Source organism: Procambarus clarkii, chromosome 91 (genome assembly GCF_040958095.1).
Source record: "Procambarus clarkii isolate CNS0578487 chromosome 91, FALCON_Pclarkii_2.0, whole genome shotgun sequence".
In the NCBI taxonomy this organism is placed as follows: Eukaryota; Metazoa; Arthropoda; class Malacostraca; order Decapoda; family Cambaridae; genus Procambarus; species Procambarus clarkii.
In genome coordinates, this window is record NC_091240.1 from 1,880,593 (window position 1) to 1,952,681 (window position 72,089).

Here is a 72,089-nt window from a genome sequence, read left to right on the forward strand (position 1 = left end):
ATAATGTATCATATGGAAAATTAACAGTTTTGAGTGAATACTTATTTTAAAAAACCAGCATTGAATGTAATGAAACACCATTTTCTGGGTGAGACCCAGAGGATCCCCAGAGCTATACCAGGCTGATGTGTATATATCAGACCATGGCAACATTCAATCGATGGAGTTCTTAGCCTACCGGGGACCACGAGCCAGAACCTGCTCTCAGAGAGGCACGAGGAGCAATGACCTATAGACACCCCCATGTAATTGGCAGCAGTCTATGTCTGCCATCTACCAGGTCAAGCACCCAGAAAGCTAAGAATCCCAAAATAAGCTACAGCTGGTTAAAAATTGCAAACAAAGCCAAACGAGCAGGCAAAACTTCCCAATCAGAAACAAACAATCTGTAATGTAATACAATAAGTAATGTATTACTAGTGTAAAGTTTGGAGTTTTCATCAGTAAAGTACCCCTATAGTCCACTAGGCAGTTGAAATGACATTCATAAGGATGTGATCATACTTATTCTGCACATGTGAAAGTGAAGAACATGATCAGATTATACTGCATAATATTGTTTAGCTAGGAAGATCAGATTATCAGCTTGGAACACAGCTCTTTTTCCTAATTTAAGCTCAATGAAGAGTAATGCAAATTAGTAAAAATTAAATAGCTTGAGAAAAGCAGCATCAGAGTACAGTAATAAAGTGAAATTACAATGAGGAAATAGATTAAGGAAATTAATGCAAAGAAATACCTGTGATGCATTATGAATTTTAATAAATGGGTTAACATTGTGTGGGATATGCAAATTATCAGCCTGAATAGGAACAAATTATAACACTTATATGGACGAGATGAAAAATATCCCAGGGAAAAGCTATGTCATAATACATTATGTTTGCACATCTCAGGAGACCGACCTGTATAAGACTCTTCACTGTCACATCATACTTCACTATATCCTGCTTCACGACATTGACATACATTTGGTCATCTTGAGGCATTGTGCCTGAAAATGGTGTTTCTTCACTCTGGAAGAATAAATAATACATTCAACGTTATTAGTATCAAAGATTTAATTAATATATATTATTGAGAATACTGTAATGCTAAACCTGGCAGCATTTAACTCGCATCCTTCAGTCACAAGATTCAATAAATATTGCAGATAAAGTGGCTAATGTAAACCCTGCAATTGTGGCTATCATCAAAATTGTCACCCAGATGTCAACAAAATCAATAAATAATCAATAAACTTAGGGTCTTGTAGTACAGCTAGCTTTGTTCTCGACTCACAATCGAGGATCATGGGTTCAATTCCCAGGAGATACAGAAATTGTTCGGCATATTTCCCTTCACCAAATGTTTCTGTTCACCCAACAGGAAATAGGTACCTAGAAGTTAGGCAACTGTTGTATTTATTTAGAGTTGCATCCCAGGAAAGTAAGAGGTTCAACTTTGGAGGACCTCAATACACGTTTAAAGTATATATTACATGCATATATTCATTAATTAATTAAATACATAGGCTTCCTGTCCTTAGCAAAACAAACAAATTAAAAAATAAAAATTCATTGTTTAACTCTTTATAAAATGATAAAAATACACAGAAAATCATATGTACCTTTATTGTGGCCTGGACAGTGGTCAATACAGTAGTTCTGGCATTTGTTACATTACATTGTGATGGGAGGAGCCACAACCAAACAAAACAACATTTTGTTGTTCACTCAAAAGCAAGTAATCTACATGTAAATGTATACAGTTAAGATAAAGTATTTATGCTGCCCGGATATGTGCAGTCGTCATCAAATGTTACCTATTGTTGGTGACAGGATGCCTTTATTTAGGTTTAACAAGGTTTCCCTTGGCCAACTACTGACCTCCATCAAGATGCAACCCATACCAATTGTTTAACGTCTGGGTGTACCTATTTAGAGCTAGATGAACAGACGAAAGAAACATGCTTACACACAATCTATGTACTGTACCATCTATGACATTATGCCCTAGAATTGAACCCACTACTCTCAATTGTGAGCTGACAACATATACCACTGTGCAACAGGACTCCTTTTTGAGACCAGGAGCTGATGTCCAACTCAAAATTTATATTGTAGCCTCCCATGACTGTTGGATAATCATAATGCTAGAAAATATCCATCTAGATAATGCTAGATGAATAATTTGTGCTAGATAATCAACACATGATATTAATTGCACTTTGATGGTCAAGTAAGACTGAGTAGCTCAATGATTCTTCAAGATTATATTGTATGAAGTGATCCAGACCTATAAACAAATGGAAGAATCTGCACAAATGCCATAACCTTTAACTCAATCATCTGTGGCTGCTTAGGATCTTTGTTGATATGCCTAAAAAAATTTGAATAAAGTGCAATATTTACATTACGTTATATTACTTTACTAGGCTTAGGTGATGGAATTTCATCAAGCTTTGGTACCTTTTACCAAGCTGGGGAGATGATGGTCATTACCCGTCTCGCTGTATGTTAGGAACCAGCTCATCACCAACAATCAAACTTAACATTTTTATTTTTTACTTATTTACAAGAAGGTACAATGGATTTGAGATTACATAAGATTGGTATTTTTACATTCTTGCAAAGCCACTAGCACGCATAGCATTTTCGGCAGGTCCTTAATCTAACATATAATGTAAGATGAGAAGGTACATTGTAGCAAGGTTTTTTTTATCAACAAATAACAATAATATAAAGTGACAGGGGATTACACTGGCAAGGATATGTGCCTTAAGTACTAATATTGGGGAAGTTGGTAGTACAAGACACAGTGTCAGTTTGAAGCACAAGGTAGGAAACTATGAGGATGAAATGAGGTACTTTTTGGTTTTACTTTTGAACAGGTTGGATAATTTTTGTTAATTCATCAGGGAGTGAGTTCCAAACACTGGGTCCTTTTATTTGCATGGAGTGTTTGCACAGATTTAGTTTGACTGGGGATATCAAAGAGATATTTATTTCTGGTGTGGTGCTCATGGGTTCTATTACACCTATCAAGGAAAAGTAACAGATCAAGATTAGCCTTTAGGAACACAGTTTTGTACATGTAAATATCACATGAGAATGTGTGGAGTGAATTTATGTTTAGCATGTTAAGGATCTTAAACAGAGGGGCTGTGTGTTGTCTGAAGTGATTGGTTTTAAGCAATTGAATTATGGATATAATGTCTATCGTGCTGACTGGTAAAAGAAGTAGAGTTAGGATAGCTGCCGGTGAGATACGTAGTAACATGTGTCTGGGCCGCTGCAATTTTTCTGGCAAGGTTAGCAGTAAATGATCAAAATAAGGAAGGTAGGAATAATCTGGAGAAAGTGCCAAGCCATTACGACTATATAGCACTGGGAAGGGGTCAGGATAAGGATTTGGGTTGGGATGGGGGGGGGGGTAGGGGGGAGGAATGGTACCCAACCACTTGGATGGTCGGGGATTTAACGCCGACCTGCATGAAGTGAGACGTATCGCTCTACCGTCCAGCCCAAGTGGTTGGACAAAGAAGCTATTAAATTCAGTTGCAATATCTAAGAGTGTTATAACCATCTTTGGAGAGTTTTATCTGTCTGTTATGTGATTGTTGTTTAGACCCTAGGGACCAGATTCACGAAGCAGTTACGCAAGTACTTACGAACGTGTACATCTTTCCTCAATCTTTGACAGCTTTGGTTACATTTATTAAACAGTTTACAAGCATGAAAACTTGCCAATCAGACACACTTACCTGACACCTGAGACACTCTCCTGACACACTTACCTGACTTCTTGATAGTAGGTGCAGTTTGCATGAAGTGTTTGTCCTCCCGATGACTGCTACACTCGCCTGACAACTGACAGATCCTCCAGCATCAGCCTGGCTCAGGGACGGTCTCTATAAATGTTGTTGACGCCCGCCTCTATATTTCACATGTGAAAGGATTATTTACGAGCGTTAAAATGCCACAGTATTTATGGGTGTTAAAATGCGCACTCAAAAGTTAAAATATTTCCCCGAGCAATAAATGTAAGGCTCTGCAAGGAGCCTGAGCTAAACTGAGTTACCAACATTTTTTAAAGGTGTCTTATTTATTTATTTATTTATTTATTTATATATATAAAAGAAGATACATTGGGATTGTGAGGATACATAGCATAGTAATTACAGCCTTGTAAAGACTGTATTATAAATATTATAAATAAAGATTTATTATAAATATTGCGATCACTTTCACCTAATTGTGCTTGCAGGAATTGGTCTTCAGCACTTTTGTTTAGCATATAAACTTTCAAATCAGCTGAAATGGTTCGCCTATTGATGTTTACCCATTGCTGTCGACGGGAGGGAGGGAGGGAATTATCAGAGGGAAAGCGCCAAGCCATTACGACTATATAGCACTGGGAAGGGGTCAGGATAAGGATTTGGGATGGGACGGGAGGAAAGGAATGGTCCTCAACCACTTGGACGGTCGGGGGATTGAACACTGACCTGCATGAAGCGAGACCGTCACTCTACCGTCCAGCCCAAGTGGTTGGGACATTAAACCTATTATAATTAGCCTTATTTTTTTATTTGTACAAGAGTTCTTACATTCTTGTACAGCCACTATAGCATGCTTAGCGTTTCGGGCAAGTTCTTAATCCTGTTCCCCGGAATACGACCCGCCAGATTGTTTAACAACCACCGGGATTCACGAAACAGTTATGCTAGTACTTACTAGCGGGTACCCATTTTACTGTTAGGTAAACAAAGGCTACAGTTAAGGATTTGTGCCCAGTAAATCCTCCCAGCCTGGATACGAACCCAGGACAAAGCGCTCGCGAAACGCCAGGCGAGTGTCTTACCACTATGATTGATTGATGAAGATTAAGCCACCCAAAAGGTGGCACGGGCATGAATAGCCCGTAAGTGGTGGCCCTTTGGAGCCATTACCAGTATCATTAGCTCTGCCACGGGGACTACTTACATATGTCCCCCTATACATAGGCCTACTATTTTGACATTTCCCAGGATGCAACATGCATCAGTTACCTAATTCCTGGGTATCTATTTCCTGCTAAAGGAAACGTTGTCCAACAATCTTGCTGTCCTGCCGTGGGATTGGAAAAAAAACGAAACCTTTTCGGCTACGACCCGCCCTTTTTTCTAATCTATGACGCTGTTTTCGTGCTAAATACCCATCAGTTTACACTACATTATTGGTGTAAACAATGTGTCCTTATAACACACCGTCTGCAGTTAAGACATTAACTGCTCTAACAATGGTAACATAAGTTTGATAAACTCTCCCAGAGATGGCAGCACGCGAGGGTGATGTCTGGCAGCGACGGTGTGATGGTCGTGTGGCCGCACTTTCTCTCTCTAACAATATTATGATTTTATCTGTTGTCAGCGCTGCTTGGCCTCGACGTCTGAGAGAGAGAGGGTGAGATAACTCTTGTACGCCAAGATGTGCGCCCAGAAATTCAGTTTATCCTTCTCGAAGACAATAGAGAAGAAGTCCCTGCAGCCGTCTGCCATCAGGAACGACGCCCCCGCCGAGATCAAGGAGAGAACCGAGACTCTCGAGTCCATCGAGGAAAATGTCTTGAAAACGTTGGTATATTTTATTTTTTATTTTATTTATTTATTTATATACAAGAAGGTACATTGGGTTTGTGAGAATACATAGCATAGTATTTATAATCTTGTAAAGTCACTCGTACGCGCAGCGTTTCGGGCAGGTCCTTAATCTAACAGATAATTTGAAGTAGGTAAATTCTACCAGAATTAATAAAATAACAAATACATTGCAAGAACAAAAATGAGATGAGAGAGATTAGTAAGTATATTAAAGCACATTGGTATATTAAAGCTGTTGCCTTTGCCTACTAAAGCCTGTTGTTGCCTACTAAAGCAAGTTATTGTTGCCTGAGTACCTTGAGAGGCTATTGTCACATCGTAGACAGGTCCAATTGCTACAACTACTAGGTTTGGCTGGCTTGGGTTGGATAAGGTTATGTTGCTGATTTAAGGGGTAAAGTAATGAAGGGTTTAATATTTGTTGGTAAACCAACTTGGTCATTTCTCTCTAAGCCAGAGGAATTTCAGGTCACTGAACATTACTGAGCAGTATATATATATATATATAAGTTTAATATATATATATATATATATATATACTCTGAGCCGTACTTGGAAATGTCTACTGTTAAGTCCACTTCGGGTTCACCGTAGCCTGTGCTACTTGGAACTTTTGTTCTGTGTAGCTGAGTCTAAAACATCAACGTCTACTGAAAATAATGTATAAAATTTGTTTAAAAATATTTTATCTTTTAAGATCAATGTATTTCTACATGCTAAGTACAATAGTGTTAATACATGCACCACACGTTTGCAGTGCTTCAACATCACCACTGAAAAATTATTGTTACTGCATCATGATGCCAGCTTACAAGTGTTAAAATTTCTTTTTTTATGGTTAATTTTCAGAGATGGCAAGACAGAGGAGACAGAATTGGTCATTCCACTGATGCAAGTCAATCGAGCAGCTGTTTACCAAAAGTTGGTAGAAAAGCTCAAAGCATCCAAGAGCAATGAGGAAAACAATGAAGAGGTAATGAACACAGCAACTGAGGAAGATAAAACCAAGAAAGAGCCCAGAGTCTTAACTTTGGATGAACAAGCTGAAGCTGCATTGTTGGAAGGTTGGTTTTATGAGCAGACTGAAGGGATTAGGTTATGTGGCAAAGGGAGCACAAATGGAAACTGAACACTCAGTGAGTCAGAGAAATATAGGAAGTATTTCTTCTGTAAAAAGAAATCTCTTCACTGTGAGGGTGGAAAGCACTAGTAGAGAAAGCAGATTCACTACAATTGATTGTTTTTTCTTAATCCTTGGAATGTATATGGTGTGTGTGTGTTCGTGTGATTTCTCATACATGCACACACACCATCCACATCAGGAAACTTATGGCAAGAACATCAAAATTAACCCTAAGATAATTCCTTTCACTGGTGGCAAACTCTTTACATTTATTCAAATGTAAATTCACCAAAATCCTTGGAATTAGGAAGCTTTGTCATTATTGACATCAATCACAAAAAACAGCCATGACATCCACTATAGACACAAACTACAATAACATAACATCTACTGTATTAATAGTTACAACCAACACATTACAGTTACAACCACAGGCCCCACTACCTCCATCCTCATTATACTGTACTAGCCTATACACAATACAACTGCATGTACTCTTTATATTCCCTGTACTCTGTGTAGTAACTTGGAATTATTCCCTATACTCATTACACCATCCTGTTCATCATGCCATAGAAAGTTATGTTTGTTATATTGGTACATTTACAGAAAGCAAGAGAAGGCTTGACACTTGGAATGAGCGAGGTGCAAATGATAATTTGACCATCTTGTCTCAAGTAGAAGAGAAACTTGATACATCACCAAATGACCTTGGTAAAGAATCTTCACTTGATGATTATGATCAGGTAAATTCTATATAGATTTATGTTCAGTGTCAATTATTGTTTAGAATTTGGGATAATTTCCAATATTTCCAAAGGATTATGTTATATTTAATTCAGGAAGACTTATTTATTTCTGTTTTAAACATTTTACTCTATTTCTTTATAGGTTGACGTATCTGTTTATGGAGCAGCAATTCTCAGGGGTATGGGCTGGAAGAAGTCCGAGGGTGTTGGTCGAGGGAACAAAAAGTATGCATGTTGTATGTGTACTGCATCTCTTTTTGAGGTCAAACTCCATCATGTTAGAATTCAGATACAAAAGATTAGATATGTATATAATGTTCCTTGGATTTTGTTAGTCCTGCAATACTTTAAAGAAAACAATATAAGTACAGTATAGCTAATGTAGTGACTATGTACAGTATAATATAAAGGTCAGATGCAAGCCTAACAGTTTGTGAATCTTATAAGCATATCATGACAGTTCAATTTGTGTAGTGCATTTGTCATATCACTATTAACAAGTGTAGTACTTATTCTCTTGTACTTTTTTCATTCATGTAAATATTAATGTGTAGGATAGTTTGGGTACATTTAAAATTTTCCCATCACATATTAGTTTGTGAAAAATTTGGCAGAACAAGTATCTCTAGCAATTAAATACAGTATTTCAAATAATCTTTGCAAAATCATTAAAGCTGTTGCTTTTGTTCTAGTGTTTTTTGTTGGAATTTTTCTTTGTTTTGGGTTCATCTCTAATCCCCAAGGTCCTGCTTACCTAGTAGAGAGAGCCAGATTCTGGTTCAGGAGTACAGCATGTGAATACAGTACTGACATGTACAGTATAGGCAGTAAAAATGTTGAAATATGACTGAATATTATTGGTGTAATACATTAAAAAAATTACATTTTCATTTTCAGGGTTGTAGAAATCATAAATCCATCATCAAAATCTTTTGGACTGGCTGGCAAAAAACCTGAAATTCCAATTGTTGAGGGAAAAGGAGTTACACAGGAAGAAGAGCTGACCCTTATGAAAGGATCGTATGTTTTCATTCACAGTGGTCGGCATCGTGGAACATATGGCGTGGTAAGGTTTCTATTGATCTGGAGAGGTATATCAATTCTATTTCCGTTTTTTATTACAGAACTGTATTGTGACTTCCAAGACAGAATTTAAGACAATATCAACCCAAGAAGGTTTTTATCATATAGGCACAGATCCACAATTTGACCACCTTGGGACCAACAGCAGTCAATCAAGGTGTTAAATTCAGATTAAGGGTCAATCTCTCCTGCCCCTTACAAAATGATTGAGTTATGTCCAATAATATAGCAAAAAAATATAAGTAATACTTTAAATATTTCATGTGTATCTGATTTTTGGAGACATGTGTTAGAGGAAGTTGCCAGCAGGTATTGTACTTCAATTCCTCACCCTATGCCTCATGAGAGGAGTAATTAATGCAGCTGCTGGCTACTTCCTTCCAGAGTACATGTCACCAAAAATAGGATATACACCTAATGTTTATCCACTACTATTTATGGATTCTTGCATTAATAAACATTTAGTTTCTCCCATCTTCACTTTATTTAGGATTGGATAGCATGGATAGGTTAAATTGGTATAAAGAAGGGTCATAAGCATCATAGTATTTGGCTGTTAGCCATTTGCTTTCTTGGAGTGTAGTGACAAATTCATCCTCATTTGTTACATGATACAACTATCCTATGTAATTCATAGCATGGCCTCCCCCTAAATTGTCTCCAAGCCAACAGCCAAGATCCAGCCAGAACACTGCAAAGATGCCAAGCTCTCATTAACAATCACTCCACCATGACAGGTACCTTCACAATGGTTAGAGAGGGACTAGTGCTCTCAATCCACCACCGAGAGAGGCCAGTGACACCAAAGAGTAGAATAAATCCCATAATCACTTTAAAATAATAATTGTTAACATAAGTAATGCCAATTATTGCTCTGGACTGAGGAAACTAGCTGGACTGTTTCAGAATTTATTGTTCTTCAGACTGTAAGGGTCCCTGCCTTTTTCTCGGGGCCATGCCCCTCGGGCATTATCTTTCTTTGCCTCTACTTTCCTTCCACTTTTGGATTCTGATCTATGTTACTGTGTACGTGTCTCGGATAGTAAGTCTGCTGCCAGGTAAGCACTGGGTTCTCCCTCAGTATGGTGGCCTGTCTCTGTCTTATTCCTTCGTTAAGCTACTCACATACTGTGAAAGCTCAATAATTCAGGTTTATGTAACCTGAATCTCTTGAGTAATCTGAATGAATTCGTGTTAAAGTTTTTACATTTTTACCCAAATGCTAAATCGGCTTTGAAATTTAACAAACTGAGAAATTTTACTATAATTTTTTTACTGTCCAGTAAAAAATTTGGCCAACTCAAATATCTGGCTAACTCGAACAAGGTTGAGCCCCAAATAATTCAGATTACTTAGTAGCATAGACAGTATTTTGTTTCCTTTGGGTAGTAGTCTTTGTGGACAGTTGGTTCAGGGAGCAACCAAGGTGGCCTGGGTCAGAAGCAAGATACTGAGAGAATTGGAACACTTTTCTGATCGGCTTCTATTATGCTACCTTTCCCATCTGGTGGGAATGGGTGTTGGCTAGTTTCCATAGAACAGTAGTTCAGAGCAATAATTTATATTTCTTATGGTGCTGGTTATTGCTTGCTGGTGAAAGATTTGTTTTGCACTTTGGTATCACTTCATGTAGTCTCCTTGTGATAGTTTGAAAGTGCTCTCCACTGTATTCCCTTCCCAGTCACACGGAAAAATTATTTCTGTCATAGTGGGGTAAAGGTCGATGAGTTTGGCATATTAGCAGTGTCCTGGATGGACCATGATTGTTGGTTTGGGTAGCAACAAAGGGCAGCTAAGAAAGAAGACTCAAATTCTATAGGTGCCTTATTTTTCGGCCACTTTCATTCCAATTACTCAGGATGCATGTTAAGCTCAACTTGTGAATGATGCACGCACAGTATTGCCAGACACATACTGTTATCTGGAAGCAATCAGTTCAAGAAACTTTTTGAATATCTGGCAAAATGTGATGTACTCATGTGGTACATCACATTTAACATAAAATATTAATTTATATTAACTGCAATTTTCATTGTTTTATTATATTTAGTTGTGTACTCTACTTGCTTTTGCAGGTTGAGACACTGGATGAAGATCACCTACTGGTAAAGGCAGCTGTGAGTCAAACTGTAATACGAGAAGTGGAGCTCAATGTGAGAGTTGTCTCACAAAATGAATTTAAAGACTCCTCACGTGTCATTAACAAAGACATGTATGACAAGTTCAAGGTAAGATTGGCTTTGTTTTTATTGAACATATTTGCTTTCATTGCTAGAGGAACACTTCCATACATTTTGTATGGAAGAAGTGTCTGTTTAAACGGTTCCAAAGAGTTACTGTGTCAAGAAACTGCTATGTCACGAAGCATAATATACTGTATTTTTTCTAGAAATTAATAATTGTTTTGCTTTTCAGTTTAGCTAAATATGAATTAAATTTTTCAGGAAGAGGAAGCTAAAACGAAGGAAAAGCTGAAGAAAATGGTGAAAGATTCTGATCCAAAGCCAGACAACACAACCGCACTACAGAGAGGGTTAAAGTTAGAGAAAATGGCTAAAGAGGAAATAACTCCCACTAATAAAGACAAGGTGGTAAAGAAACCCAGTCATCCATCCAAAGAAGTTGAATTGAAGATGGAGCTCAAAAGAGAAACACAAGATACAGAAAAGACAAGTAAACACAGAAATGAGAGAAAATACAGAGAATATGAAGGGAAAAAATCTAAGAATGATCCTAAACGATGTGATGAGAAATCAGAAGTGAAGCTTGGTTTAGACAGCTATGGTGAGAAATATCAGTCAGAGTACACTAAAAAATCTGTAGATAAGAATGATGTGCTCAAGAATCATTCACAAAAACACAGTAACCATTCCCAGAGTTCATATTACAATAGCAAGTCGAAAGTCGGCAAAAGAGAATATGACGATGAATATGATAGCTATAGTCAAGGATGTGTGAAAGTTCAAAAGTCACAAAGTAAGATGCCAGCTATTCCTTGGGTTCAAGAAAACCTTAGAGTTCGCTTGATAAGTAAAAGTTATAAAGGAGGAAGATACCACAAAGAAAAGGTAAGTCACTCATTAAGAATGTTGGTGTAATTTGTTATTGTCCCTCCTCTTCTCCAGGGTTTAAATTCAGTACTTGTGTGACAATCAGTTGGTTTACTTTCATTTACATGTAACACTATGGGACAGACAATTGTTGGCATCTGTCTTTAAAAGTCTTCCATTTGTTTCATAGTATTAATTAATAATCCATATTCTTATTAATTAATAAGAGTAAATATACTCATCAAATTTTTATTACATACATGTAAATACCAAAGATAAAGAATGCCTAATCACTGTTATTGTAAATTAACTCTAATGGGTAATACAATATCATACCTGCTTGATACCTAATTGATGGGGTTCTGAGAGTTGTTGTTCTCCCGAAGCTCGGCCCGAAGCCAGGCTTGACTTGTGAGAGTTTGGTCCACTAGGCTGTTGCTTGGAGCGGCCCGCAGGCCCACATACCCACCACAGCCCGGTTGGTCCGGCACCCCCTTGGAGGAAACAATCTAGTTTCCTCTTGAAGGTGTACACAGTTGTTCCGGCAATATTTCTTATGCTCGCTGGGTGTTGAACAACTGTGGACCCCTGATGTTTATACAGTGTTCTCTGATTGTGCCTATGACATCCCTGCTCTTCACTGGTTTTATTCTGCATTTTCTTCCATATCGTTCACTCCAGTACGTTCTTACTTTACTGTGTAGATTTGGTACTTTGTCCTTCAGTACGTTGTTATTTTACTGTGTAGATTTGGTACTTGGCCCTCCAGTATCTTCCACGTGTATATTATTTGCTCTCTCTCTCTCTTCTTTCTAGTGAGTACATTTGGAGAGCTTTGAGACGATCCCAATAATTTAGGTGCTTTATCGCGTCTATGCCTGCCACATATGTTCTCTGTATTCCCTCTATTTCAGCATAATTATAAAATGTTTATCTTTTGTTTTTACTATACAGTACTGTATATTCTAAATGATGTATTAATTTAACTTCTTGTCAAATTAGCAAAGTAATGCTTTGAGCCAGTCTACTTATATTTTGTTTATTTGGTTAGTAATGTTGTATGTAATGTCATTCACATTAGGTTATTGTGCAAAATGTGGAAACTGCTGAAAGCTGTGAATGCATAACTGAAGAAGGGAAAATGTTGAGACAAGTCCACCCTGCTTGGCTGGAAACTGTCATACCCAAAGTTCATCCCCAGATCGTTATGGTTGTGAAGGGACCGCAGAAAGGACAGGTAATATGTAAATTTTTTTTAATGAAGTAACTGTTGGGTAAATGTAAGATAATGGTTAATACTGCTTATTTTCTGGTGTTACCCTTGTATATTTAGGATACAGTAAGTTGTGTTTGATATATATTTATTTTCCTCTCCATATTCTTCACTCACTGTGGTGCTTTCACTGCACAACTGTAATATTTGTTCCCCCTGCTTTGTTTATTTACTCGTGCCCAATTTATTGCTCAACCTCTTTAATATTGTGGTGAAGGCAGGCATTAATGCAGTGACTGACTGCATTAATGTATAGTAATATTACTGTATAGTATTACTCTGCCGCTAAGGAGGCTATCCTCACTTGTCCCATCTCTCGTAAAGGTATCCCGTATTCCGACTCCTACCTAATAACCCTTGCCCGTTAGAAGACCAACGACCATGCCGTTACTGATAACAAGAGCACGCAGTTTGAGTAGTTTGTCCCCAATGGCCTTCCATGTACCACCATAACTGGTGGTGGGAAACTACTCTGGCGAGGTTACGTCTTGGACATACACATTTAACTCGGGCACTTAATGGAGCGCCACCCTGCTCCTTATTGTCCAAACTGGATTGTTCCTCTTATGGTCGTGCACATCCTTGTTGAATGTCTGGACTTCCAGGATGTGTGTTTCTGTTGCTTCCTGATAGTCCCTCGATAGAATTCTTAGCGATTCGGATACCTTCGATATCGTTCACCTTATGCGCTTTTGTTCTCGTATTGGCATCTTTAGTGATATTTAGCGCCCTATGAACATCTTGCACATTTGATGGCGTTACCTTTTGATAATTACTTTATCCGATAATTTCTGTCTACTCTCCATCATTGTCAAGATTAGCACTGATAATGTTGTCATTATCTTTAATAAGATACTTGTACAATATTAAAAAGTATCTCTGGGCAAATGCCTCCCTATTCTAAATTGAAAAATTAAGCAAAATAAGCAATATTTGGCTAATAATAATACACTACATAATTAATTATATATTTACTATTCCAGAAGGGCCTAATATTACAGCTACACAAAGACCAAGAGAAGGCATCTATACAGTTACTTGAAGATGAAACTGTAATAATCAAGCTACATTACGATGACATATGTGAATATGTACGACGATGATGAACATTCTCCAGACTTAAAAGACCATCTATCTTGGAGATTATATTCTCCAGCATTGTCTAACATAATACTTTATTTCATCATTTTTTTAAATATATAGTTTTAATTAAGAAAAAAAAATTAATAATCCTTGGCAAAGACTAATATTTAGAGGCCATGTATTGAATATTGCAGTGGACTGCTTATCCAAATTAGGCCTTAAGTAATGCTTTAAAGTGTACCATTTTTCCATCAGATGGTATATATGTACGCACACACTATAATCACAATAATCTATTCTTTCCTTATGTAATTTCAGAGAAACATTCATGTAGCAACTGTGACTACTTTCCTTAATTAAAAATGTACCAAAATACATGTACAGTATAGGGGACATTCATAATACAGTTATAGTAAAAGATATTTACTTTACATGTACACTTAAACATCTGATGACATTCCTCCTGAACTATTTACAAAGTTATGAAATATTCACCAGAAGTAGTTTGAGATGTTAACAAAAGATAGCTAGTTAATTTCAATTACTATACAGTACATTATTTATTAAACAAACCTCTGATTGTGTTAAATATTGAAGTTCTACACAAGATGACTAGCCAGAAATATGGCCAAAAAAGAACATTCTTACTCCATCCAGTAAAAGCGTGCACCATATCGTGCAGGACCACGAGGAGGGTCATCAGGCAGATCTAGTGGAGTATCGGGGAATACGATGGGCTCCTCTGGTTTTGGTTTAGGTCTGGAAGATAAAATCCTAAATCTTAATATAAATTCAGATTGAACTGTCCATGTTATTTACTGTACAGTACTTGATTCTTAAAAAAAAATGATAGATGAACTTTTATTTATCTGGGGCTGGTCAAATACAAAATAGCATATGCCAGTACATCCTCAGCTTTTAAAATAATAACTACTGACCATAATCAGCTACCATAGTGAAAAGTAAACACAGCTATACTGAAAAATCTTTTACAGAAGTAATGGTTCATTATTGACTGCTCAATAGACAATTTGTCATGCAAGGTCCTCGATCAATTTTCTTTCCAACAAAAACTATTAAGATACTGATATTAAAATCAGTTATTATATTTTGGGCTCTTCAGCCCATGTTAAGGTTTTATTTATGGCAAGTCAATCTTGCAGTATGGTATTGCATTTCCCCACATGACAGGCAACTTACTGAAGTTTGGTTATGACATGGTACCCATTCACCAAAAAATTGAACAGAAAAGTAGTGATATGTTCTCTAAGAGTATACTGTGCCACCTTAACCCTTCCACTATGCATATATGATTTATACTTCATGACCATATTTCTTCATCAAAAGAATAAACAAAAGCAGACAGGTTTTGTCTCTTCTTTTCAAAGTCTCAAAGACTCACTTGGATGTATGTGTTTCTCTATATGACAAGACATGCATAAACAGGTAAACTGCTATACAGTATTTACAAATGAATTGTCAATGACAAATGTTGGAAATTTGAAAATTTAAAAGCATTTAAATACAGTTCTGTATTCTACAAAATAACTTCTCCACACAATTACAACTAATTCTGTATCAAGGACAGACTCTTCACTAATAAATTAGTAAATACAGTAGTACAATACAGGTATAAAGTTAGTTATCAATAGCTGACTGACTTAATTTTAAGAAATCCAATAATATAGCTCAAGTACACTACTGTGCAATCTCGATGGCACTGTGATTAGAAAAATGTGATTAAGAGTCATATTAGAAGTTACCATTCATGCCCTAATATTTTCCCACTATTTCACGGAGTGAAATTTTAATTTCAATTATATGGCAGACAACTACCAAAAGAACCTGTCTCAAAACCTCATTTTCAAAGGAATGTGTGATAAATATTATCTCACCTTTTGGAATCTACAATCTTGGGTCTGCAGAAATAGCCAAAATCGGGACGCTCCACGTTCAAATTGTCGAGGACACACTTATCAAAGATGGCCTGAGTAGTTCGGCAACTGTGGATGCAGGATGCATCATGAATATTTTCTAAAAATAATAATATTAAGAAATATGGCTGCCTGTACAGAGTTAATACTGTATCTGAAAAATAACAAAAAAATACTGTACATGTAGACATAACAAGGGAGTTTAAAGGTGACAAGTTGGGCATTTGATTTAGTGGTTCGGTGGGTAGTGTGGCTGTGGGGTTGTCGAATAGGGATAGTGGCTGGAAGATACTGCTGTGTATTTTGTCTCGTTCTATCATTCTGATAAATATTTCCTTGGTTAGAGTGATTTAGTGTCCTCTACTCTGTGCCTTTAGGAGGGGACCATGTTTTGGCCTTTGGTCTCTCGTAGGCAAAGACTCGCAAGGGCTTACTGCAATTTGATGTGTGGAGCTATTCCAGACATCTAGATTAGATTATACCTAGATTGGCTAGCAACAGGGAACCATCTTGGATATACCAGAAAGAGGCATTTCATTACATTTAATGCCATTTTTACCAATAAAATATAGGAAATTCTACAAACAAATAACTTTCACTCTTGCACCTTCAAACAGCCAACAGCCCAGAATTGCACATCTCATGTGTACTGGCACAAGAGATCAAAGAAAAAAAAAGTATATACACAAATACTGACCGACGATACTCTAAATCTTGAGAAGACTTGTCAAGGCAGTTGGCATATTGGTTGAATTCTTCCAAGCAAGTCTTCTTAATTTTTCTAAAAAATGCCAAGGAACAAGCAGTTACATCCTTCCCTTCATTAATACACTTGCGGGGATCCTTCTCTTCTTTGCGACAGAGCATGAACTCCTGGAAACGAAAAATCTCCTAAATAAAAAAGATTACAATATTTTTAAGATTTTTTTTGTCCTATAAAATAATTTTTTTATGTCCTAAAAAAAGATGACAAAACTCATACTCCCCCTATTCAGCAAGTCTTTATAATTAAATATACAGTATTTTATTATACAGTAGTGGCAAATTTCTAGTTTTCAAATGTTACTTTACTTTTTTTTCCATACTGAAATTTCACATAGGTTTCTTGTAAAACTTCGGAGTGTGTTGGGGAAGGCAAATTTTTTACTACCCTCAAAGACATGGACAACAAAGATGGTAATAACTGAAGTAAGTGAAACATTTCTTTTTAAAAATTTTAAATAAATAACCAGGCCACTAAAACAGCTTTAGACTAGGTGATGTTTGCACCATTGAAAGCCATTAAAAAATATGCATACTTACCTCTTGCCTCTTACACAAGAGATTGTGCCTCTTACACAACCATCTGTTTACATTAAGAAATTAAAAAAAAAAGGTGCGAGTAGCACTTAAATAAAAGAGGGGGGGGGGGGGGGGGGGGAATAAATAAAGTAAAATCGTGGTTCTGTAGATTGGGATTTGACAATGTGTGTCAATGTGGAATAAAATCTAGAACAACCAGACAACTGGTTACCCCAGACAACTCTATTGTATGAAAGTCACCAATATCAAGAAATTAAAATGTCAAAATGCAAAATGAAAACCAACAATACAATTTTCTTTTTTTAAACAGGAAAAGTGGGCATTTGTCTTGGATTCAGGGTCGACTGCCATACCAGGATTGGTTGAAGACCATTGGCCTAACAACACTGCAAACCAGACATGATAGAGCTGATCTCAGAAACTTTTAAAATAATGAACAAGTTGGAGAATATTAATCCAAGTCCATTTCTTCAAAAGGTCAGATGTAACAAACAAGGAGCAACAGATTCAAGCTCAACAAGCTACAATGTAGGACAAGAAACAGGAGATGCTCTTTCACCCACAGGGTTATAAACCCATGGAACTGCCTACCTGCCAAAGCAGTAAATGCCAAAACCCTGCTACAATTTAAAATCAAATAGATAAAATCATCAGGACAAATGGGGACCTTTGATCACCTGCCAGTTCCCTACCCTTGTTGAGGTCAATAGAGAGATGGTGTCCCTTAGGTAAATTTAGATACATTTTTAAAGGAATTTCACTAGTACATATTTGCATACAGTATTTATTTACACTTACCATCCTTTCAATATTATTGCCCAACATTCCTATAATATCATAATTGACACACAGATCAATAATCCAAATAGCCAACTACAAGCTTGTCCAATTCTAATTTTGTGTTATAAATTTCACATTTGTATTTGTGTCTGTCCTGCCTTGCAGAAGACACCAGGTATGATAACAGTACTCTGCTCTATGGTGAATATGCACACAATTTATCAATGAATTTGTACACAGAAGAATTCCTTAGTACAGTATTAAGTTATAGCTTTCCTGATGATACAGAGTTACAAGTGAAGAGACGACGACATTCTCCCTTGTCATCTCTTCACTTTCTAGTGTGTGGTTTGGTCAACATTTTTCAGCCATGTTATTGTGACTAATCATCTACACACAAAATTACAATGTACTATTTCAAAAACATGGTCATACTAAAATTTTGTGTCGAGACTAAAACACCCAAAATGTTGTGTAGAAAATACAAATGTAACATGATGTGTGGATATAAAAGCTAATCGGAAATGATGTAGGTCACAAAAATTGCCTGAAAAGTTGCTTGAAAAAAGTAACAGTCTAAAAGTTATTAAAAGTTAAAAGTCAACAGTCTCCGGGGCATTATGGTAACACACTCTTGGCGTTTGGCGAGCGCTTTGTCCTGGGTTTGTATCCTGGCCTGGGGAGGATTTACTGGGCACCAACCCTTAACTGTAGCCTACGTTGACCAAACCACTAGAAAGTGAAGGGACAACGACATTTCGGTCCATCCTGGTCCATTCTCAAGTTCGACTTGAGAATGTCCAGGACAGACCGAAACGTCGTCGTCCCTTCACTTTCTAGTGTGTGTGGTTTGGTTAACATATTTCAGCTACGTTATTGTGACTCCTCGTCTGCAGCTGTAGCCTATGTTTAGCCAACAGTAAAATGGGTACCTGGTTGTTATACGATTTGGCGAGGTCGTATTCCGGGGAATATTAGGATTAAGGGCCTGCCAGAAACGCTATGCGTGCTAGTGGCTGTACAAGAATGTTAAAACTCTTGTATATAAAAAATAAATATATAAATAAATATGGAAACCTACACTTGTCTGTGCGTACGGTGGCAAAATCAGTAGCCGGGTCATTGCCGATAACGAGTGGAATAACTCACATTATTCTGAGTCTCACAGACACTACCCAGATGGAAAGCAGCGGCCTTAAGTGCAGGTGTGCTGACGTTTATCTCCTCAACCGTCAGCTCCTCCTCCGTGGGCAGATCAAAGTCCTTGGTGAACATCTTGGGGACGACGAGCACGGCTCCAGCTGATCACAACAACAACAGCCGCCGCCTCGCCACCTATGAGAAGCCGCCCCGGACAAACCCATTCTATAACTCCAAAATTAGATAAAAATTATGTAATTTTTAGTGCAAATATGTGGGGTGCATAATAAATGAACACATAATAATATTAATGCTAACTTTCCTAGAGGTCGATCTTGTTTAAAATAAATGTTACAGAGATTTGGAATAATACACTTTAATTATTTGATTACCTTTTAATTTTTGTATTTAAAATTTTGCCCCCGAGGGGTGAGTTTATTGGGCAGCGTTACTCACCCTGTGAGAGGACATACACTACCGCCAAAGCAGTATGTACAGCACTCCCCAATAGGAAGAAAACTCCCCTGGGTTGTTCATCCTGTCACTTGTACCCAGACACAGCTGGGACTTGCTTAACTGTCTCAAATGAACAGCTCCTCAAACAAGAAGATTAACATTGTCAACCCTTAAATTTTTACGTTATCTTGCGGGTGCAAAATGGGGGAATCTTTTAATAATAGTATCTATGTTTGACAAATGGTATTTTCCTAACTCAAACAATGTGGCGTTTATTATTCTACACATATTTCTAATGTCTCTCAGATGTTCACATTTCCTCAGATAGTGGTCAAGGCGGTGTCCGTCACTCTCACCACAGATTCTGCAATTCCGCTGCTCAACTATTGTTTCCATTCCGAATCTCCATGGATATTTGTAACCAAGATGGATTCTCGCTATTACTGATTCTCTCCCGCGTCCACCTCCTCTTCGTTCACAATGACTGGGATTGCCAGCAGGTTTGTTCTTCTATCTTCCTTTCCTCAGTTACCTTGTCGCGGTGATGTTGCCTGATAATACCTCTAATTTGTAGCAGAGTCTTGGGTATGAAGTATTCAATATGGTCACGTTCAGCGCCTTCAGCAGCCAGCTCTTTCATTTCCACATATCCCAACATGGGAGGGGATCCACAGAAACTTGACGACTCTTCCCTGGCTGGTTAGTACTCTCACAGCACTCTTGATTTGCCAAATATATATACTGTATATAAATTGTAGCAGGTACACCAGAAACTACAAGGACAGTATCTACTACCAAATAAACAATGCCCAATTAAAATTGCGAGCAGAGCAGAAGGGGAAATTTCTGTAGTCCAACACAGATAACATACCAAATTCTAATTGTGACACATAATAGTAAGAAAATATCTACAAATGAAGGCCTTTTTCTTTCAAATCGGCTACTATACACCTCACTGTGAACACCCTATACTACATTATTCACTAATCTCTCCAGATCTGACGCTATCTGCGGCTGCTGTTCTGCGACCCACAAGGAACTCATTTCCTCGTGGGTCAATAATTACTCAACATTCAGGCGAGGAATCACAATAACGTGGTTGAAGTATGCTGACCAAACCACACAATAGAAAGTGAAGAGACGACGACGTTTCGATCCGTCCTGGACCATTCTCAAGTCGATTGTGATCGACTTGACGATCGAAACGTCGTCGTCCCTTCACTTTCTAGTGTGTGGTTTAGTCAACATTACTGAACATAAAACACCGATTAGAACCATAACGAAATCCAACTCTGTCCATCCTTTATTTAAATCTTTAAACAAACAAGCACAAAATGCTTGGTGCTGAAACAACAGGCCAGACACAAGGCGCCAAACTGGAGAGGAAATCCTTCAAGAATCTGACAGAGAAAGTTCTGAGGGGTTGATATCACACCAAACCTGTCTCCCGAAACCCACATCAGACCGATATCATCAGCCGCGTATGATAGGTTAGTCAACACAAAACCTGCTTTCAGAAACCTGAATAAGGAATCACTGAGGACCAGGCACGGCACACACGTGTCAGGCCAATTCTGAAATATACGGCGCCAGCGTGGAGTTCTTATCTTATCAAACACAAAACTGTGCCGGAGAAGGTCCAGATTCGTGTCACCAGACGTGTTCCAGAGCTGAGAGGTACGAGTTACCAGGAAATATTATGGGAAGTAAACCTCGCGTCACTGGAAGACAGAAGAGTCAGGGGAGATATGACTATTAATTTAAATAACACTAATTCTCATGAAAACAGATACGACGAGCAATGACAGATTGTTTGGACTTGGTAGTAAAGGAGCAAGGAAGAGGACATGTGGCAACTGAGTACCCAAATGTGCCACAGTCTTCATAAATAATTTGTCTAGTGTCAGCGGAGTGAGCACAGGGAAAGACCATATATATCCCAAGCTTCGCTTCAACCTGGGTTCGTATCCTGGCCGGGGAGGATTGACCGGGCGCCAATCCTGAACTATACGCCTCTGTTCACCCAGCAGTGAATGGGTACCTGGTTGTTAAACGATTTGGCGGGTTGTATTCCAGTGAAAATTAAGAATAAGGACTTGCCCAAAACGCTATGCGTGTTAGTGGATTTATAAAAATGTAAGAACTCTTGTATACATTAATAAAATAAAATAAAAATTAAAATAAAATATGAGGCTATATTGTGGAGAAAGACTAAAAACAGTTTCAAGTGACCGTTGAAATTGAAATAAGTTTATTGAGGTAAAATACACACAGAGGGATGAGGTAGCTCAAGCTATTCTCACCCCGTTCAGTACATCGTGTTAATACATACATATACACACATCACAAACAATAAACATATTACCAAACATTCTGAGAGATAAACATATACATTTCCTAACTGGCCGTGGTACACCAGTTAGAGAGATCAAACTCAACCCCATCAAGCATAATATAGATGACAAACATTAGATAGGACTAAACACATGAGTTAGTACTCCATCATGCAACCACACTTGAGAACGAAACGGATGAATCATCTATACAAATATTTACCTGAATTTACCTGAGGGGCCACTAATACTCGTGGCCTTGACGAGGACAGGAACCCTGTGGGTTGTCAAAGGTCCCCCCATTTGCCCTCATGATCTTTTCCAGCTGTATTTACAACCCAACAGAGTTTTGACATTTACGGCTACGGCGGGTAGGCGGTTCCACGGGTTTATAACCTTATGGGTGAAAAAGCATCTCCTGTTCTCAGTCCCATGAACAACACGTGCTGAGCAGAACACGTCCCGTTTATAAAATACAACACAGGTGTGCCATCTGTGGTAGTATAACAGGACAGGCGTGCCATCTGTGGGAGTATAACAGGACAGGTGTGCCATCTGTGGTAGTATAACAGGACAGGTGTGCCATCTGTCGGAGTATAACAGGACAGGTGTGCCATCTGTGGTAGTATAACAGGACAGGTGTGCCATCTGTCGGAGTATAACAGGACAGGTGTGCCATCTGTGGGAGTATAACAGGACAGGTGTGCCATCTGTGGTAGTATAACAGGACAGGTGTGCCATCTGTGGTAGTATAACAGGACAGGTGTGCCATCTGTGGGAGTATAACAGGACAGGTGTGCCATCTGTGGTAGTATAACAGGACAGGTGTGCCATCTGTCGGAGTATAACAGGACAGGTGTGCCATCTGTGGTAGTATAACAGGACAGGTGTGCCATCTGTGGGAGTATAACAGGACAGGTGTGCCATCTGTGGGAGTATAACAGGACAGGTTTGCCATCTGTGGTAGTATAACAGGACAGGTGTGCCATCTGTGGTAGTATAACAGGACAGGTGTGCCATCTGTGGGAGTATAACAGGACAGGTGTGCCATCTGTGGGAGTATAACAGGACAGGTGTGCCATCTGTGGGAGTATAACAGGACAGGTGTGCCATCTGTGGTAGTATAACAGGACAGGTGTGCCATCTGTGGTAGTATAACAGGACAGGTGTGCCATCTGTGGGAGTATAACAGGACAGGTGTGCCATCTGTGGGAGTATAACAGGACAGGTGTGCCATCTGTGGGAGTATAACAGGACAGGTGTGCCATCTGTGGTAGTATAACAGGACAGGTGTGCCATCTGTGGGAGTATAACAGGACAGGTATGCCATCTGTGGGAGTATAACAGGACAGGTGTGCCATCTGTGGGAGTATAACAGGACAGGTGTGCCATCTGTGGTAGTATAACAGGACAGGTGTGCCATCTGTGGTAGTATAACAGGACAGGTGTGCCATCTGTGGGAGTATAACAGGACAGGTGTGCCATCTGTGGGAGTATAACAGGACAGGTGTGCCATCTGTGGGAGTATAACAGGACAGGTGTGCCATCTGTGGTAGTATAACAGGACAGGTGTGCCATCTGTGGTAGTATAACAGGACAGGTGTGCCATCTGTGGGAGTATAACAGGACAGGTGTGCCATCTGTGGTAGTATAACAGGACAGGTGTGCCATCTGTGGGAGTATAACAGGACAGGTGTGCCATCTGTGGTAGTATAACAGGACAGGTGTGCCATCTGTGGGAGTATAACAGGACAGGTGTGCCATCTGTGGGAGTATAACAGGACAGGTGTGCCATCTGTGGGAGTATAACAGTACAGGTGTGCCATCTGTGGTAGTATAACAGGACAGGTGTGCCATCTGTGGTAGTATAACAGGACAGGTGTGCCATCTGTGGGAGTATAGCAGGACAGGTGTGCCATCTGTGGGAGTATAACAGGACAGGTGTGCCATCTGTGGGAGTATAACAGGACAGGTGTGCCATCTGTGGGAGTATAACAGGACAGGTGTGCCATCTGTGGTAGTATAACACGACAGGTGTGCCATCTGTGGGAGTATAAGAGGACAGGTGTGCCATCTGTGGGAGTATAACAGGACAGGTGTGCCATCTGTGGTAGTATAACACGACAGGTGTGCCATCTGTGGGAGTATAAGAGGACAGGTGTGCCATCTGTGGTAGTATAACACGACAGGTGTGCCATCTGTGGGAGTATAACAGGACAGGTGTGCCATCTGTGGGAATATAACAGAACAGGTGTGCCATCTGTGAGAGTATAACACAACAGGTGTGCCATCTGTGGGAATATAACAGAACAGGTGTGTCATCTGTGAGAGTATAACACAACAGGTGTGCCATCTGTGGGAATATAACAGAACAGGTGTGTCATCTGTGAGAGTATAACACAACAGGTGTGCCATCTGTGGGAATATAACAGAACAGGTGTGCCATCTGTGAGAGTATAACACAACAGGTGTGCCATCTGTGGGAGTATAACACGACAGACGTATAACATTTTTATAAAAAAAAGTTTATACCGAAAATATGCCAATTACTGAAAACGGCGACGGGTCAAATTTTACCCGAACCCCCCTGCAGTTTTCCCTGTGGCACCCTTTTCTGTGCCACTGGGAAGGGTGCCATATGGAGGGGTGCCATAGGGAGGGGTGCCATGGGGAGGGGTGCCATAGGGAGGGGTGCCATAGGGAAGGGTGCCACAGGGAGGGGTGTACATGGAATGATGCCATGGTAGCTGGGTATGGGCATCGTTAAACATCACACAACATCTCTAGGTACCATATTTCATGTTGTCTAGATCAGTTCCATACATGCACATAATAAAATAAATATTTTATTTATTTAATAAAATAAACAATGTTGACCTTCGATCTATCGGTATCTACCACTATAGACCTTTGACCCTTTATTCACCTACCACTCACACTATTTTTATTTATTTTATTTATATATACAAGAGTTGTTACATTCTTGTAGAGCCACTAGTACGCGTAGCGTTTCGGGCAGGTCCCTGGAATACGATCCCCGCCGCGAAGAATCGTTGTTACAACCAAGTACACATTTTACTGTTGAGTTAAACAGAGGCTACAGTTAAGAATTTGCGCCCAATCAATCCTCCCCGGCCAGGATACGAACCCTGGACAAAGTGCTCGCGTAACGCCAGGCGAGTGTCTTAACCACTACACTAGGAAGACTGTAATTGATGATGATTGATAATTGATGATGGAGACTGATGATTGCTCACAAATTTCCTTATCATTTTCTGAATGGTCTCCTTCATATTGCATATTCTGTCCAACCACTTGGACTGGACGGTAGAGCGACGGTCTCGCTTCATGCAGGTCGGCGTTCAATTCCCGACCGTCTAAGTGGTTGGGCACTTTTTTTTCTATTGAGATATGAGGTACATCTGCATTAGTGCAGCTACCCTAGACTATATGAAGTGGAGTACAGTGTGTCAATAAAGCTAACTAGGTGATGCTAAAAAATCCCCATCACACAGGATGGTTAGTCATACAGAGGCATGTGATAAGCGGTCTGCACTGGCAGACTCCGGATGCATTTTGAGGATATCATCAACACAAGAGTGAATAAGGTAGCAGTGGTAATACAAATCCCCATCTCGCAGGATGGTTAGTCATACAGGGCCATATGTTTAATAGCCTGCACTGGCAAATTTTAGGTACACTGTGAGGATATCTTCAAGAATACGAGAGTGAATAAAGTAATTGCAAAGCTCCAGGTACCTCATGCCAACTGGTCTGAAAGGTCTAATAACTGGGCATTCAGTGATGTAGTGTGGAAGATCGTGCCGCAGTTCCTGCTCACAGAGTTTGCACCTGGAGTGCTCAGGATTGGGAGATCCGTCACCTGCATTGGCACTATTCCATTCCCCCCGTCCCATCCCAAATCCTTATCCTGACCCCCTTCCCAGTGCTATTTAGTCAAAATTCCCCTGATAATTCCCTCCCACCATGTATGTGTGTGTTTGTGTGCTCTCCTAGTTGTGCTTGCGGGGGTTGAGCTCTGGCTCTTTGGTCCCGCCTCTCAACCGTCAATCAACTGATGTACAGGTTCCTGAGCCTACTGGGCTCTATCATATCTACACTTGAAACTGTGTATTTAGTCAGCCTCCACCTGTGTGTGTGTGTGTGTGTGTGTGTGTGTGTGTGTGTGTGTGTGTGTGTGTGTGTGTGTGTGTGTGTGTGTGTGTGTGTGTGTGTGTGTGTGTGTGTGTGTGCTACACAGGTGACCATGGCCACAGGAGGGACTGGAAGAAGCCAAGATGGGGAGGGGGGGTAGGTGCCCATGAGGGGGGGTGCCACCCACCCCCGGCCCTTCCTGAGCCTTCACGTGGTGGTCAAACACCAGTAGGCAGGAATGAGCTGTGTAGCCGCCAGGCACGTGTTTGGTCGGCATGATGGCAGAGCTAAGAGCAGCCATGGTGCATCGTCAAGACCAAACTGGATCTTGCGGCTTTTTTGTGTGTGAAGGAGGGAGCCTGGGGCGGCTGTGGGCGGTTGGGGGCGGCTGGGGGTGGCTGGGGGCGGCTGGGGGCGGCTGGGGGCGGCTGGGGGGCGGTCTGGGGGTGGCTGGGGGAGGGTTTCACTCCCCGTTTCGCACGCTCCTCCTTTTCATTTTGTTTTCTGTCTTACTCCCTTTTCCTTGACCTATTTTTTCACTTATTCTCAGTCTTACTATTATCTAATTCTTAATTACCTGCTTCTCTGTCTGTCAGTCAGTCTGTCTGTCTGTCTGTCTGTCTGTCTGTCTGTCTGTCTGTCTGTCTGTCTGTCTGTCTGTCTGTCTGTCTGTCTGTCTGTCTGTCTGTCTGTCTGTCTGTCTCTCTCTCTCTCTCTCTCTCTCTCTCTCTCTCTCTCTCTCTCTCTCTCTCTCTCTCTCTCTCTCTCTCTCTCTCTCTCTCTCTCTCTCTCTCTCTCTCTCTCTCTCTCTCTCTCTCTCTCTCTCTCTCTCTCTCTCTCTCTCTCTCTCAAATGGGTCCAGTGAGCCGATCAACATTGTCGACTCACAGCCGAAACAAAACAGAGACGGTTGGGCAACTTTCCTTCTCACCTGATGCCCCCTCTTCCCCCAGTTAGGGAACTGCTGTGACTTGAATAGCCCCACTGAGACAAACAGATACTTGAGCCACAGAGGAACAAGCAGACACACAGCCACAACACCAGGTGTCCCTCACTATACGCGTCACACAACCATTATAGATAATGTTTTTTCTTTTATTTTCCCGTCAGGAAAAGATTCGTCACTTTCCGGCCGGATACACACACGGCACTTGTCTCTATAGCAACAACACGCCCACGTGTCTGCAACGTCGCCCTTCCTGTTCCATTCACCACCCACGTGTCCCTGCAGGATACACTTGTATACATACACATGACACACTATACATACACTTGCTACACACTATGTATACACTTGACAGACAATGAGCAAGGCGTGATAGAGTAGTCAGGACTATAGCATTATGGTGCTAATATTACAAGCCATCCTTGGCACTATTCACTTTACAGAGTCCGACAAAATACAAATAAAAACCAAGCTTATTTTTCTTAGGACTATTATAGTATATATATATATTTACTATGTTAGGCCTCAGATGGCGTGTATTAGCCCTAGGATGGTTAGGCTAGAAGGTTAAGTTTTCTCTGAAATATCAGTATAAAAAACTTTTCCGGTTTGTCTAAATTCAGTAGCACCAATTTGTACTTCCTAATTGTGGTTTAGGTCAATATATGGAGGGTGGTGCTCAGCGTTACTATAAGTACTACTACTACTGTTGATAGTACACATTCCCTCGGTGTTGTGTATGTTGCGCATCAATATTTACATTCTCACACTTGTTCATGTATTGTGTCCGTGTTGAGTGAAGGAGGACAATGGCTGCCCCGTGACACTGATGGAGGCGCCGGCCAGTCTCCCTCACCTGTGTCATCTCTCACTGCTTAGCGGCCTCGCGGCCTCTGGGACGAAGTTTCTGAATGCCGTTCTTATGTTGGCCAGCCTGGCATATGCCGCTGATGTTATCCTTTTGATATGTGCTGCAGGAGACAGGTCTGGCGTGATATTAACCCCCAAGTCTTTTTCTCTCTCTGACTCTCGAAGAATTTCATCTCCCAGATGATATATTGTATCTGGCCTCCTGCTCCCTACACCTGTATTCATTGCATTAAATTTGGTTGGGTTCGTATCATCCTTTGCAGATGACACAAAAATCAGTTTGAAAATTACCTCGGCTGAGGACATTGAAAAACTTCAAGCTGATATTAATAAAGTTTTCGACTGGGCATCAGAAAATAATATGATGTTTAACAGTGATAAATTCCAGGTACTCAGGTACGGTAAAAATGAGGACCTTAAACATAATACAGAGTACAAAACACAATCAAATGTACCCATAGTAGGAAAACAGCATGTAAAGGATTTGGGAATAATTATGTCTGACGACCTAACGTTTAAGGAGCATAACCAAGCAAATATTGCGACAGCCAGAAAAATGATAGGATGGATTACGAGAACTTTCAAATCCAGGGATCCCATCACAATGGTTGTACTCTTCAAGGCACTTGTGTTGTCCCGTCTTGAGTACTGTTCAGTACTCACTTCCCCCTTCAGAGCAGGAGAGATTGCTGAAATAGAGGGAATACAGAGAACATATACGGCACGCATAGACGCAATAAAGCACCTAAATTATTGGGATCGTCTCAAAGCCCTCCAAATGTACTCACTAGAAAGAAGACGAGAGAGATATCAAATAATATACACCTGGAAGATACTGGAGGGCCAAGTACCAAATCTACACAGTAAAATAACAACGTACTGGAGTGAACGACATGGAAGAAAATGTAGAATAGAACCAGTGAAGAGCAGAGGTGCCATAGGCACAATCAGAGAACACTGTATGAACATCAGAGGTCCGCGGTTGTACAACGTCCTCCCAGCAAGCATAAGAAATATTGCCGGAACAACCGTGGACATTTTCAAGAGGAAACTAGATTTATTCCTCCAAGGAGTGCCGGACCAACCGGGCTGTGGTGGGTATGTGGGCCTGCGGGCCGCTCCAAGCAACAGCCTGGTGGACCAAACTCTCACAAGTCGAGCCTGGCCTCGGGCCGGGCTTGGGGAGTAGAAGAACTCCCAGAACCCCATCAACCAGGTATCAACCAGGGTTAAACTCTAACAACCGTTTGTTCGACCATTCCTTCAGCATGTCTAGGTCTTCTTGAAGCCTCAAGCAGTTCTCCTCTGTCTTAATCCTTCTCATAATTTTGGCATTGTCAGCAAACATTGAGTTAGTTAGTTTAGTTCATTTATTATGCACCCCATACCCATCTCGTGGGCGGTAGTGGAAAGGGTTACAGAGGCACATAATGGGCTCAGGGACTGAACCCCACAATTCATTTAGCTAAGCAAGTTACAATCTTGATGAGCTAGTTACAAAATTTAATATAAGTCGTCACATCAACAATGGGTCCGAGATCGACCACAAGTACAGTTTCTAAATTAAGCAACTGACATGTGGAGAGCTAGTGTCACAATTGATATGTTTGTCCTGCACGCCGCCCCCTATCTAGTGGGCAGCAGTGGATAGGTTACAATCACTTAGTTACTACCTACAGTTAGCAAACTGGGGATATTTGGCTTAAATTTCTGTTAGCAGATCATTTTGAATGAAACAGTTACACATCGTTAGAACATTGGTTATAGAATTGTCATTAAATTCACGTATCTTTTCGCATTCCATCACATAGTGACGGAGGGTGGTCTTCCATGGCATCTAAGGCCATGTCATAGTGGTCCAGCAACTGTGACAGGCAAGAGCGCCCTGTTCTGAAACCATGTTGTCCGGGTTATGGAGATGCTGTGATTCCATGTATTTTATGATCTTACTTCTTAGCACTCTCTCAAAGATTTTAAAGATGTATGATGTTAGTGCAAATATTGAGAGAAATGAATCTATACCCTCCGGGAGATCATTTACATATATCAGAAACAAGATAGGACTGAGCACAGAGCCCTGTGGGACTCCACTGGTGACTTCACGCCAATCTGACATCTCGCCCCTCACCGTAACTCTCTGCTTCCTATTGCTTAGGTACTCCCTTATCCACTGGAGCACCTTACCAGCTACACCTGCCTGTCTCTCCAGTTTATGTACCAGCCTCTTATGAGGTACTGTGTCAAAGGCTTTCCAACAATCCAAGAAAATGCAGTCCGCCCAGCCCTCTCTTTCTTGCTTAATCTGTGTCACCTGGTCGTAGAATTCTATTAAGCCAGTCAGGCAAGATTTACCCTCCCTGAACCCATGTTGATGGGTTGTCACGAAGTCCCTTCTCTCCAGATGTGTTACTAGGTTTTTTTCTCACGATCTTCTCCATCACTTTGCATGGTATACAAGTCAAGGATACTGGCCTGTAGTTCAGTGCCTCTTGCCTGTCGCCCTTTTTGTATATTGGGACCACATTCGCCGTCTTCCATATTTCTGGTAGATCTCCCATCTCCAGTGACCTACTATACACTATGGAGAGTGGCAAGCAAAGTGACTCTGTACACTCTTTCATAGTACCCATGGCGAGATCCCGTCTGGACCAACAGCCTTTCTAACATCCAGGTCCAGCAGGTGTCTCTTGACCTCCTCTCTCGTAATTTCTAACCCTTCCAAGGCCGCCTGGTTTACTTCCCTTTCTTCTAGCACAGTGACCTCACCTTGTTCTCTTGTGAAGACCTCCTGGAACCTCTTGTTGAGTTCTTCACACACCTCTCTGTCATTCTCTGTATACCTGTCCTCGCCTGTTCTAAGTTTCCTTACCTGTTCTTTCACTGTTGTTTTCCTCCTGATGTGACTGTGGAGTAGCTTTGGTTCGGTTTTGGCTTTGCTTGCTATATCATTTTCATAAATTTTCTCTGCTTCTCTTCTCACATTAACATACTCATTCCTGGTTCTCTGGTATATCTCTCTGCTTTCTGGTGTTCTGTTATTCCGGAAGTTCCTCCACGCCCTTTTGTTCAGTTTCTTTGCTTCCATACATGCCCTATTTTACCATGGATTCTTCTTTTGCTTCTCGGATTTTTCCCCTTTGGGCCGGGATGAACCTGTTTACTGCCTCCTGACACTTTTGGGTGACATAGTCCATCATATCTTGTACAGACTTAGCTCTGAGGTCTGTGTCCCAAGGTATTTCCCTTAGGAAACTTCTCATCTCCTCATAATTCCCTCATAATTCCTTCCTCATAATTCTTTCCTCATAATTTGGTAGCCTGGTGGATAGCGCGCAGGACTCTTAATTCTGTGGCGCGGGTTCGATTCCCTCACCAGGCAGGAACAAACGGGCAAAGTTTCTTTCACCCTGAATGCTCCTGTTACCTAGCAGTAAATAGGTACCTGGGAGTTAGTCAGCTGTTTCCTGGGTGTGTGTGTGTGAAAAAAAGTAGTTAGTAAACAGTTGATTGACAGTTGAGAGGCGGGCCAAAAGAGCAAAGCTCAACCCCCGCAAACACAACTAGGTGAACACACACACACATAATTATTCTATAGAAAAACAAATCAGCTTCCTGGGCTCGTGACCTTCACGGCCATGACCTCTAACCTTTGACACAAACAATGCTGTTGACGATCTCTAATTGGGGGAACCTGGCACGTGCTTAAAGGCTGATTTCCACATAATCCTCCCCCCCCCCTCTCTCTCTCTCTCTCTCTCTCTCTCTCTCTCTCTCTCTCTCTCTCTCTCTCTCTCTCTCTCTCTCTCTCTCTGTCTCTGTCTCTCTCTCTCTCTCTCTCTCTCTCTCTCTCTCTCTCTCTCTCTCTCTCTCTCTCTCTCTCTCTCTCTCTCTCTCTCTCTCTCTCTCTCTCTCTCTCTCTCTCTCTCTCTCTCTCTCTCTCTCTTTTTTTTTTTTTTTTTTTTTTTAACTAAGACTAGGATTCATAAGGGATGCCTAATAACATACCTAGTGAAACTGCAAGCAAGAGCTGTTATCCTACCTCAGCTCATCTGAAGCCTACACCTAGAAACTCATTTATTACATAAGAGTATACTTTGAAACTAACACAATGGGAACTATCATATATTAACTTATGTAAGCTAAGTTGAAACCTACTCCTAGATGCCCATTTATTTCATGAGCCTGGTATTTTTTGCTTTAGAAGGAATAGCCTTTATTCATTAAAAAACATTAAGTAACAATCATATAAGGAACAGGATGATCTTGTAGCCAGCTGTGTGCCAGAGTCTTCATGTGAACAGTTGACCTGATCTCCCGTGTATCAATCTGTTGAGCGAACAAGTTCCAGATGCGAGTAAGTCTCGGAAGGAATGAACGCTGATGGAGTGATGTTCTTGAGAATGGCACTTCCAGCATGAGACTGTTGAAGGTTGAGAGCCTCTCTCTCTCTCTCTCTCTCTCTCTCTCTCTCTCTCTCTCTCTCTCTCTCTCTCTCTCTCTCTCTCTCTCTCTCTCTCTCTCTCTCTCTCTCTCTCTCTCTCTCTCTCTCACAGTGTGCGTGTGGTGAGCCACATAAAATGATGATGTCAGATCATTCGTATAATGAAGGATGACGTCACAGAACTGGTTCAGGTACTGAAGGCGACTTTATCCTCTTCCTCTCTTCCCACCCCACCACCACCCCATTTCTGCCCCCACCACCCCATTTCTGCCCCCACCACCCCCATTTCTGCCCCCACCACCCCATTTCTGCCCCCACCACCCCATTTCTGCCCCCACCACCCCCATTTCTGCCCCCACCTCCCCCATTTCTGCCCCCACCACCCCATTTCTGCCCCCACCACCCTATTTCTGCCCCCACCACCCCATTTCTGCCCCCACCACCCCATTTCTGCCCCCACCACCCCCATTTCTGCCCCCACCACCCCATTTCTGCCCCCACCACCCTATTTCTGCCCCCACCACCCCCATTTCTGCCCCCACCACCCCATTTCTGCCCCCACCACCCCATTTCTGCCCCCACCACCCCCATTTCTGGCCCCCACCACCCCATTTCTGCCCCCACCACCCCATTTCTGAACCCACCACCCCCATTTCTGCCCCCACCACCCCATTTCTGCCCCCACCACCCCATTTCTGCCCCCACCACCCCATTTCTGCCCCCACCACCCCATTTCTGCCCCCACCACCCCATTTCTGCCCCCACCACCCCATTTCTGCCCCCACCACCCCATTTCTGCCCCCACCACCCCCATTTCTGGCCCTCACCACCCCATTTCTGCCCCCACCACCCCATTTCTGCCCCCACCACCCCATTTCTGCCCCCACCACCCCCATTTCTGGCCCCCACCACCCCATTTCTGCCCCCACCACCCCATTTCTGCCCCACCACATATATTCTTCACCACCCTATTTGTAAACCACGGATCTATTTCTTCCCCCGTTCTCCTCTTCTCTTCCATTTTCTATTGTAACATGTAGTTTCTAGTCTATTGTCTGTCTATTAGCCTATTAGAGGCCTCCAGACTGTCTGTCAGTTCAATAGAATCCCAGGTTGTATAACTTTTAGTAGGTTAGGGTGGTACAGTGGTAGAGGTGGCGGTTAGCAGTCCGTTGGGCGCGGGTTCGAGTGAACCCAGTCCGTCTCTCCTCTCTTCTAATTCCGCTCTCCCTTTCAGGTTGTCTCCTCTTCCTATCTCCCTTCTCTCAGCTCTTCTCCCGTGGCTTATAAGGTGATATTCGTGGCCCACTTACCTGTGTGGGGCATAAACTTCACCTCTCACCTTCAGTGTGAGGGCGCCCTCACCTTCTTTTGTTTCCTCCCGCCATATCAACTTGTTTATCTCTCTCTCTCTCTCTCTCTTTCTCTCTCTCTCTCTGTTTCATAACCTCTACCTCTACCTTGCTTCCTCCCTCACAGCCTTCTCCTACGTTCCTTCCTTTCCATTGTTCAGAAACTGGTTTCTTTTGTTTGAAATATTCTTGCATTTTCCCTCTCTCTTGCTTTTGTTTTTAATGTTGCTTCTGTATACATCCTTTCTTACTATCTCTGTCTTATCTGTATGTCTATCTGGCACTGTATGTTTCTGTTTACCTGTTTCGCTGTTTCTTGTCTATCTGTCTGTCTTTCGATTCTTATACCCCCCCTCAACATTATCCCCCCCCCCTTCACAGAGTAATTGCTACACAGCAAATCAGCTCTCAGTGAGTATCTGTATGTTGTCTTGTTATAATAGCGTCAAGGCATCTATTTATGACTATTAAGGCTCATTATTAGGCAATGCTCGCATGATTGTGCACCCCTCACTCACTCACTCACTCACTCACTCACTCACTCACTCACTCACTCACTCACTCACTCACTCACTCACTCACTCACTCACTCACTCACTCACACACACACACACACACACACACACACACACACACACACACACACACACACACACACACACACACACACCGAGATATTACTCATCTTGTGAGTACCGTAGACTTAATAAGGTCAACAGCTGTGCAGCTTCCTCATCTGGATATACCAAAAATGATAAATATTATTAAATAATACACTAACATAATAATAAAACCAATAATAATAACAGCATTCCAGTTGTATATAAAGTTGCACTGTGTAAAGGTTGAAGATAAGACAACAGCTGGGAGTAATATGGCGGCCGAGGGCGCTGATGGTGGTGAGTTGTGATGACAGACATCAAGGTGGTAGAGTTAACCAGCCGGTCTGTCATCATGACCTGTCAGGTCACCCCCGTGTCAAGGCTCTCCTCCTCCCCCTCCAGGGCTCTGGCACCCGTCAGAGGTGCCTGGCACACCACCACCTGCTCCATCACACACACACACACACTTGCTACATGTTGATGGAGCGACAGGAAACGTAGGAAGGAGCAGCCAGGTGGAGTGGCCACGGGGAATGGCCAGGTGGCGTGGTCAGGTGGCCAGATGGTATGGCCAGATGGTGTAATAATTATTATAATGAAAGACAAAAGGTGAAAGGTGAATATAAACCAGGAGACAAGGTAAGAAGGGCGAAGCGGGATAGGAGAGGAGGGTAGAGGTGAAGAGAGAGAGGAGAGGGAGAGAAGGACAAGGGCGAGAAAGATGAGGGAGGAGGGAGACAATAATATATATCCCAGGGCGCCCCATGAGGCTCACGAGAGACATCTCCCGTCACGCAGGGTGCAGTCGCACCTCCACAGATCTCTAGTATCATCTCTTGATACTGGTAATGGCTTAAAAGGGCCACCACTTACGGGCTATTCATGCCCGTGCCACCGTTTGGGTGGCTTAATCTTCATCAATCAACCATGAGGCTACAGGTCCTTCACGCTCCAGGGCGACAGGCGACACTCCACAACCACCCGCCAACGTTCAAATTCAAATTCAAATTTTTATTCAGGTAAAAGTACATACATAGAAGATGAGTTACAAACATAATGTGTGGAATATAGATAGAGGTAGTACATACAATACCTAAAGTCACTAGTACGCATAGCATTCGTCTACCAGTTCATCAACACCTGAGTCTACACTTATCTGTTTATCATCTAAGGTACTCCTACACAACTGGGGGCCCACCACTGGACACCCAGAACTGTGGGGACAACTGCAGCCTGTCTGTGCTTCACGGTGGGTCTGTATAGTAATTATATACTCAAGATCTCCCGTTCAGAACTGGTCCCAGACCTGCTCCACCTCTCAACTTTCTCCCCCCCCCCACCCGCCGTCCTGGAAATACGACTCTTGAAAAATGGTAAAGATTAGGTATAAATCAGTTTTTATTATATTTTATTATTATTATTATTATTATTATTATTATTATTATTATTATTATTATTATTATTAAAGTTACTGCATCTCTTTAAATGTACAATACTCTCTATTTTAAAATGTGGAATCTGTGAGTAATAATAATTCACACACACACACACACACACACACACACACACACACACACACACACACACACACACAGGGGCGAGGTTAGGGGCCTCGTAGCCTGGTGGATAGCGCGCAGGACTCGTAATTCTGTGGCGCGGGTTCGATTCCCGCTCGAGGCAGAAACAAATGGGCAAAGTTTCTTTCACCCTGAATGCCCCTGTTACCTAGCAGTAAATAGGTACCTGGGAGTTAGTCAGCTGTTACGGGCTGCTTCCTGGGGTGTGTGTGTGTGTGTGGTGTGGTCTGGAGGAAAAAAAAAAGTAGTTAGTAAACAGTTGATTGACAGTTGAGAGGCGGGCCGAAAGAGCAAAGCTCAACCCCCGCAAACACAACAACTAGGTGAATACAACTAGGTGAATACACACACACACACATAATAGTATACTAATAGTAACAGGAATTGATAAAATCGATAGGAAAGATTTCCTGAGACCTGGAACTGGAGATATAAACTAGCTAAACACAGATGCCGAAGAAATATAAGAATATTCACTTTCGCAAACAGAGTGGTAGACGGTTGGAACAAGTTAGGGGAGAAGGTGGTGGAGGCCAAGACCGTCAGTAGTTTCAAAGCGTTATATGACAAAGAGTGCTGGGAAGACGGGGCACCACGAGCGTAGCTCTCATCCTGTAACTACACTTAGGTAATTACACTTTGGTAATTATACACACACACACACACACACACACACACACACACACACACACACACACACACACACACACACACACACACACACACACACACACACACACACACACGCAATGTGCCTATGTAGCAGTTGAGTGTGGTCTGTGCATCTCCTCAACTCTCCCGATTGATGTAAACATGTTTCTTTTGCTTGTGTTTACACTGTGATTGCTTCTGGTCTGAGTCCTCTGTACTTCCACAAAAATATTACGCTTTTCCTCTTCCCCACCGAGCACTGCTTCTCAAAATCATGGGCTAATGCTCTAAGTCTTGCAATAGATGGTCCATCACCTTATCTTCTTGTTGATTCCATCACATCATCATGAAGTTGCACCAGAAAGTTCCTCTCTTTCACTTCTACAAACTTAGCTCTCAGTGCCACTTCTTCCACTCTCGAATCCAATGTGTGTGTGTGTGTGTGTGTTGTGTACTCACCTAGTTGTACTCACCTAGTTGTGTTTGCGGGGGTTGAGCTCTGGCTCTTTGGTCCCGCCTCTCAACCGTCAATCAACAGGTGTACAGATTCCTGAGCCTATCGGGCTCTGTCATATCTACACTTGAAACTGTGTATGGAGTCAGCCTCCACCACATCACCCCCTAATGCATTCCATTTGTCAACCACTCTGACACTAAAAAAGTTCTTTCTAATATCTATGTGGCTCATTTGGGCACTCAGTTTCCACCTGTGTCCCCTTGTGCGTGTTCCCCTTGTGTTAAATATACTGTCTTTATCTACCCTATCAATCCCCTTCAGAATCTTGAATGTGGTGATCATGTCCCCCCTAACTCTTCTGTCTTCCAGCGAAGTGAGGTTTAATTCCCGTAGTCTCTCCTCGTAGCTCATACCTCTCAGCTCGGGTACTAGTCTGGTGGCAAACCTTTGAACCTTTTCCAGTTTAGTCTTATCCTTGACTAGATATGGACTCCATGCTGGGGCTGCATACTCCAGGATTGGCCTGACATATGTGGTATACAAAGTTCTGAATGATTCTTTACACAAGTTTCTGAATGCCGTTCGTATGTTGGCCAGCCTGGCATATGCCGCTGATGTTATCCGCTTGATATGTGCTGCAGGAGACAGGTCTGGCGTGATATCAACCCCCAAGTCTTTTTCCTTCTCTGACTCCTGAAGAATTTCCTCTCCCAGATGATACCTTGTATCTGGCCTCCTGCTCCGTACACCTATCTTCATTACATTACATTTGGTTGGGTTAAACTCTAACAACCATTTGTTCGACCATTCCTTCAGCTTGTCTAGGTCTTCTTGAAGCCTCAAACAGTCCTCTTCTGTTTTAATCCTTCTCATAATTTTAGCATCGTCCGCAAACATTGAGAGAAATGAATCGATACCCTCCGGGAGATCATTTACATATATCAGAAACAAGATAGGACCGAGTACAGAGCCCTGTGGGACTCCACTGGTGACTTCACGCCAATCGGAGGTCTCACCCCTCACCGTAACTCTCTGCTTCCTATTGCTTAGATACTCCCTTATCCACTGGAGCACCTTACAGCTGTGTGTGTGTGTGTGTGTGTGTGTGTTGTGTGTGTGTGTTGTGTACTCACCTATATGTACTCACCTATATGTGCTTGCAGGATCGAGCATTGACTCTTGGATCCCGCCTTTCTAGCTATCGGTTGTTTACAGCAATGACTCCTGTCCCATTTCCCTATCATACCTAGTTTTAAAAGTATGAATAGTATTTGCTTCCACAACCTGTTCCCCAAGTGCATTCCATTTTTCTACTACTCTCACGCTAAAAGAAAACTTCCTAACATCTCTGTGACTCATCTGAGTTTCCAGTTTCCACCCATGTCCCCTCGTTCTGTTATTATTACGTGTGAACATTTGATCTATTTCCACTTTGTCAATTCCCCTGAGTATTTTATATGTCCCTATCATATCTCCTCTCTCCCTTCTTTTCTCTAGTGTCGTAAGGTTCAGTTCCTTCAGCCGCTCTTCATATCCCATCCCTCGTAGCTCTGGGACAAGCCTCGTCGCAAACCTCTGAACCTTCTCCAGTTTCTTTATGTGTTTCTTCAGGTGGGGGCTCCATGATGGCGCGGCATACTCTAAGACGGGTCTCACGTAGGCAGTGTAAAGCGCCCTAAAAGCTTCCTCATTTAGGTTTCTGAATGAAGTTCTAATTTTCGCCAGTGTAGAGTACGCTGCTGTCGTTATCCTATTTATATGTGCCTCAGGAGTTAGATTGGGTGTCACATCCACTCCCAGGTCTCTTTCTCGAATCGTTACAGGTAGGCTGTTCCCCTTCATTGTGTACTGTCCCTTTGGTCTCCTGTCACCTGATCCCATTTCCATAACTTTACATTTACTGGTGTTAAACTCCAGTAGCCATTTCTCTGACCATCTCTGCAGCCTGTGTAAGTCCTCTTGGAGGATCCTACAATCCTCGTCTGTCACAACTCTTCTCATTAATTTTGCGTCATCTGCAAACATTGACATGTATGATTCCACTCCTGTAAACATATCATTTACGTAAATTAGAAAGAGGATTGGTCCCAGCACCGATCCTTGAGGTACTCCACTTGTTACTGTTCGCCAGTCCGACTTTTCGCCCCTTACCATTACCCTCTGGCTCCTTCCTGTTAGGTAGTTCTTCACCCATACTAGGGCCTTTCCGCTTACTCCTGCCTGCCTCTCAAGTTTGTATAGCAGTCTCATGTGCGGTACCGTATCAAAGGCCTTTTGGCAGTCAAGAAATATGCAGTCTGCCCAGCCTTCTCTGTCCTGCCTTATCCTTGTTACTTTATCATAGAATTCTAAAAGGTTTGTTAGGCATGATTTCCCTGTCCAGAACCCATGTTGGTGCTTGTTTACAAACCCAATGCTCTCCAGGTGCTCAACAAGTCTTAGCCTAATTATTCTTTCAAGTATTTTGCAGGGGACGCTTGTCAGTGATACGGGTCTGTAGTTAAGTGCCTCCTCCCTATCCCCCTTTTTGAAAATCGGTACGACATTTGCCTCCTTCCAGCAACTGGGCAATTCTCCCGACATAAGTGACTCATTGAAGATCATTGCCAGAGGCACGCTGAGAGCCTGCGCTGCCTCTTTAAGTATCCACGGTGATACTTTGTCTGGTCCAACAGCTTTATTTGCATCCAGTGTTGTCAACTGTTTCATTACATCCTCTGCTGTCACCTCTATATCTGATAGTCTTTCATCTTGGGTAATCTCTTCTAACAATGGGAGCTGCTCAGGCTCGGTAGTGAACACTCCATGGAATTTTGCATTCAGTACCTCGCAGATTTCCTTGTCGCTTTCTGTATATGCCCCTTCTGTTTTCCTCAGTCTTGTCACTTGGTCATTTACCGACATCTTCCTTCTTATATGGCTATGTAGTAATTTTGGTTGCTTTTTCGCTTTGACTGCAATATCGTTCTCATAATTTCTTTCCGACACTCGTCTTATGTTAATGTAATCATTCCTAGCTCTGTTACATCTAATCCTGTTGTCCTCTGTCCTTTGTCTTCTGTACTTCCTCCACTCCCTCCTGCTTCTCACCTTTGCTTCCTGACACTGTCTATTAAACCATGGGTTATTATATTCCCTCCTGCTTTTTTTCTTTATTGTTGGAATAAATCTATCTTCAGCCTCCTTGCATTTCAATATGACTTGGGTCATCATACCTTGCACTGTTTTTCCTCTAAGTTCTTCCTCCCACTGCACTTCTCCCAGGTAGTCCCTTATCCCTCTGTAGTCCCCTTTTCTGTAATCAAGTCTCCTTTCCCGGACCTCTTGTCCTTTGGTCACAATTTTAAGCTCCATCATGTAGTCAAAGGCTAGGACACAATGGTCACTAGCTCCTAGTGGTATTTCATGTTCCAACTGCTCGATGTCTTCTACATTCTGAGTGATAATGAGATCTAATAGGCTGGGCGTATCCCCTCCTCTTTCCCTAGTATCTTCTTTCACATGCTGTGTTAGGAAATTCCTGTCAATAACGTCTACCAGCTTCGCTCCCCAGGTCTCCTCCCCGCCATGGGGATTCCTCGTTTCCCAATCTATCTCTCCGTGATTTAGGTCCCCCATGACCAGCAGCTTCGCTCTCATTCTATGCGCTAAAGTTGCTGCCCTCTGCAGTTCATCCATACATGTCTTGTTGCTGTCCTCGTACTCCTGCCTGGGCCTTCTACTGTTTGGTGGGGGATTGTAGAGTATCAAGATTACAATCTTCTTCCCATCCACTGTCAGGGTTCCATGTATGAAGCTTGTGCTTTCATTGGTACCCGGATTTTCCAGCTCATCAAACTTCCATTTCCGCTTTATTAGTAGTGCCACTCCACCTCCCTGTCTCTGTGTCCTTTCTTTTCTTATCACCTGGTACCCCTCTGGAAAGATTGCATCCGAGATCATGCCATTTATTTTAGTTTCCACTATTGCCACTATGTCTGGGTCTGCCTCACTAACTCTTTCTTTTATCTCTTCTGCTTTATTGGCTACCCCATCAGCATTGGTGTACCAAACCTTGAGACTCTTCTTGGAAACTCGGGTGTCAGAGTTCCCCCTTTCACCAGGGGTCTGGGGGGAACTGGGGGGTGTCTGGGGGGCAAGTGGGGGCTGTGGGGGCTGTGGGGGCGAGTGGGGGGGTGCTAGGGGGGTGCCTGGGAGTGCCTGGTAGGCAAATGGGGTCTGGGCATCTAGGGGGGGTAAGAAGGGCATAATGGGTCTGAAAGTTAGGGGTCTGAATAGCATAGGGGGGTTGAGAAATAGAGTGAGACTGAGAGTCAGATAGAGGTTGAGAGGTTGGGGGGAAGAGGGATACTGAGGTGAGATGAGAATGGAGCATGGGTGCTGGGAGTGGAAGAGAGGGTATATTAGATAGGGGGGAATCGGGGGTAGGTGGGGGTTTTGGGGTAGAAGAGGGGAAGAGGGAGATGGGGGAAGGTGTTAGGGGGTCACAAGGTGAGGGGGTTAAATGTGGGCTGGAGGTGCATAGGAGGGGTGAGGGTTGGGTGGGGTTTGGGGGTGAGTGGAAGAGGGGTGCAGTGGAAGCTGGGATGGAGTAGATGGAATTGAAGTCAATGGGGTAGAAGGGGCAGGGGAGTGGGAAGGGGTATTTGGGGAGGGGGGATGGGAAGGTGGGTTTGGGGAGGGCATGGCTTGACCCACTGGGGTCGCTGACAAGTGTGATGTAGCAGGGGCAGGGGAATCGTTGTGGAGGTGCAAATGTGGAAGGGACAGGGGGGTTTTGGGAGGCTGAGGCAGGGGGGATGTATAGGAGGGCTGAGTTGGGGAGGATGCGACCTGGGAGGTGACCTGGGAGGTGACCTGGGAGGTGACCTGGGATGTGACCTGGGAGGTGAGATTACCTGGGAGGTTAGTACGTTGTCGTTGTTGCCATCTATTTTTGTGGGCTGTTTGCTCATCTTTCGTCATAAACCTCTCTATAAACACATTGTAATGGGTTTCACTTCCTCTGAGTAAATGCTTGCTCCTCATTATGTACTCCACTGCCTCCTCATTGGAGAATTGCACCAGAACAGGTCTCTTCTTGGTACAATTGTAAGGTCCAACCCGTCGATTGATATCCACCTCGCGTTCTGCCATCTCTGCTCCAATACACCTCAATATCTCGTGCAATTCGTAATTTTCTGTTTCTATTCTCTCTTGTCTTGTTGGTGCCCTAGATTCGAATAATCCATGTATTATAATAGACCGTCTCCTCAGGAATTCATTGTCATGCTGGTAGCCTGTCCCCTGGGGATTCCCCATCCCAACCGCAGTCACTAACCCATCTCCCACTAATCCCACTCTATCCTTAGCCATGCTGCTAAACCTTCCTAATTCGTTTGTGATACGAGCACATTCCCTCTCCCAGTCCTCTCTTCCCTTCCTAATCTCTTCCTGAACATAGAGCATAAGTTCTTGTTTCTGCCTCTCTACCGCATCCTGTATTTGCTGAAATACCTCACTTTTAATCCCCTGGATTAGATCCTCCAACCAATCACTCCTTCTCTCTACAAATTTCCCTATTAATTTGTCTATAAATCTGTCCTCCTCCTCATCCCTGCTGGTGATTGACCTTGAACCCCTTCTAGTCATTGCAGTAACAATCTAGCCAAAAAGGCGCTCCTCAATACCTTGCACAATCTGCTAACACAATAGGTGAGTGAATCTCCAATCGTCGTCCCACGTGGTGATATAAGGGTTGCTGCCGAGGTGAGGTCACGCGGTCAGAGGTCGGTGAGGTCTGGTTTCACACTGCACAGTATTTCCTCAACTATTTTGAATTACGCTAATTAAACTGTTTTTCTTCACTACCTTATGGCTCTGGTCAAAACCCAAGGTTTTTTCATTCACTTGTACATTCACTTATAGTCTTTTTCACTTCGAAGTTTCCTGAGTACCCCTCCCACTCCACGAGTGATCCAGGAGCTCCCAACCCACGTCCACCCAACACGATGGTCACAAGACAAGTGTGTGTGTGTGTGTGTGTGTGTGTGTGTGTGTGTGTGTGTGTGTGTGTGTGTGTGTGTGTGTGTGTGTGTGTGTGTGTGTGTGTGTGTGTGTGTGTGTGTGTGTGTTGAGAAGCACGTGAGGTGTCTCCTAGCGTGGGTTGGTTAGGTTAGGTTACCCCACGTGGCAACACTGGTAACCTCACTCCAGCCTCTTGTCTATCTTTATCACATACACACGCACAAGGGGACACAGGTGGAAACTGAGTGCCCAAATGAGCCACAGAGATATTAGAAAGATTTTTTTTTAGTGTCAGAATGGTTGACAAATGGAATGCATTAGGAAGTGATGTGGTGGAGGCTGACTCCATACACAGTTTCATGTGTAGATATGATAGAGCCCAATAGGCTCAGGAATCTGTACACCTGTTGATTGACGGTTAAGAGGCGGGACCAAAGAGCCAGAGCTCAACCCCCGCAAACACAATTAGGTGAGTACAATTAGGGGAGTACACACACACACACACACACACACACACACACACACACACACACACACACACACACACAAAAGAGCCAGAGCTCAACCCCCGCAAGCACAATTAGGTGAGTACACACACACACACACACACACACACAGATACCAGAGAACCAGGAGCGAGTATGTCAGTGTGAGAAGAGCAGCTGAGAAAAGCTATGAAAATGATATAGCTAATAAAGCCAAGACCGAACCAAAGCTACTACACAGTCACATCAGGAGGAAAACAACAGTGAAGGAACAGGTGATGAAACTTAGGGTGGGCGAGGACAGGTACACACAGAATGACAAAGAGGTGTGTGAAGAATTCAACAAGAGGCTCCAGGAGGTCTTTACAATAGAACAGGGAGAGGTCACGGCGCTAGGAGAGGTGGCAGCAAACCAGGCGACCTTGAAAGGGTTCGAAATTACAAGAGATGAGGTCAAGAAGCACCTACTGGAGCTGGACGTGAGAAAAACTGTTGGACCGGACGGAATCTCATCATGGGTACTGAAAGAGTGTGCAATGTCAGTAAGTGGAATAAGTTAGACGTAGAAGTGTTTGAAACCAACTCGCTTCAAAGTTTTAAATGTAAGTATGATAAAAGCGTGAGAAATAAGTCAGTGCATTAATCTAAGAAAGTTGGGAAGGCGAGGCTAGCAGCCTAGCTCGAACCTGCAAGCACATATAGGTGAGTACACTGGCGTGCGTGAGAGACGCCAGTATTCAAATTAAAAAAAAAATACAAAAATAAAAAGTATGGCACCGGGGCGGAAGGGGGATGGGCGAGGGAAGTGGGCTTATGAAGATGGCGAAATGGAGAAAATAGAGGAGCCTTGATCACTACATACAAAATAATTAACATAACTCTCAACATAACCATATTTTGTGGCAAGATTTGTCTGAGACTCTGTGAGTAATTACCACCAGCCTTATTAAAGAGTATAATATTGCACTACCATATTTTACCTGAGGGCCAGAACAGGAAACCGGCGGCTTGTCGTAGGTCCTCCCATTTACCTTGATATATAATAATAATTGTGTCGGGGGACAGGCAGCCAGTGAATGTATACATTAGGCTTATACCGAAGTTTCCCTCCCCCCCCCCCAAGGTCCAAGTACTGACCTTCCCTAGGTTGCAACCACACAACTAGCTATCTCATGAGGTACCTATTTACTGCTAGGTGAACAGGGGCATTAGGTAATTAGAAAAGACGCCCACCCACAAGGGAGTGAAGTGGATGAACTAGGTGGAGGAGGAGTTGGAGGTCAACTGGTAAATTAGGTAGTGGAGCACCCGGAGGTGAGGCGAGGGTTGGTGAGGGAGGGGTGGGCGGAGTAGGCGGTGGGTGGGAAGTTGGTGGTGGTCTGTGAGTTGGCGGTGGTCTGGGTGGTCTGTGAGTGGGTGGTGGTCTGTGAGTGGGTGGTGCTGGTACTTCCCTGGTACATCCTGTATAATGTCATCCAGTATATAGCTTCACCTTGGTGAAGGACAACCCGCGCCACACTCCGTTACAGCCGGCCTGCTTGACAACCACCACTGAGGGGGGGGGGGGGGGATGGAAAAGCGAGATGGAGAATGGAAGGATGAAAGAGGAACTGGAAGAGACGAGAAACACATGGATATTGGGCAGCCTTGGCTCGCAGACAGCACGATCAATCATGGCGTGAATTTGTTCTCTCCTTATATAGTAAAGAATTAAATGAAGTAGTTAGTGTTAGGAAGGTCCCACAGCGTCTTGTAATTAGCCTAGCTCCTAATCTCCTAATCCCGCCATGCAATGACAACTGCCCAAAGAGTTATATTTCCGACATTTTTGAAAACTGCAGGGGGGTTTGGGCAAAATATGACCCATTGCCGTTTTCAGTAATTGGCATATTTTCGGTGTAAAAAGTAGTAATTTGAAAATGAAAATAGGTGCAGAGAGTCAGAATTCGGCTCAAAAATCACGCTCAGGAGTCAAATTTCCGACATTTCAGATATTTTGAAAACCGCAGGGGGGGTTGCCCAAAATATGACCCATCGCCGTTTTCAGTAATTGGCATATTTTCGGTGTAAAAAGTAGTAACTTGAAAATGAAAATAAGTGCAGAGTCAGTATTCGGCTCAAAAATCACGCTCAGGAGTCAAATTTCCGACATTTCAGATATTTTGAAAACCGCAGGGGGGTTTGGGCAAAATATGACCCATTGCCGTTTTCAGTAATTGGCATATTTTCGGTGTAAAAAGTAGTAATTTGAAAATGAAAATAGGTGCAGAGAGTCAGAATTCGGCTCAAAAATCACGCTCAGGAGTCAAATTTCCGACATTTCAGATATTTTGAAAACTGCAGGGGGGTTTGGGCAAAATATGATCCATCGATGTTTTCAGTAATTGGCATATTTTCGGTGTAAAAAGTAGTAATTTGAAAATGAAAATAAGTGCAGAGTCAGAATTCGGCTCAAAAATCACGCTCAGGAGTCAAATTTCCGACATTTCAGATATTTTGAAAACCGCAGGGGGGGTTGCCCAAAATATGACCCATCGCCGTTTTCAGTAATTGGCATATTTTCGGTGTAAAAAGTAGTAATTTGAAAATGAAAATAAGTGCAGAGTCAGTATTCGGCTCAAAAATCACGCTCAGGAGTCAAATTTCCGACATTTCAGATATTTTGAAAACCGCAAGGGGGTTTGGGCAAAATATGACCCATCGCCGTTTTCAGTAATTGGCATATTTTCGGTGTAAAAAGTAGTAATTTGAAAATGAAAATAGGTGCAGAGAGTCAGAATTCGGCTCAAAAATCACGTTTGGAGTCAAATTTCGAACATTTCAGATATTTTGAAAACTGCAGGGTGGTTTGGGCAAAATATGACCCTTTGCCGTTTTCAGTAATTGGCATATTTTCGGTATAAAAAATCGTAATTTGAAAATGAAAATAGGTGCAGAGAGTCATAATTCGGCTCAAAAATCACACTTAGGAGTCAAATTTCCGACATTTCAGATATTTTGAAAACTGCAGGGGGGTTTGGGCAAAATATGACCCATCGTCGTTTTCAGTAATTGGCATATTTTCGGTGTAAAAAGTCGTAATTTGAAAATGAAAATAGGTGCAGTCACTTGTCTGAACAAAGTTTGTTATGGTGTTCTAATAGCAGATTTTTGCCCTGTGATGATAGGCTTCAGGTAATTTGCTGTGGTTGAGCCCTATGCACAGACACCGTATGTAAGATTGGGCTAGAGTTTATTCCTAATAAATTTTGGTGTTCAATTCCTGAGTGCCTTATGTGCCTCTGTTACCTTCACCATTGACACCAAAAGAGCGGATATGAGGTGCATAATAAAAGAACTAACCTAAACTGGTTTAAATTATGAACATGTTGAGTTGAGAAGTAAAGTGAAGGTGAGGTGCTTGCGGGTGAGTAGCTGTGCTTCCCGCTAGGCTGTACCACCCATCTCGACTTTATTATCAAAATCGTGACAAACTCTGTGGTTATAAGTATTTCTGGGAGATTACATTACATACTGATGTGGACTTGATCAGAAGGCATGAAATATGACTTGTGGATATCCTAGCTGGAATTAAAAGGTAGGGTATGACTATAGCTCGCTCCTACCTGTATACTGTCTTGCTGAAGCCTCCCTGTCTGCTTCTTACACAGCTGTCAGAGGTGGCCGTAACAAAATTAAAGTATATATATATATATATATATATATATATATATATATATATATATATATATATATATATATATCTAGTCTAGTATATATATTGATATGATTCATCTAGTCTACGTATTTATTAACATTTTGCTTGTGTTTATGTTTATTGTAATAAAAACAACAAAAAACAGGAGAGTCAGTAAGCCAATAAACTTTAAAAAAGGGTAATTTATACATATACTTAATAATATCTTTTCATACAATAATTAGGATATATCTTTGGTTTAACTCCAACCTTCTTCACCGATCTTCCATAGACTTACAACATTATATTTTGAGAAAGGGTTGCTGTAGAGGAGACACCTGCTGCTATAACACTGCAATACATCACCCTTTATACACTACAATACACCACCCTTAATACACTACAATACACTAACCTTCCTACACTACGATACATCACCCTCCATACACTACAATACACTAACCTTCCTACACTACGATACATCACCCTTCATGCACTACAATACACTAACCTTCCTACACTACGATACATCACCCTTCATACACTACAATACACTAACCTTCCTACACTACGATACACCACCCTCCATACACTACAATACACTAACCTTCCTACACTACGATACATCACCCTTCATGCACTACAATACACTAACCTTCCTACACTACGATACATCACCCTTCATACACTACAATACACTAACCTTCCTACACTACGATACACCACCCTTCATACACTACAATACACTAACCTTCCTACACTACGATACACCACCCTCCATACACTACAATACACTAACCTTCCTACACTACGATACATCACCCTTCATGCACTACAATACACCACCCTTCATACACTACAATACACTACCCTTCATACACTACAATACACCACCTGGGAAGCCTTGCCCGAGGCTAAGCTGCAAAAATAGAACTCTGAAAATCAACCGCAGGTAATCCACGGGTTTGTTGTCTATAGTTCATTGTTAATATCGGAAGTGTAAGAAAGGTTTGGAGGAAAATAAAAAAATATACTTTTCTTTCTTGTTTTTAGTTTCAAGGTTAAAAATTTATGTTATACTAGGTTATAAAGTTAAATATGTTGCGCTGAAGTGCGTTTTATATTTTTTTTACAGCCCGCCAGACAACATATTGTTTGGTTATGCCTTTCTTTCCTCTATGTTTGGTGTGTTTGTGTGTCTGTCTGTCTCTCTGTCCGTATGTCTGTCAAGTTTAAGTATGTTTATTGAGACAAGAAAATACATCTCAAAGAGATAGAGTAGTTTAGGCTATTTCTACCCCTCCCCCTCCCCCTTCTGTATGTCTGTCTCTCTGTCCCCTGTCTGGATACATGCTTCAATCTGTATGTCTGCCTGTCTCTCTGTCTCTGTCTAGATGCCTTAGTCTGTCTGTCTTCCTCGTTCTCTCCGGGAAAACATAAATCATGCCTTTCAACCTTGATTGCTTCGGTCTCCAACGTGAGCGGTTATTATTTCCTTTTACACCGCTTCCCAGAATTGACTGACCATGGAAGAGGCGTTTGGCGACGACGTGCGCGCTCTGGTACTTGGCCTTGTAGGATCCAGCTTCAGCTCTTGGGCTCGGGCTTTCTATCTGCTGGTCATCAAATGCAGTCATCCCCAACCGTATATGTCTCCCATCAAATATACTCTAAAATTGAGTGTATGGAGTTTTGGTTAAGTTCCTCCTCGTCTAGTTTATTTCATATTCATACACTATTTGATCTGCATTTTAATTATTAATAATAATAATAATAATAATAATAATAATAATAATAATAATAATAATAATAATAATAATAATGATAATAATAATCGTTCTTTCATTATTCTGCTTAATTAGTTTCCATCTGTGTTCTTCAGACATTTCCAAGCAACGTAACTGCAATTCTGTCAGATTTTACGATAAACAGTAAATACTTTACTGGCGTCCCCATCAGATAGGAACATAAAATACCACCACTAACAAGCACTCGAGGAACACGCGTATACAGCTTATCCACGACTGGAGTTAAGAGCTAAAATAAACATTTGGTACCTGACTTGGAGAGGTCATAATTATGGAGTGTTGCAGAGGACACTGAGGGCAACACAGCCGCCGCCCACCACCACTATTACTAGCTGCTCCCACCACAGCTATTACTAGCGGCTCCCACCACAGCTATTACTAGCGGCTCCATGACTGTCACTCCAGTAATGTCCTAATAACAACACACCCACAAAAAATAGCTGGAAACCCAAGGTGAAAAAAATACTTGTAAATTTCCGTAAATCATAAAAGGTAAGATGTGTCGGTGCTTGAAGTGTGTAGAGGACTGGTTCACTTGTGCTTAAGTTAAACACCCATTAATTAATTGTGAGGTAAGTTAGCTGTAATGTAAATCTGATTTTGAAACGTGCTTCACTCACCTCCAGCTAATAGTGTAAATACTAACCCGTGTATAAATGTACAGATAATCAAAATAGAAGTCGGGTTGCAACCGGCCCTCGGATTATGCTCGTCCATCCGGCGGCTGACCCCTTGAAAGATGCAATCATCAATTTGAACGTACTGTGTATTCAAAATAGGAATTTTCTCAAATATAAATTATTATTATATATCAGACTATTGTGCACACTTTGGCGTAGGTTAGGTTAGGTGTTTAGGTTCTGTTGGCCGGTGTTGTACACCTGTTTAGTTAACCCGTCCTCAGGCGATGTTCATTCCATCCAGCGGCCGACCCCAAGGACGCATTCATCAATTTTAACAAGCTGTTCATTCCAAATAGGAATTTTCTCAAATATTAATTAGGGTGAGGTGATAGCTGTCTAACTTCAGCAAATGATTGTCTATCGGATCTGTTATCTTTCATCTGGATCAAAGAAAGGCCGTCAAACATGAAGTTCGTCGACCAAACATCGAGCATCAGTTGTTTGATGCGTTGCTATGATCGAGAGGGAAGATAACAGACCCGGGAGACAACCATAAGTTAGACAGCAGTCACCTCACCCTATTCTGCGTCGCTCTTTACAATTAAAGAGTCGTTGGACACACTTAAAAATATCTGTTTTTGCTCGTAAACTTAGTATACTTGTCTCCTTAGTGTCAAGTCTTTGTTGACGAAACGTCAAAGAAATAAAAAAGAAATATTAAGTGATTTAGTGTTTCTTCAACCTCGTGGTAGAAAGTATTTACCTAAAATGGAAAATATCCATAAAAAAATGGCAATTGTAACAATGCTGTTGTGTTTAATTCCACGTGATTGTGAGGCATAACTTTCTCCTTCTAAATCCATGTTGCCCTTTTGTTATGCAGTTTATCCTTTCCAGGTGTTCCATTAATATCGTCCTGATAATACTTCTCTCGAGAGTTTGGAAGGAATACATGCGAGTGATTCCAATCTATAATTTAATGCCTCATATCTGTCCCCCTTTTTTTTAATAATTGAGATTCCCTACCTTGTGGTGCTTCCAAGGATCAACATAAAGTCTTCGCGGCACGGATGCTAGGCTTTTTTCCATATTTCCGAATCTCCAGTCAAAATTGTTCAACTGACCATTTTAGTATGCGGATGAATAAGTAACCTTGCAGCCTCCTTCAGCAGTCATGGTGATATCGAGTCTGGGCCTATAGTGTTGTGTTGCATCCTGTTGCTCCAGGTAATGTTTTACCTCTTCTTAGGTGACTACTGCATCATCTAGTGTTGCTACTGGCAGTACTTAGTGGCTCTCACTCTGGGTCTCCACACTGCTTATGTATTGTAAACCCCTTGTTCATTTCTTCACGTACCTCTTGTTCCACGCACCTCTTGTTCATCTCCTCACGCACCTCTTGTTCATCTCCTCACGCACCTCTTGTTCATCTCCTCACGCACCTCTTGTTCATCTCCTCACGCACCTCTTGTTCATCTCCTCACGCACCTCTTGCTCATCTCCTCACGCACCTCTTGTTCATCTCCTCACGCACCTCTTGTTCATCTCCTCACGCACCTCTTGTTCATCTCCTCACGCACCTCTTGTTCATCTCCTCACGCACCTCTTGCTCATCTCCTCACGCACCTCTTGTTCATCTCCTCACGCACCTCTTGTTCATCTCCTCACGCACCTCTTGCTCATCTCCTCACGCACCTCTTGTTCATCTCCTCACGCACCTCTTGTTCATCTCCTCACGCACCTTTTGTTCATCTCCTCATGCACCTTTTGTTCATCTCCTCACACACCTCTTGAGCGTCGCTTTCCCAGATAATATTCCCATTACGTCAGCCTGAGCACATGATCTTTCATGTGGCTCTCCCACTCAAATGGCTATGAAAGGAGGTCTGGTTGGTGCTTAGCTTTAGCCGAAAGTCTAGTGGTGTGGTGGGTGGTGTGATGTGGTGGGTGGTGGAAGTGGTGTGATGTGTTGGGTGGTGGAAGTGGTGTGATGTGGTGGGTGGTGGAAGTGGTGTGATGTGGTGGGTGGTGGAAGTGGTGTGATGTGTTGGGTGGTGGAAGTGGTGTGATGTGGTGGGTGGTGGAAGTGGTGTGGTGGGTGGTGGTGGTAATGGTGGGGCGGCCATGCAGGCGGTGGGTGTGAGAAGATCCTGAGACACAATACCGGCAGCCGCCGAGAGCGCTCCTTCTCCACTTCCTCTACCCCACCAAGAAACAAATCTCGTGCGTGGACTACGAGACTGAAAATTGTAAACAATGTTGACCTGATGAAGGAAGGGGATGAATCGATTTCTGGGAGAACTAACAATATTATGTGAAAAACGTCACAGTCGTTTTACTCAATGGTATAAAGCTGAATGACACAAGATTAATAAAAACGTATGGACGTTCAAGATATAACAACAAACTGATTTGTATTAATTATCACTGCAAAGTAGTCAAACGACTGACTCGTGGATAAGGAACATTTACAATATATATCATGAAAAAGTTGTATTGAACATACTGGATCGCTAACCACGACTTTTTTTTAAGATCTGGTGATATTCACTGTTTCTGTTTGTATTTGATGCAAATAATACACATATCAACTATTGCAAACTTCTAAAACAGCAAGAAACCGTCGAGGAATTCGAATCATCGGAGCGCTGAACGGAAACGAGGATGGTGAGACTGTCCCCTGAGAGCAGACCGGTAAGTGTACCAGCATCACTGTCACTCACTATTTGACAGGTGCCCATAACGTGTTCTGAACACCTGTCATACCCTTTATTGTCATTGATGTGATATATATCTATAAAGGAACCAGCAGTGTTCCCGCATAGGCTGCTTCATCTTCCTCACGTTCCGTATACATATAACCCGTTAGATTAAATTAGGGACAGGAAACGTCTACGTTCCAGATATCCCCGGGTAAAATTACGCCTCGCGGTCGACGGTCCCACAGTATATTGGCCTCGGGGCACAGCGATCCCCGCACCACGGTGTCTGGCCGCCGCCACAGCCTAGTCTCTTTGTTGAAGTGCAGCCCGGTGCTTGCCTGCCTCGCCCGCTCCCACCCATACCCGCCTCTACACCACACTGAAAATCGGTGCTTCAGTTAATAAATAGTTAAATATTAGTGATTCCGATATTATATGCTGCTGTGGTACATACAGGAGAGTATGTTAATTGTCTGCGCGGTTATATTTAAATATTAGTGGCTTCGAAATTATATGCAGTTGTGGAACATACAGGAGAGTATGTTGATTGCCTGCGCGGTTATATTTAAATATTAGTGATTCCGATATTATATGCAGTTGTGGAACATAAGGAGAATATGTTGATTACCTGCGCGGTTAAACGGATTTTGTTTCCCTTGTGTTTTGGGAAATAATTAGTGTTTATCAAGTCACTAAAATGCGTGTACAGGTTGTCGTCGACTTGTGTGCACGTCGGAGCCTCGTCACGAATGTACATGAAACAATTCAAAGTTAGTTCATTTATTATACACCCGATACCCATCCTATGGGCGGTAGTGGAAAAGGTTACAGAGGTACATAATGGGCTCAGGAATTGACCGCCAAAATTATTTTAGCTTAACAAGTATTAGTCTTGATAAGCTACAGTTACACAAATTTAATGTGTATATCAACATCGTGTTCGAGAAAGATCACAAGTACAGTCTCTACGCTAAGCAATGTATTTGCGGTGAGGTATTTTCATTATTTGATTTGCTTATCATACATACACCTCCGACCCCCACCCGGCGAGGGAAAGCTTCAAAGAAAGTCTGTGTCATAATTAGTTTCGCGGGATTTATGTCGAATTTTTGTTTTCTTTAATTTCTGAATTCGTGCCCCCCCCCCCCCCCCTCCGCACACACACGCGCTTACTTTCACACTCTCGCTTTTCAAGAACACGACGTCATTGATTCAAGCACAGGAAACAAAAGTGCCAAATAAATATTAGAAAGTTCCCATTTTTCAAAGAGTGGTAGACGGTTGGAACAATTGAGAAGGTGGTGGAGGTCAAAACCGTCAGTAGTTTCAAAGCGTTATATGACAAAGAGTGCTGGGAAGACGGGACTCCACGAGCGTAGCTCTCATCCTGTAACTACACTTAGGTAATTACACACACACATCACCAGTTGATTGACAGTTGAAAGGCGGGCCGAACGAGCAGAGCTCAACCCCCCCGCAAGCACAACTAGGTGAACACACACACACACATTTCCTGGGACGAGAATAATTACCTGTTATTTACACTTGAGTTATTACGTATTCGACACCATAATTCAGAATATTTGTAATGAGATAGTTGGGTCCAGACGTGACGTGGCTTATTAACATAAACCATATTAAAACAATAGAACCTTTGAAAGACACATTCATTTGCGTTCATTTCGTTTTAAACAATTATAAAGAATGACATTGACGTCGCAACAAAATTCATTAGCAAGCAGCTTTGTGTAACAAAAGTGAGGACTGAGTCAGCACTTCTGGATTTGCATAATTGTGCAAATTTCTCAACAATAAGCAACATGAGCTCAACAACACTGTCTTTCCTTTAATAAACATCATATCAGGTAGTTTTGTATTACACTGGTTCCAGTGACTGGAATTACTGGTTCCAAATATGTCATAGGAACAAACTCTACTGAAGAACGACTGTATCACATGGAAAGTGAGTTCACCAAGTAAGGAAATAGGTGGCAGGGAAGCTATAGAGTTAACTAGGTTGTCATGCAATCCGTCCTCCAAATAGTACGTCGCATTTTGACGTATACTTAACCTAAGGCCTCCAAAAAAATTGTAGCGGCTCGCATAATTGACATAATGTTTCACTTTTTGTTCATGGGTCTTCTAGTAGATTAGGATATGGCACTTTAGTACGGCAGTTTTTTGACGTTGGGAACGAAGGCACAATAATACTGATAGGGGGGATAAACTAGATTTATAAATTTACACAAAAGTACAGGTATAGGTTAGCACAGGATCGAATAACTGAAATAATGATACTATTTGTACAAGTTATATGAAACAACCTTGTAACTAGAATGGTTAAGTAATTGCAGAGGTGAGATATTTACGAAAAAGTCTCTGGAAGGGAAGTCGATGTTTTGCCTCCCTTCTTCCGCCCACCAGTGACGTCATGGATCCACAGCGTTCGTCAGACTCCCTTGCACATTTTAAAAGTAAAACTGTTAATAATATATGTGCTAATTCTTAATTGTCATAGACTTTATATGGAATTACACTAATATATATATATATATATTTAGGAATGAAATCGTCTGCATTGTTTATTATATTTATGGTTTATACGTAGGTATAAATTGTAAAGGTTTGCGAGATATTTTGTAACATATACGAACAAGCCTGAATGGTCCTCAGGCATATATGCAACTGAAAACTCAGACCCCAGAAGTGACTCGAACCAATACTGCCAGGAGCACTCTGCAACTGGTGTACAGGACAACATATTTTGTAACATTTATGAGTGACATTGCGATTATGTACATAACAATACTTTATCTACATTAATTAAACTGTCACTATCCACTACTAATTGAAATTCCCAAATGACTTTAAATTATCGATCATTATATACATGTTAGCCTTAAGACTAGTCGGAGACCCACCGCTGTGCGCGTCTGTGGTTTTGTGAGGATGTACCTTTAACCTACAGGTACTTAATATAATTACCATTCCCCAGGATGCAACCACAACAGTTGACTAATTCCTAAGCATTTATTTACTGATGGGTGAACAGAGACATGAGGTGAAATGAAACGTTGCCGAAACATATTTGTTCTGACGAGGTAATTGAACCCGGGACCTTTCAGTTGTAAACCAACGGCGCTGCTCACTGCGCTTATAAAATTATTATTATTATCTAATATACGTTAATATATTTACCTGAGAGCCACCGTCTCTTTATATGTGGACATATGTAAACAATTATTTTACAATATACGACATTTATTGAAAATATATCTATATCAATATCAAAATTGATATTGTATTTCAGACCAAAACTATTAGGAAACTTTGTATATCTCCTTCGTAAACAAAGAATATCAATAAATTGTTATTGATATTCATGTAAATTGTTAAATTGTCATTAATTTTCTAAATATCAATGCCATCTCAGCTAGTTTATTTATATTTCCGTAAATCCGGATTCCGGCTCCGAACGCACGTTGTTGACAAACAGGCAGCGACAATATTGACATTTGCGAGAAGTTCAGCTGGACGAGACACTTGACCGAGCCGGTGGCAAGGTACTGATGCTGTCATAGTGATGCTCTGGTTATACCAGTGCAGTGCCAGACTCTAAGGTTTTGAGAGCCCGCGTTATCCCGTCCTTGATATAAATACATACCGTCTTCAAGGCCGTGAATATAAATGAGCCCGAGAAACTGTAATATTCGTGAAATTTGTTATAATAACTATCGCGGTGCTGACACTTCTAATAAAGTAAAAAACCTAATCAATTAAATTTTGTACTTGCAACCAGAGTGAACAATGGAGTGTGCTGCAATAAAGCTTCTGATCGACACTCAACATGAAGCATATAAAAATGCATTGGAATTGTTTGTCACTCAGTTGACAAATAAAATTGATGCTTCCCAAGTGCAGATACTGGAACTGGCTAAAAGCCTGGAATACATCCAAGCTGATGTTTCCGATTTAAAATCCCAGGTGAAGCAACTTGCTAACAATAAAGCTGACGATAAGCAAAATACCCAAAATACCATGAAGTGGCAAGATCGGATTCGCTCCAGTCAACTGACAAGAGATGCAAACCACATCACAGACAGTCATCCCACCCACACCAGTCTCTGTATCGAAGGAATGGATGAACTCGAACATGAAACATCGGAGCAGTTGACTGCCAAGGTATCTAAGTTCTTGGAAGAGAAGCTGAAGATGTCAGGTGTCCCCTTGGAACAAGTTCATCGCGAGGGGCAGCAACAAGACCACCGTCCACGCCCAGTTATCGTTACATTTTGCTACTACAAGGATCGATGTGCTGTGCTGAGATGCTCTAGGATGTTGCAGGGTCTGAAAATATACATCCACGAAAATCTCATTGACACATCGCAAAGGATGGTGAAAGCTAAGGAAGGAAAAATGCCTTATCTTAGTCACGCCGAGCTGATTGCGAAATACAAAGATACAACCTCTCATGATGCCTTCAACTGTGCGATCCTGCCTGTAACAGAGTCATCATCTGCCCCAACAGAAGCTGCCATCCACCAGCAAGGCGTCTCCTCCACTCCTAATGCTGATACGGTGCGGACCTGAGCCCCTGACTCCACTCAGCATGCAAATTGGGTTCTGCGTGGCCATAAGAAGTAATGTTAGCTAGCACATGTAGGTCATCAGTAAACTCATTAACATTTTTGTGAGGTAGCTACTAACAAAATGATTTTTGTGTGTATGTTTTTACTGTGTTACCTTTTGTATGTCATTACTGTGTTACCTTTTGTGTGTTATTACAGTGTTACCTTTTGTGTGTCATTACTGTCACCTTTCCTTTCAATTTTGTTGATGGTAATAAATTGTCTTTTAGCTATTTACACTGTTACACTGAAATATAAACACGCAAAGCAGTAAACGCTCTCACGATACATATTACATCTCCTTCATAGTGTAAATATTGTTTTGTTGGCCTGCAACTCTCACCTTGCATAAATAATTGTCGATGTTAGAGATACTCAGTTTAGCATGTGTAATGTTTAAGTTCAAAATACAAATGATACACTCCATAATAATATTTCAATGTCCTTAGTTTTTTATACACATTATATATATATTATACAAGAAGATACATTGGATTTATGAGAGTACACAGCATGGATTTTTTACATTCTTGCAAAGCCACTAACACGCATAACCTTTCGGGCAACTTTCTCCTTACTCTAACATATAATTTTAAGTAGGTAATGTGTAGCAAAAATTGAAGGATATTAACAAGTACATTGTAAGAAATTTGTAGACAATTAATAGGTACATTATAGTAAAATTTGAGGATTATCAACAGGTACATTGTAGCATAATTTGAGGATTATTAAAAGGTACATTGTGGTAAAATTTGCGTTCAACAGAACAACCATGATATAAGTTGATATCAGTGATTACAATGGTGAAGTTGTATGGCTTAAGAACATATATTAGGGGAGTGGGTAAGTAATTATCAAAAGAAGATACCGAACCGGGAAGGCTATGAAGGTTATTATTTTGACATCTGGGGGAGTGGGTAGCACAAGATACAGTGCGAGTTTGAAGCACTGGGTAGGGAACTATGAGGATGAAATTAGGTTCTTTTTTTATTTTACTGTTGAATAAGGCATAGGTTGAACAGCTTTTTAATTCGTTAGGGAGTGAGTTCCATAGACTAGGTCCCTTTATTTGAGCAGAGTGTTTACACAGATTTAGTTTGACTCTGGGGATATCAAAGATATATTTACTTCTGGTGTAATGATTATAGGTTCTATTACATCTGTCAAGGAAGAGTTTCAGATCAGGATTTGCATTTAAGAACAAGGTTTTGTACATGTAAATGGTACAAGAGAATGTGTGGAGTGAGTTTATGTTTAGCATGTTTATGGATTTAAACAGAGGGGTTGTGTGTTGTCTGAAAACAGAGTTTGTTATTGTCCTGATAGCAGATTTTTGCTGGGTGATGATGGGCTTGAGGTACTCTGCAGTGGTTGAGCCCCATGCACAGATACCGTATGTAAGATAGGGATAGATTAGCGCGTAGTATAATGAGAGGAGAGCAGAGTTTGGAACATAATATCCTATTTTAGATAAGTATACCGACCATTTTTTAGACTTTTTCTTTTGGTTATGTGTTGTATGTGGGTGCTGAAGTTGAGTCTCTTGTGGTATGTATAGGCCAAGAAATTTTCCATAATTTTTATTGATGATGTTAACATTGTCTATCTGAAACTGAATTTCATTTGATGATTTTCTTCCAAATAAAATGTAGTAGGTCTTTTCTATGTTTAGTGTGAGCTTGTTAGTCGACTTCCACGAGTGGACTTTTTTTAATTCGTTATTTACAACATTATTTAGTGTGTGTGGGTTGGGGTCTGAGTAGATGAGGGTAGTATCATCAGCAAATAGTATAGGTTTAACATCACATTTAAAGTGACTAACTATTATACTGAATCAAAACATTGTAGGAGATAAAGTACACCAAGAGGCGTACATATAGAGAGTAACTTTAATCATGAACTGAAGTCTGGATTAAAGTTCAGTATAGATTATTTGGTTACAGACTAAGGTGGATCACGGCCTTTATGATCCTCATATCGATAATCCATATCCCTTACAACCAAAGACTGACCAAAGGTTAATATAGGTATTGATGGCATGGCAGCAGTTATTAAATGCATGTCAATTCGAACTGGTGTCACTGCTAATGTTCGTTACTGTTGATGTATGCTAGTGATAGCAGTTATTGACGTAGTGTCTATTATTGATGACGTGTCGTTCACAGAGGTGTGCTGGTGTCATGCAGAGCTGGAATGTCAGGAAGGAAAGAACGATGTTGATTGTTGGTATTGACACCACAGGTAATTAAAATAAGTAATGATAGAATGACAAGTGCATTTGATCATTCACCTTAATTCTGCACTTCAACAAATGTATCTGCCTGGTGATTGACAGTGACATCTTGTCAAATATAGGGAGCATGTATGGAAAAAGAAAGCTTGAGCCTTTCTTCCTGATATTGTATCAGCACTAAAGATACATTAAAGCATCTATCAGTGATTCCTGGGTTAAGAATTATTATTATCTCTTAATAGTCAGTTAATGAGTATTTTAGCACCACTAAAATAATGCAAATAATTTAATTAAAACTTACAAAAGTACAAAGAAATACAGTTACAGTTATTTGCTCTAATATACTATGCATTATACCACTGAATTTCCCACTTTCATGAGACAGGATTAAGGCATCAGCTCAGGGGAAAATAAAAGAGAACATTATATTGATATGAAAGTTATAGTTGATAAAAGAAAGTATAGTTGATAGTTATAGAATCGACTTGAGAATGGTCTAGGATGGGCCGAAACCTTGTCGTCCCTTAACCTTCTAGTATGTGGTCTGGTCATTATAGTTGATAAACATATATCCCTTTGTTCACTCGTTATGAAACCATATTACAGTAGAGTATATAATATCAACATACTCCAGCAATTCTTGCCACTAGCACCTCACCCCTTCATTAGACCAAGTGTACAGTTATCCTCATTAAATATACCTAATTTTTCGTGAGGCTACTAGAGCAACCTGTCCTCTTAAAAAGAACGTCGCTTTTGGCAGTTTGCCAGTATGGTCGAATATGGACGTAATTTGAAAATGAAAAAAAAAATGAAAATAAATTATGATTCTTTTTTTCAACTCTAGTGGCCCCGATGGGAACAGGAAGTCGTCGGATTGTCAAAGAATCCCTTCCACCCCATTATTCCTGAGCATTTTGTTTATCTGGATTTTTAATTGAAGCAATGTCTTAGCATTTACGGCTTCAGCGGATAAAGGCGATTCCATACATCGGTTTATGACATTAGATGGGGTTCCCTGCTGTGCCGAGATCTCTCTCACTCCTCCCACCCCATCTCTCTCTCTTCCAGTCTTCCTCTATCTTTCAGCTCTCTTCCCCTATCTCCCCTTTCTTCTCCCTTTTCCCATCTCCACTTTTCTCCCTCCATTCTTTTTCCCTATCCCCAATCTCCCTCCATCTTTTCCCCTATCCTCAATCCCTCCCTCCTCTTCTTTTCCCTCCATCCTTAATCTCCTTTCCTCTCCCTGTCTGGAAAACAAATCCCCAAATTTTAAACTTTATGAAAAATAGCAGTAGCTGATATTTCTTAAAAGGGGGCACTGGACAGACCTCAACTGGCCTATGACACTTCCATACCGTCCACGTGCCATCATTTTATGGATATAAGCTGGAGGTGCCTCGTTTTGGCCAATTGGCCTTCTGCAGTTACCTCCATTCTTTTGTTACTGAAAAAATTGTATGAGGCTAACTCCAAGGCCTCCAACATTGGACAGACAGATTACAATTACCTTTTATAGATATAGATAGAATGGTGAAAAAGCATTTCGAGCTGTTTCTGTCCTACATTGTAGCTTGTTGAACTTGAAGCTGTTGCCCCTCGTATACAATACACTTGATCTTTTAAAGAAGGGGTCTGGATTAATATCCTCCAACTTATTCAGTATTATAAATGCCTCGATGAGATCAGCCCTGTCATGTTTAGTTTGCAGTTCTGTCTGTTCTGTGGCCCAAAGTCGTTCCTGGTATGTCTTTGGGTTCTGTTGATTATTCCAGAGGTTTGGTTGGCTTTATTTATTCTACTGCAGATTCTACTTGCTGAGCAACTTTTAATGACTGCTGGATCAAAACTCCTAGGTAATTTTCTTCATCAGTTTGCTACATGATCGTGTTGTTGATGCCATTGCTATATCCTATACCTTAATTTATATGCAAGGTATTGCATTTTTCAATATTGAAAATCATTTACCAGTCTTCTGACCATTTGTGGAGTTCAGGTAGATCGCCTTGTAAGGCCTCAGTATCGTATTCACTTCTCATTTTACCATAGATGTTTGTGTCACCTGCAAATCTGATGATGTGGTTTCTAACATTCTCAGCTATGTCGCTGATATACATTGGTCCCAAGATGGCATCTTGCGGTACTCCGCTTACATTTTGCAGTTAGATTTATTTCCATTTAGGACGACCATTCCTAAAATTTTACAGCTTATTCCATGTGCTTGTAATTAACGCGCCAGTATTTCATGTGGTACCTTGTCAAAAGTTTGAAAGAAGTCCATGTAAACTATGTGGACTCAGCTGGTTACCGTATCCAGAAATGTGAGGTTATTTAGACAGAATTTTCTAAAAATAAAACCATGTTGTGTTGATTGTACAATATTGTTCGTTGTGGGACGCCGAGTGATTCTCTTCCATAGTATTATTTTTTTTTTTTTATTTTTGTTATTTATATATACAAGAAGGTACATTTACATATACAAGAAGGTACATTTATATATACAAGAAGGTACATTTACATATACAAGAAGGTACATTTATATATACAAGAAGGTACTTCTGCTCTTTATGAAGATGTGGACACCACTTGTATATTTCCAATCTAGATGGACTTTAGATGGTCTAGAAATTGTATGAATAAGAGTTTCAGTGGTTCCTCGGCCAGTCCCCTGGGGTTTTATATTCTTTTAATTTCCCAATTTTCAAAATTGCGCGTAATGGGGATATTCCTTAATTCATATTGCTATTTTCATGGGAATATTCCTTAATTCATACTGCTATTTTCATGGGAATATTCCTTAATTCATACTGCTATTTTCATTGGAATATTCCTTAATTCATACTGCTAATTTCATGGGAATATTCCTTAATTCATGCTGCTATTTTCATGGGAATATTCCTTAATTCACTCTTTTCTCCATCTTCAAACGTTTGTGAGGGGTATTAGAATGTTGTCTAATCTTTCTAGTGTGAACACTGATGTAATGATCTGGGGCTCAGATCATTGGTTCTCCCTTCTCCCCTCTTTTCCCTCCCCTTCTCCCCTCCTTTCCTTCTCCCTCTCCCCTCCCCTTGGCCGTCATTCGTCTCCTCCTCTTCCCCCCCCCCTGTCGCCCATTTGTCAGGGTCAAGAGGTTGACCTGAGGGTAGGGTGGTCGTGGATACCTTGGCTTCTCCCACTCAACTTCCCCACTCAGATATTTCCCTCTCCACCCCCTCTCATCCCTCTCTATCCCACCGCTGCCACCATTGTAACGACCGCTACCCTCTGTCGTAATAACCGCGGCCTCTATTGTAATAACCCGATGTCCCCCAGTGTTAATCCTGTTATCTTGTTATCTCTCGTGATCGTAATATACGCTCTCTGTTGTACATCTCTGTCTCTCTCCACTCAATACCCCAGCTTAACACTGTTACAGTCCAGTATGACCCCTCACTGGACTGCCACGTATGTAAGAGGAATATTAAATGAGGAAGATACACCAAGGACAAGGGTTATTAGTTAAAAAAAAATAACAAAACACATTTACACTGCCACCACCTTCCCGACCAACCATACCTGAATGTGTCTGTCACCGATCCCCCAGGAAGGCAAGGAATCAGTAACCATGGGACTCCGGGTAATATGAACTTCAGAAATAAATTTTGGAAAATTAGTTTGTGTAATTTACGTTACTAATTTGAATCCAAGGGTAACTTTAGTATCCATTAATAGTAGGAGGACATGGGGGCTTCCAATACAACACCTAAAAATGACAAAGTAGCAAAATATATCAAAGGGGAGTTAAGTGAATACCACTGGACAAGCTATACAATTTATTTTATGAAACATGTAAATTAAGACAATTTGAACACATCACCTATTCTATTTCCCTAGAGGCACAATGGATATTTACCGAGGACACAAAACTCAAGTGCACTATACCTTAAATACCCGCACCACGGCCAAGATGTTGATGGCTGCCCTCAGCCCCGAGGATACGGGCTTGCGGCCCTGTTCCTAATACACTCCCAAGACACACTGATGAAATTTAGTTTTTCCAACTTATTGCTGGGAAGGATTGCTCCTCCCACCATCTAATACAGCCCCAGGGCTCCACCCATTATTTTGGCCCTGGCCAACCATTTAACACGTAGGCCTGAGGTCTGGCTCTCTAGGGCCAATAAGGACTTGGCCCTTATCTCAGGCCAATCACCTTCACTGATCTGTCGTGGAAAGCTACATGAATTCCTGAAGATTGAGTCAGCTCTCCCCAGCTACAGAGAAGGGGGACAAGGCGCGTCTATGGAGCCCAGGCACCTGCGAGCAATGTTTACAAAACTGATAATTTATGTTCAAGCCTGTCTCCTCTAAGATAGGAGTAGGGACATTTGACTCTGCCTGGTATGGGGAAGGCCGCTGCTGAGAGGGACAAGGGGGAGTTGTAATGATCTGGGGCTCAGATCATTGGTTCTCCCTTCTCCCCTCTTTTCCCTCCCCTTCTCCCCTCCTTTCCTTCTCCCTCTCCCCTCCCCTTGGCCGTCATTCGTCTCCTCCTCTTCCCCCCCCCCCCTGTCGCCCATTTGTCAGGGTCAAGAGGTTGACCTGAGGGTAGGGTGGTCGTGGATACCTTGGCTTCTCCCACTCAACTTCCCCACTCAGATATTTCCCTCTCCACCCCCTCTCATCCCTCTCTGTCCCTCTCAGCAGCGGCCTTCCCCATACCAGGCAGAGTCAAATGTCCCTACTCCTATCTTAGAGGAGACAGGCTTGAACATAAATTATCAGTTTTGTAAACATTGCTCGCAGGTGCCTGGGCTCCATAGACGCGCCTTGTCCCCCTTCTCTGTAGCTGGGGAGAGCTGACTCAATCTTCAGGAATTCATGTAGCTTTCCACGACAGATCAGTGAAGGTGATTGGCCTGAGATAAGGGCCAAGTCCTTATTGGCCCTAGAGAGCCAGACCTCAGGCCTACGTGTTAAATGGTTGGCCAGGGCCAAAATAATGGGTGGAGCCCTGGGGCTGTATTAGATGGTGGGAGGAGCAATCCTTCCCAGCAATAAGTTGGAAAAACTAAATTTCATCAGTGTGTCTTGGGAGTGTATTAGGAACAGGGCCGCAAGCCCGTATCCTCGGGGCTGAGGGCAGCCATCAACATCTTGGCCGTGGTGCGGGTATTTAAGGTATAGTGCACTTGAGTTTTGTGTCCTCGGTAAATATCCATTGTGCCTCTAGGGAAATAGAATAGGTGATGTGTTCAAATTGTCTTAATTTACATGTTTCATAAAATAAATTGTATAGCTTGTCCAGTGGTATTCACTTAACTCCCCTTTGATATATTTTGCTACTTTGTCATTTTTAGGTGTTGTATTGGAAGCCCCCATGTCCTCCTACTATTAATGGATACTAAAGTTACCCTTGGATTCAAATTAGTAACGTAAATTACACAAACTAATTTTCCAAAATTTATTTCTGAAGTTCATATTACCCGGAGTCCCATGGTTACTGATTCCTTGCCTTCCTGGGGGATCGGTGACAGACACATTCAGGTATGGTTGGTCGGGAAGGTGGTGGCAGTGTAAATGTGTTTTGTTATTTTTTTTTAACTAATAACCCTTGTCCTTGGTGTATCTTCCTCATTTAATATTCCTCTTACATACGTGGCAGTCCAGTGAGGGGTCATACTGGACTGTAACAGTGTTAAGCTGGGGTATTGAGTGGAGAGAGACAGAGATGTACAACAGAGAGCGTATATTACGATCACGAGAGATAACAAGATAACAGGATTAACACTGGGGGACATCGGGTTATTACAATAGAGGCCGCGGTTATTACGACAGAGGGTAGCGGTCGTTACACTGATGCAAAGTATTCATTCAGTGTTTTTTGTTTTTCGTCCTTATATAGGCATATAATAAATATATAAAGGCATACTCCCTATATATTACGGGCTATTCATGCCCGTGCCACCTCCTGGATGGCTTAATCTTATTTTTTTTTTAATCAATCAATCATCCTTATTTAGGCATATAATGACTTGGGATCATTCTTAATATTTTTAGCAACTTTTTTTTCATAGTTGGCTGATCTGATTTCCTGGGTATCTGAGTTTTAATGCGCTTTTGTATACTGTATCTCATAATTTAGGTGATTCATGGGGAACTGATACTTCTTCCAGAGGAAAAATCTTAATTGTTAGAGCTAATTTTACTACCGCTATCATTCATCTAGTTCTTTTTTGTTTTCTTCTCTTTCCTTTCGCGTGTTTTTGAACAAGTTTTGTGATGCCCTTTGTGAAATATACAGTACTGTACAAGCAACTATACCCCCCTCTATACAAAACGCTTACCTGATTTACCTGAGGGTCACTAACCCTAGTGGCCTCGACGAGGACAGGAAGCCGGAGGCTTAACGAAGGTTCCCCCCCCCCCATTTGCCTTAATGATCTATTCCAGGTAGATTTTAAAAAAACACAGTTTCGGCGGGTAGGCGGTTCCATGAGTTTATTACCTTGTGGGTGAAAACGCATCTCTTGTTCTCTGTCCTACATTGAGGATTGTTGAGCTGGAAACCGCTGCTTCTTGTTTGTGTTACATCTGACCTTTTGAAGTGATTGTCTGGATCAACATCCTCCAACTTGTTCAGTATTTTAAGTTTCAGTGAGATCCTAGTTACAATTAATCTTGTCTCATTACCATAAGCTGTGTTGTCGCACTCAATCCACACTTCCTAGCACAACTTATCCATACATCCCTCTTCTCGGCCACCCTCTCCTCCTACTATCAAATTTATTAATATACTCTTTCATTAGGTTACTATATTCATTTGTTTTTCACACCAAATCATTTTAGTGTGGTCTTCTCAGTCTTGCAGTTGATTTGACTTTTGCACTCTATATCTATCTATAACATTTTCCTTCCTCACTCAGTTCTCCTAATACCACACATGCTTCACATACTCTCCATTTCTACTGCTCTAATTTGTTAAATTACATGATAAATGCTTTTCTGGATAACTTGAGAGTCAGGAAAACAGGGATACAAATAATGGGGTTCCACTGTATACTGAACAATCAAGGTAACACCACACAGTTCTGGCATACACCAATATTAACATAAAACTAATAACCCATTACACCATTAACTCTTACACTCTGGACTAGTCCCAAAGGGAGACTCTAACCCCAGTTAAAACTAAGCATCCCAGTAGAAAGGAGAAGTATACAAATTTGGTACAAAAATGTGGATGGCATTACAAATAAAAGGGTAAAGTTTCAAGAATGGGTGACAGAAAAGGATACTAGGTAGTAAGGAAGGAAAGGATAAGCAGGGGGGAGGGTAGAACACATCCTACTGGTACATCAGTATTGAAACTTTGAGGAAATAGAGTTCCTGGAGGTAACCAACCAGCATGACTATATATTAGGTATGATAAAAGTACTTACTTATCAGTGACTCTGAGGAAGTGAGGTCTAGCTCTTGCGATACAATTTAAATATTTTGATATTCAAATTCTTTGTCGAATTTGGACTTAAAGTTGTGGATGGAGGTGGGTTTCACTTCTTCTTTCCGTACATTTCACTTGTTGGCCACCCACATAGATTACAAGTATTTCCTTACATTTCTTTGACTCATTTGCATTTGCACCTTCCACTTATGTCCTCTCATCCCTCTTCTCAATTTTTAAGGGGCTGTTCTTGTCCACCTTGTTTATTCCTCTCTTGTTGCAAACCTCTTAAGTTTTTAAATTTTGGTTTTATGATTCACAAGGTGTGGATTCATGCTGGTGCTACATATTCCAGTATTAGTCTAACAAAGGTTGTGCAGATTGCTTTGAAATTCCTGATTTAGGTTTTAAACGATGTTCTAAAGCTTGCCAGCATTCCTTATACCATCAATGTTGCACTGCTTATGTGTACCCTTGGTGTTAGTGTTGAAATTATATCTATTAACAAATCTCTCTCTCTTTCCAATTCCAGCAGCTGCTTTCCTCTCATGATGTAGATACCCCTGTTCTCTATTCTCGTTTTCCTGAAGGCCAGTAAACAAAGGGTCATAATCATTGCCCTTTCTAATACAGTATATGTAAATGACGTACCAAAAGGAAGGGGAGGGAGGGAACTATCAGGAGAAAGCACCAAACTATTACATCTATATAGGACTTGGAAGGGGTTAGGATGAAGATTTGGGATGGGACGGGGGAAAGGAATGGTGCCAAACCACTTGGACAGTCGGGGATTGAACGCTGATCTGCATGGAGTGAGTCTGTCGCTCTACCGACCAACCCAAAGGGAGTGAACTCGTACATGTCAGTGTTTACTCGATGCAAAGCTATTGAGAAAAATAAGAAATGAAAAGCACTGTAGGGTGCTGAAACAGGGAAGCAACCTTGCTAAACTTCAGGAGTGGGCAGCTGAAATACAATCCAAATGTGTAAGATAATGAAAATAGGGGTAAGGGAGAGAGGAGACCTGTAGGTAACTGCACCGTAAGGGGAAGGTAACTACAGTATAGGAAACAATAAGAGAAAAAGACCTGGGAGTGAATATAATTCCAACACTAACAAGAGAAGCTCAAGTGAACAGGATAATAGCAGCAGCATATAGGAAGTTAGCAAACATAAGAACATCATTCAAGAATCTAACAGGAGGCTTTCAAGTTCATGTACACTGCCTTTGTGAGACCATTATTAGAGTTTGCAGCACCAGCATGGAACCCACACTTTACATAGACAAAATCTAGAAGTTCAGATGCATGCAACTAGATCAGTACTGGAATTGAGAGGGATCAGATATGAAGACATGTTGAGGAAACTCACTCACAGCCTTAGGAGAGAGAAGAAACAGGGAATATGATATCTACATACAAGATCCTGGGGAAAGTGACAATGTGGAAAAAGGAAGCCCACTTAGATTTAAAGAAGGCAGGACAAAGGAACAAAAGTGGAAGCTAGGCACACAATTGAGTAGAGATGACAGGACATTCTTGTACCCTGTACAGGTGGTTGACAAGAAGGTTGTATTGAAGGAAGAGGTTGTTGAAGCCAACTCCATTCACAACTTTAAGAACAAATATGGAAATCTGGAGGCAGTCCTGGTATAAATGGCTAGGAGGCAGGCCATAAAGAGCTAGATCTCACACTCCCCTAGTCACTGATAGGTAATAGGTAAGCACATTTAGGTGAGTAGAGCGCATGCACAATTTGTAGTATAAAAACTTTTCACAGCATTTAATAGAATTTGATCAGTTCAAAACATGCCTGACATACTTAAATCAGTACATTTGAAAAATACTGTTATACACAATTTTCTAAAATACTGTAGTTACTTAATGGGTGGTCATTTTGTAAATGGGTTATGCAATAGAGTATAATGAAAATCCATAATTATAATAATATTTTCAGTATAGTCTTCAGTTCTGTACTGTACTTTTTGTCACCTGTCCTCTATATAAAAATGTGCAAATTGACCCTTAACCTATACTTCAGTAACTTCCTTCAGGTCATCATTACCATAGAAGCATCACACGCAGGAGTGAAGTTCCAGGATTTGAAATAGAGTATAGTAGTTGCGTGAGGCCAGATAATGGCTGCATGTTAAGTGATTAAGTGGCTCAAACCACAGCTGTGAATACACATCTAAGTGACGTAGTATATGAGTACTATACATTATCATGGGTCGTGGAGGTGAATAGTAATGGAGGGAATATCATAAACTTCATTAGGACATGGTACAGTAATTTCAAAGGAATCAGAATCAGCTTGTAGCGGATTGGATCAAAGCCAAGTAGGAAACTGTTCTAAATAAAGTGTCTCAGGACCTCTCATGTTTGCTATTTATTTAAATGACTAACACACAGAACTGAGCAGTAATCTTAGAATTTTAATAAAGAATAATGGCATGTTTATCTTTTATTAATATATTGTTCAACATCAGTATTTGAGCATGAATTTTGCGGCTAGATAAACTATTTTTCATAACTGAAGTTGGCTCTTCATCTTCATTCCACAGCACATTATATTTATCTAGGACTCACATCCAGTGTTTTTGCCTCTGGCCTTAAAAGTAATGCAACTCTTGATGGATCTTTGGTGTTTAACAGTACACTGTATTTAATTTTTCATATAATTCTATTATCATCATTCAACACTTATTATATATGAATAAGAGGCAATCAGATATCAGTCCACATGATACTTTCCTGTAGACTAAATATCAATATTACTGCATCAAAATATTTTGAAGCACAGTAGGTGTTAAAGTAATATTTACATATACAGTTTTAATTTCTAAAAAAAAAAAAAGTACAATTAAAGTGTATGTTTTTTATTTTATTATAGTTTAACTTATTTTAGTTTTGTTGATTTTTTTTTTATTGAAATTTATGAACATTTTTAAACTAAACAAAAATAAATAAAAGTAAATGTTATTTCTAGACATTTTGAACAGGCCTGTATGAGAGCCCTTATTCTCAAGATAAACAGGTACAGTATTCTTTTTTTTCCTAGCAAACTAAACCTTGGCTTTAAGTTCACCTTCAAATTGCACATCTACTCCAAAACACAACTGTGACAGTGGCAGGCACCAGCAAGTGTACAGGTGCATCTCAGCAATTGTGCTAATTGGGCATCTTTCAAGCATCTATGCAACTCTAAGCATTGTGCTATCAAGCCAGCTTCTAATAGCTTGTATCAGACCTTGCATTTATTATGCTTAGCACCTGGGTTGCTCACCGAAAATGTGTAACGCTCAGCACTTGTGCAGCGAGTAGTGAGAAAGGTATTTTATATTATAACACGAATATGTTACAGGGCGGCGGGCGACAGGTGGTCTCTCTCCACGTGGGCCAAGCCGGTGTACAACTTGGGCGTGTATGCTGGGAACTGTTTTGCCTCGAACATGGTATCTTCCCAGATGGTGTACCCTACCCAACTGTGTGAGTATGGTGCATTTGCTTTATCTCATAGCTACATGGAACTGCAATTCACACTATAGGTATTGTGAATGTCAACACCTCATTCATGTAGAGTCTAGACCATAAGGGTACAAGTGTCAATTGACTTCTTATAGATTTTTGTGTGCCTGCCACGACTCAGGTGATTGAAGTGTTACAGGAAGCTATATAAAGTAAAGGGGAATTTGTGAAAGGAGAAGAGGAAGTCATGAGAAAAAAGTATTATTCTGGTACCATGAAAGGTTTGATTTGGAAGAATAAAGTTGTAAGAGATGTGGCAAGAGAGTCGCATTGAAGGAGTGGCAGTGCCTGCTCTTATACTCATATGACATGAGAATGAAAAAAAAAATTAGAGCAATATAAATGGATAACATGATATACATTTGTAGTGTAAAAGAGGATAAATAATTAGTTGTTAAAATATTACATTTTATGGAATGCAACAGCTGGTAAATCATACAAAATTGAAAAAGTTTATCGAGATAGCTCGAATGAATTTGGTAAAATTGCACGCAAGTGAATGTGAGAGTAGGAGAGAAAAGTAAGAAAGATGGGTAGACATGATGAGCGTATGTGTGAGAGGAAACCAGGATTTAGTGTGAAAAACACATGAGAAATACTGTAGTGTCAAATGTTAGATGAAACCAGGGTACTAAATAGGGACTGTCTGATATAGAGTATTGTACTTCAAATGATGATTCACAGGAAGAACTCTACACCCAATTGTATAAAGTAGTTGGGTGCTGCTGTTGATGGTTTGCTGGATCATGTGACAGTGCAAAGTTCACATGATCCTTTGTAGTATGCAAGACTGGGTAAATAGATGTTTTTAAATATTGTTAATCTTCTTTTGCTATACTGTACTGTACTGTATAGTTGTCCTATTTCCTCTCTGCCGAGTTTTCCTCAAGCCATGAAAGTGGGAAACGATACTGATGTCATATGATGATAGTTAAAACACTACTAATATTTCTAAACCTGTTAAGGGTATAAATTACATATTTTGACCAACACTTTGTAAACAATTTCAAACAAATACCAGTAAGTTCCGTGTAATATTTCTCGCTGTGAAAGTCATATTTGATAACAAAAAATTATTTAATTTAAAGTGCAATATGTTTCAAAAATACTTTTCCTAATGTTTCCTAATACTTTTCTCAGTTTTGAGTATTTCTTACGATACAATTTTCCAAGTGGTTTGAATTTCCCATTACTAAACATTATACAGAGATTATTCCAAGGCAGGTGAGCTATAATTTCATGTGAGAAGAGATTCCATCAACTCTATTTGTTTTATCTCATAAAACACACACAACCTTGCTTTAAGAAATGTTGATAGGTAAGATATAAAAATAAAGCTCTGAGGCCCTTTCGTGTGAAGTGAGATTTTATTAATAGTCATTAAATACTATCTATTTAGTATTAGATAGATAAATAGATAGTATTTATTTATCTCTTCCGTGCTTAATAAGGTGTCTATGGTGTAGATTATCATCTGCCTCAGCTGATGGTGTTAGAGGCAATATGAATACATACATTTTCTTAAATTATATCACTGGAGTTTGTTAGACAGCATATAACTCTGGAATCTATAAATGTTCACTTTTGCTGTCAATTCATTCAGTTGCAGAGATGTTGAATGGTATGTTGACAAACACTGGGCCAGTCTGTGACATCATTTTATCATACCTGATTAGATCAGAAAGAGATCATTTAAATATCTCCCTCTTTGCCAGATCATAAAAAATTTAGTTTTACTACAGAATATGTAACTTTGTTTCATATGGCTTTAAAGCCTCACTTTAGTTATAATAAAATACAGTCAAGTACTACATTATAGTGATTGCTCTGAACCATTTACAGTATTTGATTCAAAAATTTTTAAGATTTCAATACATTATTAGGCTCTCATGAATTCTTTCCAAGTTTGGAATTTTGCATCCTTGATATAATCTTGCTTGGTATTGCATTCTAACCACACCAGGTAAACTCAATGTGCCTATAACACTTAAAATTTGT

The 72,089-nt window shown here is 41.2% G+C and overlaps 4 protein-coding genes across 5 annotated transcripts in view; 2 read left to right on the forward strand and 2 right to left on the reverse strand.

Annotated features, from left to right (window-relative positions):
* The window catches only part of LOC138359453 (vesicle transport protein SEC20-like), a 14,026-nt gene extending 10,262 nt beyond the window's left edge, over positions 1–3,764 (reverse strand). The window contains exons 1-2 of the mRNA XM_069318622.1: positions 3,746–3,764; positions 906–1,016 (exon numbers count right to left, since the gene is read on the reverse strand). Coding sequence (XP_069174723.1) covers positions 906–989 — 84 coding nt within the window. The 5' untranslated portion in view covers positions 990–1,016; positions 3,746–3,764. The remainder of the gene's footprint in view (positions 1–905; positions 1,017–3,745) is intronic.
* Positions 3,765–5,386: 1,622 nt separating this feature from the next.
* LOC138359449 (G-patch domain and KOW motifs-containing protein-like) lies at positions 5,387–14,128 on the forward strand. Its single transcript, XM_069318612.1, has 9 exons — positions 5,387–5,593; positions 6,470–6,684; positions 7,353–7,489; positions 7,635–7,717; positions 8,390–8,558; positions 10,651–10,803; positions 11,020–11,643; positions 12,707–12,862; positions 13,882–14,128. Exons 1-9 carry the CDS (start codon positions 5,448–5,450, stop codon positions 13,999–14,001), a joined length of 1,803 nt encoding a protein of 600 aa, XP_069174713.1. The 5' UTR covers positions 5,387–5,447; the 3' UTR covers positions 14,002–14,128.
* LOC123773899 (NADH dehydrogenase [ubiquinone] 1 alpha subcomplex subunit 8) lies at positions 13,857–19,331 on the reverse strand. Its single transcript, XM_045767843.2, has 4 exons — positions 19,147–19,331; positions 16,613–16,788; positions 15,877–15,984; positions 13,857–14,740 (listed from the first exon to the last, which is right to left on the reverse strand). Exons 1-4 carry the CDS (start codon positions 19,270–19,272, stop codon positions 14,626–14,628), a joined length of 525 nt encoding a protein of 174 aa, XP_045623799.1. The 5' UTR covers positions 19,273–19,331; the 3' UTR covers positions 13,857–14,625.
* Positions 19,332–52,584: 33,253 nt separating this feature from the next.
* The window catches only part of LOC123773900 (tubulin alpha-8 chain), a 24,910-nt gene continuing 5,405 nt past the window's right edge, over positions 52,585–72,089 (forward strand). Inside the window, exons 1-3 of one of the 2 annotated variants that reach the window (XM_069318623.1) lie at positions 52,585–52,737; positions 56,077–56,855; positions 69,928–70,052. In XM_069318623.1, the coding sequence (XP_069174724.1) occupies positions 56,085–56,855; positions 69,928–70,052 (896 nt within the window). In that variant the 5' untranslated portion in view covers positions 52,585–52,737; positions 56,077–56,084. Of the gene's footprint in view, positions 52,738–55,618; positions 55,841–56,076; positions 56,856–69,927; positions 70,053–72,089 lie in introns of those variants that run through there. The other variant, XM_069318624.1, reaches the window with a different exon arrangement.

What these genes read in the sequence shown, in the direction of transcription:
- LOC138359449 (XM_069318612.1), top strand. Translation starts at nt 5,448, where the DNA reads ATGTGCGCCCAGAAATTCAGTTTATCCTTCTCGAAGACAATAGAGAAG. An exon ending in GAGGAAAATGTCTTGAAAAC is followed by an intron (nt 5,594 to 6,469) that starts GTTGGTATATTT and finishes GTTAATTTTCAG; the next exon opens with AGATGGCAAGACAGAGGAGA. An exon ending in ACATGTATGACAAGTTCAAG is followed by an intron (nt 10,804 to 11,019) that starts GTAAGATTGGCT and finishes TAAATTTTTCAG; the next exon opens with GAAGAGGAAGCTAAAACGAA.
- LOC123773899 (XM_045767843.2), bottom strand. Translation starts at nt 19,272, where the DNA reads ATGTTCACCAAGGACTTTGATCTGCCCACGGAGGAGGAGCTGACGGTT. An exon ending in TCTGTGAGACTCAGAATAAT is followed by an intron (nt 16,789 to 19,146) that starts GTGAGTTATTCC and finishes TTTCGTTTCCAG; the next exon opens with GAGTTCATGCTCTGTCGCAA. An exon ending in CAAGATTTAGAGTATCGTCG is followed by an intron (nt 15,985 to 16,612) that starts GTCAGTATTTGT and finishes CTGCATCCACAG; the next exon opens with TTGCCGAACTACTCAGGCCA.